The sequence below is a fragment of the Lactuca serriola genome, chromosome 8 (genome assembly GCF_051521515.1).
Source record: "Lactuca serriola cultivar US96UC23 chromosome 8, Lser_US96UC23_V15, whole genome shotgun sequence".
NCBI lineage: Eukaryota > Viridiplantae > Streptophyta > Magnoliopsida > Asterales > Asteraceae > Lactuca > Lactuca serriola.
In genome coordinates this window covers 233,753,585-233,825,673 of record NC_136415.1, presented here as the reverse complement: position 1 = coordinate 233,825,673, position 72,089 = coordinate 233,753,585, and positions in this window count along the sequence as shown.

Here is a 72,089-nt window from a genome sequence, read left to right as displayed (position 1 = left end):
CTACACTCTTATTCGATGAAGCTACGTTCCAAGCTGCAGTCTCAGCAGCCGTAGCAGCTGTCATGGCTCACCTGAATGCTAACACCGCAAATGTTAGCAAGGGCCCTGTCGGGAATTCCGATCCTGGCAATGGACAGCAACAACCAACACTTTCATACCCAGTCATCCAAGAACCTCCACTGAACCCACTAAAGAGAAAACTCAAGATAGAGGAGGGAAGTACCTCGGCTCAAGGACCTTCCGAAGGGAAACGAGCTGAGGCGGTCTATACCCCTGTCATTCCTTCCCTCCCGACCTCAAGAAGACCGTACCTAGGAGACCTTCCCCACTGCAGGAAGTGCAGCTACCATCATCATGGTGCCTGCCGGGAGCTCTATTGTGCTAGGTGCCACATGTTGGGGCATACTGCTCGCATCTGCAGAACCCCAGTTGAGTTCATTACATCAACCACCAATGTGGCGACCCGTACAGTTTGCCACATATGCGGTGAATTGGGACACTTCAAGAAGGACTGCCCAACCGAAGGAAAGACAAAGACACAGAAGGAGCCTGACACTACTACTTAGAGAGAAGCGGCAAGGAAACTCGTTAGATTTTGGTACGTCTCTCGATCTCGGATAACTAAACTAAGAACAATAAAAGACTAATTCAAATGTAAATCCTTCCTAGTAAGGCGAAAGTCGCAGCACTGTTATAAAATTTAAAATTCATAAGGTAAAGCTATAATGGCTAAACATATACGTTACGACCATGTATATTTAAGATGGACTGACCTAGAGTGAGCGAATGCCGTCTCATTTCCTGTTCCTCGTCTGGTTGTGGATTTAGGGCGGGGTCGCTCAGTCAACAGTCCTCCCCACCTTAAATATACATGACTAGTATATGTGAGGCGATTATAGAAATGCCTCGTGAGAATCCGTTCATGAAAAGGTACTCTATTCGGAAACACTTAGGACTCTCTATAGATCCGCGACGACTCTATTGGTCCAAGTATCCGCAGTAGTGATACAAAGGACGAAACCCGAGACGCCTAGAACTTGTGTGCCTGTTTGGCACATGACTCTATCGACCTTCACTTTATATCAGGTCGAAGTGTGCCAACTTCGACGACCCTATCGATCATGGTTTGACTTCGTTCAACCATGTGTTCACCTTTAGTGCTGTGTAAAAGAACTTTCTTCGTAGCCATGTCGGCGGATAAAGGTTCTTCCGAACCTAAACCTAACTCAAATAATCAAACATAATGCGACCCGTCAACCGTCCCTCTTATCTCAAACCTTCCGAAGTACCCAAGGGAGGGTACCTCGCACTGTTGACCGACCCCTCGTAGTCAGATAAACACCGAAGCGAAAGACACTGCAGATACTCTAAGAAGACGACCACCATCCGAAGCATACTCCACAGAATCCCCCGGGAGACTCTATACCCACTAGACTTGACCTAGACCGAGAAAACTCAGAACCTTCGGAAGAGTAGTTGCAGTAGATGCCCTTACTACTCAGATACTCATCCACCTTGTTATAGACAGGTAGTGCTTATCATCCTCCACCCTCTCGCATGGAGGAATTCGTCGTCGCCCAGTAGACGATAAAATGTATTCTCCGAAGTGAACACTAGGATACCGAGAACCACAGGATAACCTACACAGCCAAGAATACTTGGCCAAGTGTGAAAGTAGTTGCGTTAAGCCTCATAACCCTGATCCCGAAGAGGTTATAAACTTGACACCAGTCCTGGTGTTAGTCGAAGGGTTATGCAGGAGCATACACTTTCCACGCTAGAATAAACCATAGTGTTAGAGATTCCTTGGACTAATAGGTGTTCCACGAATACCATCTCACGCAGAGATGGTAGAACCACCTCCCGAGATAGTCCAACACTTGTCTAGTGAAACCATATCTCCCCGACCCTCAGGGTTTCCGTATCTCAAGCATCGTTAGTGCAGGTCCATTTTGCACGAGTTGGGATAGACACTCTACAGCAAACCGATAACCATAGTCACACAACCCACTCGACGATCTAGAAAGTCTCTATCAACCAGTTGACAGAAAACACGAAACCAAAGACCCCTCGAGATTTCTAAGAACCAACCTGAAGGACTACACTACCAGTACGAGGAAGAACGTTAGGAACTTCGGAATGGCGATCACGCCAGTGATGATCTTGCCATAAAAGTACACTATGTTCTAAGTACTGAAAAGCTCTACCCTTCCGAGAGCGTAGGACCATCCGAGAATCCTCATGGAGATTTGGCCCAACCCTATTCAGGCCGCTACTACCTTCGGATATACCACAAGATTCACACCCGATCGACCCACTTCTTAGACTTGATATGTGATTTCCTGACAACACTCTTCGTGCCTCACTCATCTTGATAGAATCCATTGAGAACTCTAACCCTGTAGATACACCAGTTGGAAACCCACTAGCTACACTAGACGGAATCCGCATCCCGTACGTGAGGGTCTATTGGAATGACAAACACAGACCAGAAACCACATGGGAATGCGAGGAAAACCATATAGGAAGTACTCTCTTACCTCTGCTTGGCCATTCATACCTACTTCCTTGCTTAGACCTGAATTTCGGGACGAAATTCCCTCTAACGGGGGGATGATGTGCAACCCAAGATGTCCCGTTACATTTCCCCGTTACCGTTAACGGAATATTCCACTGTATAAAAGTTCCGTTAATTAGAGGGTGTCAATTTAATAAACATTCCATTTGGTTACCTTTAACGTGCCGTTAAGTTGTGATAAGAGGAAATAAAAACACAGGACACACATTTCCATTTATTTGGAAAATGTCAAGTTTTATTATTACGACCACTAAATCGGGTGCGACCAAAAGCCCCGTTTAACGGCAGCATCGGGTAAAATTCCATTGAGCCCCAACTGTGAACCCTATATAAGGGTGAGTGGAGTCCATTGGAGACTTTTTACACTCTCTCTCTATAATCTCTCCCTAGACCCGTTTTCGCCCCAAATCCGCAACCAAACGCTTCCAAATTGTAAGTCCGCTTACCCTAGCCTATTCTAAACATATTGATTCATGTTTATGGACCAAAATTCGGACTTAGAAGCAATGGAAAAGGAGTTTACGGCCTAAGCTCTTTCTTAGGCCGTAAACACCTAAAACAAGGCCAAAAGACCCCAAACTTGTCCCTATAGGCTTGGAAATAAATTAAGGGAATTACCTAGGAGTGTTTAAACATCAAAACACAATGATTTAGGGTTTAGATCACCTAAACATTAAGAATTGGAGGATTTATAGGAGTTTACGGCCCAGACATGTGTCAAGGCCGTAAACTCCCCAAACCAAGCCAAAATGTTGGTTTTTGTCCCCCAAATGACCTTAGACCTTTACCATAAAATACTAGGAAGGATTTAAGGGCTTAAACACATGAATTGGAGGGGTAAAAAGGAGTTTACGGCCCAAGCTAGTGTCTAGGCCGTAAACTCCCCAAAAAACATCCAAATGTTAGATTTAATTCCCCAAAATAGCATCACACTTCATTAGAAATTGCTAGAAAGGTAATAGGGGCTTGAAACTTCACAAAACACTAAGGGTGAGAGTTTACGGCCGTAAACTCCCTTAGGAGTGTCCCTAGGCCGTAAACTCCAAGTTAGTGCCCTTAGAAGCCTCAAACCCACTCATGCCTTTTAGGAAAAGTGCTTGGAATAATTCTATGATGCTAGTAGAAGCCTTAAGCACCCTAGAACCCATCACCATGAGTTTACGGCCGTAAACTCATGGTGAGATGTCCCTGGGCCATAAACTATGGGATAGGGGTTTACTCTCAGATAGCAAGCTTCATTCCTTAGCCATACACACCCTAAAACGCTACCCGGGACACCCAAACACTTAGCCAAAGTGTTTTCCGCTCCTGTGAGCGCATATATTTTTAATTAGTATTAAATATACTAATTGTATGTGAACATATGTTATCATATGTTAAATAGGTCATTGTGTGTGTTGAAGTCCTTGCGTGACACCGAACGCCCAAACAACACTTTCGTCGGACCTACTTACACCAGGTGAGTTCATACCCCTGAATGAACCTTTTAAATGTTTTTATATGTTTTAAAGGGGGAATACAAGTTAAACATGCCAGTTATCATATCAATCACATGTGATTGATAACCCGCATGCACAAGATTTTATGATACTGTACACTGTTTTACTGAGTAGGACACTATAATGGTTTTCTAAAAGATTTTCATTTAATTCAAAACTCTTACTTGAACTATTTTATCTAAATTCACTTTAAACTAGTTTATGAAGGATTTCCAAAGGCTTTCAAACATGTTTTTACAAAAGAATACAAATTGTGATTTTCCTGAGTATAAAGGTTTTTCATTAAAGATTCCCTTTTCGACGTATACTTTACTTGTTAACTACTGTTGCTTCGCATATACTTATTTTTATACTCCTACTCTGTAACGCTTTCACTTATACCTGAAGTCACTTATACCTGATGACGCTTATACTTATTCACACTCTTAGTGATACGATTCTACTTCGCTTATACTTGAGATCGACTCTACTTCACTTATACTCGATACGCTCTTACTTCACTTATTGTCGTCTCTACGTCGTGATACGCTTATACTTATTCGACACTTATACTTCACTTGTGACCACTCCTACTTCACTTGTTAGACACTCCTACTTCACGAGAATCACTTCTACTTGACACATACTCAAGCGTAGTTAGATGTACGTATGTGCTTGTATAGATGCATATAAGTAATGATTGAAGGACTTAGGAAGGCTTGTCCGCCCTATTTCCTTTTCTTCGTTGAGATGTGGTCTGGTGGGATCGGATGTCCATCCGAAGGTCGTTTGATTCATTAGTTATATACTATGTATACAAGCTTAGACATATGGGTTACTTCAGTCAGTTCAGTTAAGAGTCTCTACCTCTAGTCTACACTTACATTAGAAACACACTATTGGGATGTCTCTACCTCTAGCTCAGCACTTTCATTAGAAACCCACTATTTGGGATGCATCTTCAGGACACGGCCTTCTCCGTCGTCTAGTTGGTAACCAGAGTCTCCTGTAGGGAGAGCGGACATTGTGTGTATAGATCTATACGGGATTGACAACCCCTCACCCAGACTGCTAGCTACAGTCCCGGCCTACCAAGCCAATGGGTGACAAATGTCACATCTTAGACGCTTGTAGGGCGTTTGGTACTCTAGTTAGTATGGTACGAGTATCCCGGGTTACCTTATAATACTTTGGCTTTAAGGTAACGGTATATCGCCAGCTATTTACACTGTATGTTGGTAACTCATTTTCAGAGTCACACTGTTTTGACTTTACAAGACGTATCCTTCATTTGATACTGTCTGGGGTTTGTCTCCTCTGTTTTGACCACACAAGACGTATCTTTCATTTGATGCTGTCTGGGGTCTATCTCCACTGTGTTCACTGTGTTCACTATTTTCTAGGGATTTCTAAACAGACGAGACACACTTTTAGAAAACTATAATAGGTATAGTTTTACAATAACATTACAAAGTTTTACATACTAGAAACACTATTTTCAAGAAGTCACTTTCATATACAAGAACAAATGAATATTTTAACACGTAAATCTATTTTTATACTAAGTTTTGTGAGACATTAACTTCACGTACGTTCGAGTACACATTTCAAGTCCTGTATTGTATACCAGAATCCCTTGGAGGGGGAGCTTGGTGTTTGTGTATAGATCTATACGGGCTTGACAATCCCGCGCCCTGACTATTAGCTACAGTCCACCATTTGGGGTGACAAACGTCACAACATTCCAACGCCTGAAGAATGTTGTGTATAGGCAATCCGAGTCAATAGCATGGTTATAAAACTCACATGGGGTATTAAAAATACATTAATTTACGAGGTTTTTCAGACATATTGGAAATTTTATATGTACATACATTTTCTAGAAACAAACATTGGTCTTGATAGAAGGCTACATTTATGCTAGTAGAAAATATGGGATTTTCTAGGAACAAACAAACAACAACAAAACATTTCATTTCATACAAACATTGTCATTTAATACTTATGAAGCTCACCAGCTTAAATGCTGATCTACTCTTTCAAAAATACTTGTATGTCCCAGGGATTCAATAATTACAAGTAACAAACAACTTTTGAAGAAGGGACGCTGCGGCGCCAGTTTAAATTCATATTTTGGCATCATATTGTAATTGGTTTTGAACATGTACCTTTTAACAATGTAAACTTTCAATTATATATATGATGGTTGTATTGCTTTCTTTACTATGTATTCATTTGTTACGTTACCACATAAAGTCATCCGCCCCTGAACGTTTCCGCTGTTCCGGTTTGGGGGTGTGACAGATTGGTATCAGAGAAATGTTTATAGTGAACTAAGTATATCGAACCACATAAGATATACAAACTATAAATGCTTAAGGGACTAATACTCTCTGATAAAACATTTTTTTGTTTTACGCCTAAGCCGCGTTTCGTTTAACTTAAATTGTTAGTTCAATTAAGTACAAATACATGCATAGAACAACTTATTTTCATGATTATAACTATACAAGAAGTATTTAGACAAGTTGGACACTGCGATTAAGACTTGATATATGTAATCAGATTTGGGACAAATATAGCATGATCAACTATATTTTTCCGAGATCGGACCAATGTATATCGAGGAATGCTCGTAGTGAGCAACAAGTCAAAACTTACCAAAAACATCACAAGGATCAAACTCAAGAATTACAATACTATAGGAGTATTTGCTACATAAAATAGCTTAACTTACATGTTTAGTCATACATGTTCCAAATTTATTCAATTCTTATAACCCTATTCTCGTACAGTCAAATGGCTGGATTTCATCACCCCGACGACCCCTACTATCCCAACCATGGCAACGGGGGATGGATCGAAGAGGATCCCGAGGAGGACGAAGAACCCATAGAATTGGATGAAGATGATGACTCTGGTACCGAATCAGATCCGGAAGTAATCAACCCACCACCCGCACAACCTCCCGCCTTCGTAAGGAACTTTCAAGGACCGACTCTCGTTTGGGGAAGTCACCTCCACCATTGGAGCCAACAACAAAATCTACGTCCTCCCTACGGCATGTGCCGAGACTTCTACGATGTCCGCTGCGGAGGTTCGGCTGATCGGGCACTCCCAGTAATGGTGAGAAAACTAGCCAATCAGTCCTACCAATCCAGAGTTCAAGCTAGCCGGATTCGGGAAGTCAACGTGGAAGTACAGGTTCACACTTCCGACATCCGTAGGCTAGACAGAGCTCAGGACAATGCCCAACTCCAAACCGAGGCATTCCAAGCGCAAATGATTGCATCCCTCACGGAATTGAGGGAACAACAAGCCGCCTTCGATAGGCGTCTTATGGAATCGAAGCAATCGGATGCGGATTCAAGCTCCAAGCGCAACCTACGTCGCAAGTAGCGCTTGCCAAAATCTCAAATTTTGTTATAAGTTAGGACCTCGGCTAAAAGTTTTTAATTTTCTTAAACTTTGTAACCAGAGACCCTTATAGGGGTCAAATTTTCGTGATCGTTGTATCAACTATTATATTAATATAAGTGGCACTATTATTACTACGTTGAGTATTTCGTTCAATCCTTAAAATGTTATTGAGAAACCATATGCTTGTGTCATATTTTCAGTCTTACAAATAAATTTCATTCTTCTATCTTTGAGACTCATACTATCATCTGTTGTTGAGCTATAGCAATTTAGTTCATGAGACACATTCAGTTTCTATGCTATGAAATTCTTATCTTTATCTTTTCAACCTATAGTTGAAGGATGCCTCCGCGTAGAAACCTGAGACGAAACAACGGTGGGGAAGCACCTATACCACCACCACCTACACCTCCTCAATTTGATGCTGCCATGTTCCAAGCAGCAGTCACAGCAGCTGTGGCGGCTGCCATGTCACAACTCAATACCCCTGTTACTACTGGCTCGGGGATAGGCACGCTTCCTTCAAACCATGGCGAGAGTCATGGACAACCCCGATAATGCACCTATAAAGACTTTACGAATGCCAAACCCCGGATGTTTAATGGGACAGGTGGTGTGATGATCTTGAGGCAGTGGATTGAGAGGACAGAGTCAGTCTTTGAAATCTGCTCATATCCCGAGCACAACAAAGTTCAGTTTGCCACCTTCAAGCTTACTGATAGAGCTTTAACTTGGTGGAATGGCCACGTTAAGGTACTTACTCTGATAGTGGCGAACTCAATAAGCTGGGAGAGCTTAAAAACCATGCTGATGAGAGAGTACCGTCCACGAGGAGAAATTCAAAAACTCGAGCATGAACTCTGGACGCTCGGAATGATTGGTACCGACATAGCAACTTATACCAACAGATTCTGCGATCTGGTAATCCTTTGCCCAAATATGATTGCCCCTGAGAGCAAGAAAATAGAGAGATACATTTGGGGATTATCGCCCCAAATTCAGTCAAGCGTATTAGCTTCAAAACCTGACACTTTTGAAAGTGCCAAGGAACTGGCACAATCTCTTGTTGATTACGGAAGTCATCAGAACTCAACAATTTCTGCACCAGAACCACAAAAGGGAAACAACAACAACAATAACAGGAAGAGAGTATGGAATAAAGGGAAGGGTGGGTCTTCCCAAGAATCCTCGAAGAAACAACAACTAGTTACAGTGAATGCTGCTACTGTACCTACTACCGTTCCTACAAATCCCTACCCGACAAAGCCATATGCGGGTAACTTTCCAAAGTGCGCCAAATGCACTTACCACCACCTTGGACCTTGTCGGGAAATGCATTGTTCCAACTACAACAAAAGGGGCACACTGTCCGTTTCTGCAAGGACCCCGTAAAGCCAATCACTCAAGTTCCCAACGCTGGTGTAGGCTGAGCTTGCTACGATTGTGGCGAGGTGGGCCACTACAAGAGAAACTGCCCAAAGGCAGCAAATACCGGCGGGGTGGGACGAGTGTTGACTATAGGCCACGAAGAATCCGTAGCTGATCCTACAGTAGTTGCTGGTACGTTTCTTCTCGATAATTCATATGCATGCATACTGTTCGATAGTGGAGCGGAGAGAAGCTTCGTGAGTCAAAACTTTATTCACCTACTTAAACGTAAACCTAGCAAGTTAGAAAAATCATTCACTATAGAAATGGAAAATGGAAAAACGGAAAACACTAACCGCATATACATGGATTGTACATTAACTTTAGAGGGTCATTCTTTCCCAATCAACCTCATGCCGGTCAAAATTAAAAGTTTCGACGTCATAGTCGGCATGGATTAGTTAAGTCTTCTTTGCGCCAACATCATGTGCTTTAAGAAAGCAGTTAGTCTTAGTCTTCCTAACGACGAAATATTAGTGATTTACGGTGACAAATCAAGTACAAACCTTCGCATCATTTCGTGCATCCAAGCTCGAAAGTGTTTGTGAAAGGATTATCATGCATTTCTTGCAAACATTGTCGATACGAGTCAGGAAGTAAAAGATATTAAGAGTATTCCAGAAGTACGCGACTTCCCCAATATCATTCCAGAAGAACTACCAGGATTACCACCGCAACGTCAAGTCGAGTTTAGAATCGACTTAGATTCCAGAAAGGGGCTACCCCAGTAGCGAAATCGCCTTATTGCCTTTCACCGACAGAGATGCAAGAACTTTCCAGTCAGCTTAATGAACTCCATCAAAAGGGATTCATTAGACCAAGTTTCTCACCTTAGGGAGCACCGGTCTTGTTTGTAAAGAAGAAAGACGGATATTCCGTATGTGCATTGACTACAGAGAACTGAACAAACTTACAGTCAAAAATCGTTATCCTCTGCCCCGCATTGACGACCTATTTCATAAACTCTAAGGAGAAAACTACTTCTCGAAGATAGTTCTACGATCCGGGTATCACCAATTACGCGTACTAGAAGGGGATATTCCCAAGACAGCCTTCCGAACCCGTTATGGACACTACGAATTTGTAGTGATGCCGTTCGGATTAACCAACACACCAGCAGTATTCATGGACCTAATGAATAAGGCGTGCCATCCTTACTTGGATCAATTCGTCATCGTCTTCATCGATGATATACTTATCTACTCCCGAAGTAAGGAAGAGCATAGTCAGCACCTACGAAAAGTCTTAGAAACATTACGTTCGGAGAAGCTCTATGCGAAGTTCTCTAAAGGCAAATTTTGGATTCGAAGAGTCGAATTTTTTGGCCACGTTGTTAGCGAGAAGGGGATACACGTGGACCCCTCCAAAATTAAGGCCATTGAGAACTGGTTGGCACCAAAGACACCTACAGACATTCGTCAATTTCTAGGTCTCACTGGCTATTATCGCAGATTCATAAAGAACTTCTCTAGCATTGCGAAACCTCTCACCACTTTGACCCAGAAAGGCGTGGCCTTTGACTGGGAAGCAAAACAAGAGAAGGCGTTCCAAACTCTGAAACAGGCTTTGTGCACCGCGTCGATACTATCACTCCCCGAAGGGATAGAAGATTTCGTACTGTATTACGATGCATCAAACCAAGGACTTGGTTGTGTTCTTATGCAAAGAGGGAAGGTTATTGCTTATGCCTCCCGTCAGCTTAAGACACACGAAGTAAACTATACAACACACGATCTTGAGTTAGGAGCAGTAGTATTTGCTCTAAAGATCTGGAGACACTACTTGTACGGAACAAAGAGTACTATTTTCACCGATCACAAGAGCCTTCAACACATTTTCGATCAGAAGGAGCTCAACATGCGACAACGACGATGGGTCGAGTTACTCAATGACTACGAATGTGAAATTCGTTATCATCCTAGCAAGGCCAATGTGGTAGCTGACGCCCTCAGTCGAAAAGAATACACTGGTCGGAGAGTCAAATCTCTTACTATGACTATCCATTCCCACTTATCCACCCAAATTAAGGAGGCTCAACTGGACGCTTTGCAACCTGAAAATGTGGCGGGTGAATCCCTGAGAGGAATGGAAAAGAATCTAGAAATCAAGGGTGGCGGAGCATATTACCTCATGGACCGTATCTGGACACCGAAACATGGTGGTTTCGGAGACGTAGTCATGGCCGAAGCACACAACATGAAATATTCCGTTCACCCAGGTTCAGATAAAATGTATCTTGATCTTAAGAAACTGTACTAGTGGCCTAACATGAAAGCAGAAATTGCTAACTTCGTAAGTAAATGCCTTACTTGCGCTAAGGTTAAGGTTGAGTATCAGAAACCATCAGGATTACTACAACAGCCAGAGATACCGGAATGGAAATGGGAACGGATTACTATGGACTTCATAACCAAGTTGCCCAAGACGACAGATGGACTCGATACCATATGGGTCATCGTCGACAGATTGACCAAATCCACGCATTTTCTACCAATCAAGGAGACTGACAAGATGGAAAGGCTTACAAGAACTTACATAAAGGAAATAGTGCGACTGCATGGTGTCCCGATATCCATTATCTCCGATAGAGATAGTAGATTCACTTCAAGGTTTTGACAGTCACTACAAAGTTCCCTGGGGACTAGGCTAGACATGAGTACAACCTACCATCCACAAACAGACGGGCAAAGTGAGAGAATGATACAAACTTTGGAAGATATGTTGAGAGCCTGTGTGATTGACTTTGGAAAGGCATGGGATATCCATTTACCCCTTGTCGAATTTTCATACAAGAATAGTTATCATACGAGCATAAAGGCTGCTCCATTTGAAGCCCTCTATGGCCGTAAGTGCAGGTCCCCTCTGTGCTGGACTGAAGTTGGCGACACCCAGTTAGCTAAAGGATGAGTTCCTGAAAGCACTCTCACCGGTCTGAAATCATACGAGAAACGACAGAAAAGCTATGTTGACCAAAGGAGGAAACCTTTGGAATTCCAGGTAGGAGATCACGTTCTATTGAAGGTCTCACCGTGGAAGGGCTTAATACGCTTTGGAAAGTGTGGAAAGCTAAATCCATGATACGTAGGGCCTTTCGAGATTCTTGCCAGAATCGGCCCTGTAGCTTACAAGCTTAATCTACCACGTGAACTTAGTAACATACATCCAACCTTCCATGTCTCAAACTTGAAAAAGTGTCTGTACGATGAGACTCTTGTTATTCCACTCGACGAGATCGAGGTAAACGAGAGCCTCAACATTGTGGAAGAACCGATAGAAATCATGGACCAAGAGGTCAAACAAACGAAACAAAGTCGCATACCCATCGTGAAGGTTCACTGGAACGCCAAGCGAGGACCTGAATTCACATGGGAACGCGAAGATCAGATGAAACAAAAGTACCCTCATCTTTTTCTCTGATTCACAAGTATCTTTCTTACTTTATATTTCGGGACGAAATTCCCTCTAACGGGGGGATGATGTGACAACCCGATATTTCAACTCTATGTAATGACCTAAAAAGTCAAGTATTGTAACCACTTTTGATATAATGAAATTAACTTCGGAAATAAAATGTCCAAAAAGTCTCTAAATAATTACCTACTATGTTTGAAGTCATTAAACCGTGATCGTACGTAAAAAGAACGCCCAAATCCGACTTTGTATAGTGAAGTTATGATTTTCCCAAGTTCGGCTTAGCGACAGAAAGCTAAAAACTCGAAACAGAAATTGAACGACTTTTGGCCAGAATGACCTAAACGAGAAACGAAGGTCTCGACAATGGTATTTCAACAGTAAAAAGTCTGGCACAAACAGACGTCTGATAAAGAAGTTATGAATTTCTAACGAAATTTACTTACCGCGACCTTTTAAAAATAAATAATAAAAATAATTTCAAAATTTGCCGACGGAATCTAAACGAAAGTTGTAGAGCGTAGTCTCACCTACGCGTGGATATAAAGAACATCGAAAACGGAGTTCGTATGAAAAAGATATGAATTATTGAAGTTTATTAAATAATTAATATATAAATTTTATTAATAAACCTTGGTATTATCCGAAGGAGGAGTTATCAGGTCGGGCCGAGTTACGCCCAGCATACGCTCGTACGCCCAGCGTAATCGAGGCCTAGGCCTCGGATCGTCCACGTCGCGCCCTATGCGAAGCTAGGCCGTCCCATCAGGAGTCCGAAGCAGTCGAGGATGCGCTCATGCGTGACGCACGAGTACACCCAGCGTACGGAGACGGTTCCCAGCCCCTATAAAAGGGATGCGAGGGTTCCGAAGAAAGGGCTCAATATCTCCCAACTTTCTTGTGTTCTTGCCTCGTTTTCCATGCCCGTGCTAACCCGAAGCCCCGGTTACCTTGCTCAAGTCCCGAAGGTCGTTTGTGCTCCTGAGATTCACGAGAATCCCGAGAAAATCCGCTTTCTCGAGTCGAAGTTCTGCTCGGTTTTCATCTCGCCTTTTTCCGATTTTTCAAGTGAGTTCATACCCCTTAATTAACCTTTTAAATGTTCTATAAATGCTTTTATATTCTTTCAAGGGGGGGGGGGGGGAATACAAGTAAAACACACGATTATTATCGTGTGTTATATATAAAGTTTATTTATACACTTTTTATCAATAAAATCATATGTGATTTAAAACCTTTATAGGGAAACTTTTGTATGCATAATATATCACAATAACATTATATCTTTTGAAATGAAAAATGTTGTTATATATGTATAAATCAAACACTCTGCTTAGACTGCATGTATATGTGTCCAACTTAGACGCTATAAAAATTTATACTTTCATAACAAGTGATTCATTTTCTAGGGATTTTAAACAGACGAGACACTTTTAGAAAACTATAATAGGTATAGTTTTACGATAACATTACAAATTTTTACATACTAGAAACACTATTTTCAAGAAGTCACTTTCACATACAAGAACAAACGAACATTTTAACACGTAAATCTATTTTTATACTAAGTTTTGTGAGACATTAACTTCACGTACATTCGAGTACACATTTCTAGTCCTGTATTATATACCAGAATCCCTTGGAGGGGGAGCCTGGTGTTTGTGTATAGATCTATACGGGCTTGACAACCCCGCGCCCTGACTGTTAGCTACAATCCATCATTTGGGGTGACAAATGTATGAACATTCCAACGCCTGAAAAGCGTTGTGTATAGGCAATCCGAGTCAATAGCATGGTTATAAAACTCACATGGGGTATTAAAAATACATTGATTTACGGGGTTTTTCAGACGTATTGGAAATTTTATACGTACATACATTTTCTAGAAACAAAAATTGGTCTTGATATAAGGCTACATTTATGCTAGTAGAAAATATGGGATTTTCTAGGAACAAACAAACAAAAACAAAACATTTCATTTCATACAAACACTGTCATTTAATACTTATGAAACTCACCAGCTTAAATGCTGATCTACTCTTTCAAAACTACTTGTATGTCCCAGGGATTCAATAATTACAGGTAACAAACAGCTTTTGAAGAAGGGACGCTGCAGCGCCAGTTTAAATTCATATTTTGGCATCATATTGTAATTGGTTTTGAACATGTACCTTTTAACAATGTAAACTTTCAATTATATATATGATGGTTGTATTGCTTTCTATACTATGTATTCATTTGTTACATTACCACATGAAGTCATCCGCCCCCGAACGTTTCCGCCGTTCCGGTTTGGGGGTGTGACATGTTCCTACCATGCAACATGATAATATGATATCATCCTTATGATTCTCATAATTTACAGAAACCTACATTTTGGGAAAGATAATAGACGAACTAAAATCCCTAAATTCCCTTACCCCAAATTAACTACAACACCTACATCCCAAGGAATCGAGAAAGTTGGCTTAGCTGTTCGATACTTTCGCTTTCTAATCGGGCTGGATGTATCAAGATAATACGATGTGTTTTCTTATGGTTAGCCTCAAACATTGTCTTATCTTCTACTTGGGATTTATCGGACTTCTCTTGCTCCTCAATTTTCGCTACCTTTCTCCTTTGCTACTATACTAGTTTGTCATTCATGTCGTCGATTTTCAAAAGTAACCAAGTGCTAAGAATCTTCAGAAAGTATCCACATCATAAGACAAAATGTAGAAAGGGAAAACGGGTATTAACAAATACAATTATACTGGTTGACAAAACTCCAAAAAATAGATGTGAACAAAACAAGAGAGACTTTGATTGGTGACACAAATCAAACGACAGTGATGTTCATTATAATGGTCAAAGAACCAAAAAACGGGGATTTCTAATTATTGAAGCTATTATTGATTGCTCATAGTTATGTCGGCGGACAAGATGGATGGGGGAGAACCATCGTCTCTGGTGGTCGATCTATCCATATATGGTTGGTTGCGACTGTGGAGTACAGATAACAACGGGGTGATGGCGAGTTGTAGGTATAAGGTTGGGGTGAGGTGGTTTTAGATGTATTTTATATTTATCTTTTAGAAAGATTTTATACATATTTTATTATAATTTGCTAACTTTCTCCATTGTATTTCTATAAAATACATATTTCTCATTATATTCACAAAATGTCTCGTACTACTCATTTGTTTTATGATTTTCAGGGTAAATAAGATCAGAATGAGAATATAACACTTCGAGGATGCATTGGACGAGGCATTGGAGCTTGAAATTGATGATTGATGCTCATGAATGATTGGAAGCTACTTTAATCAAGTAATTACGTTTAATCTATTTCTCCAAAAGCACGATTGTATAAGTGCTTTGAGGTTTTATTTGGATGTTTTATGCACTTTGAAGTCGAAAAATGAAAAACGAGGCTGACCTTAGAAAACATGATCATATTTACGATTGTGTTTCTCATTTGCAACTTATTATTGCATTTTAAATCTTCGAAGACCCTCCATGACCAAAAACACGATCGTGAATATCCCAAACACACGATCGTATAAATGCCTAAAAGCCTAGAAATAGCAACACTCTTCATTAAATTGGCTTTGGATGCACGTTGACAAAAAAGAAATGATCAAGTTTCCCAAAAAAATGATCCTGGAATTGCCCAATTTTTGTCTACACCTAGAAATAACAACTAATTACCTTTGTCTCGCCCTAACTTGGTTATAGACGACTTTTTGGCGAATTTTTGAGGGTTTCTAGTAAAGAAAAAAGATCAGAAGAACGCGATTCTGTTTGTTACTTACGTTTAGTAAGATTTATAATTTAGTTCTTAATTATGTCATTTTAGTATATTTTTAGCCATGTACGATTAAAAACCCTAGATTGCAGTATCATATCGACTCGACTTTCTGAGCAAGTAATCATTAGGCTTGATTTTTTGTTACAATCTTTGTCTAGTTGGATATCTTTCGCGATTAATTAAATATTAGGTCTTGATTCAATTTTTGTTGGCCACTTGATACTCATAAGGGAAAGTTCGTGGTTCGTGTGTCGCGGTTTGAGGTCGTCGGGTTCGATCCCTACTAGCGTCCTACGGAACAATAAGTTTCTAGTAAGTCACTAATTACTAGTCATAATCTAGTAAATACTTATCCAACTAGTGATGTTACAAAGTGCACAAGGTTCGTTCGGTATACTTATCCAACTATTGATGTTTCAAAGTGCACAAGGTTCGTTCGGTTCATTATCGGTAAATATTGGATTTACGGTGCCTTGTGTTCAAAAATCCAAAAAGGCATGAAGATTACCTCCAAAAATTACAATAATATATTTTCTAGTTCTAACAGAGGATATGGTTGTTCATAATGTTTATGGTAAGTTTTGAAGGTCATTTGATATTTATTTGTAATTTAAGCCTAAATAATATGAAAAATTAGAAATATATAGTAAATAGTAGTAAAAATTTCCAAATTAATTTGTACAGGTTCTAATAATGTTTCCAAAAGCGTAGAAATAGCAACGCTCATCACTAAATTGGCTTTTGGATGCACGTTCAAAAAATGATATTGGAATTGCCCAGTTTTTGTCTACACCTAGAAATAACAACTAATTACCTTTGTGTCGCCCTAACTTGGTTATAGATGACTTTTTGGCGAGTTTTTGAGGGTTTCTAGTAAAGAAAAAAGATCCGAAAAACGTGATTCTTTTTGTTAATTACGTTTAGTAAGATTTATAGTTTAGTTCTTATTGATGTCATTTTAATACAATTTTAGCCATGTACGATTAAAAACACTATATTTTAGTACCACATCGACTCAACTTTTTGTGTAAGTAATCATTAGGATTGATTTTTTGTTATGATATTTGTCTAGTTCGATCTCTTTCGTGATTACTTAAATATTTGGTTTTGATTCAATTTTCGTTGGCAACTTGATACTCACAAGGGAAAGTTCGTGGTTCGTGTGTCGCGGTTTGTGGTCATCCGGATCGATCCCTACTAGCGTCCTACAGAACAATAAGTTTCTAGTAAGTCATTGATTACTAGCCATAATCTAGTAACTAATCATCCAACTAGTGATGTTACAAAGTGCACAAAAGTTCATTCGGTTCATTATCGGTAAATATTGGATTTGCGGTGCCTTGTGTTCAAAAATCCAAAAAGGCATGAAGATGAACTCCAAAAATTACAAAAATATATTTTCCAGTTCTAATAGAGGATATGGTTGTTCATAATTTTTATAGTATGTTTTGAAGGTCATTTGATATTTATTTGTAATTTAAGCCTAAATAATATGAAAAAATTAGAAATATATAGTAAATAGTAGTAAAAATTCCCAAATTAATTTGTACAGGTTCTAATAATGTTTCCAAACGCCTAGAAATAGCAACACTCTTCATTAAATTGGCTTTTGGACGCACGTTGAAAAAAATAAATGATCAAGTTTCCCAAAAAAATGATACTGGAATGTAGATGTAAAATTGTAAAAGTCGAATATAGTGTTTTGTATAGTTTCGCATTTTATGTTATTTTACTAAGTCATCTTTGTGCGAAGTGAAATGTCTAGACTTAGTATATTTTTTGTACACTCATGTTCCCTATAAATAGGGACTGAGGTTAGAAGTAGAGCGAGACTTTTTTTTCGTAACAGATATCTCTTTTCTGCTTATGTTGTAATCAGTCTTTATCAATATGAGATCTGATTAATATTTACTCTTCGTGTTCTAAATCTTCAATTACTCAAATCAAACTTTGCTTTCTCAAATGTCGATAACAACTCTCATCAATTGGTATCAGAGCAGGATTCAAACAGCTTCGATCTGATTTTCGTGTTAGAATCATTTGCTTTTTGAGTTGCAACTTTACTCAAAATTTTCCGCGCATTTTGGTTTTGAAAATCACATTTGATCTTCAGATTTGAATTGATTCTGTCTTTGAATTGTTAAGTCGAGTAATCGATTAGTGATTTGTGATCAATTCAATTGATCAAATTCTCTATTTCATCAAGTTTTTCAAGCTTTCTGAAAATTTCTGTGTTCATCAATGGCGAACTTCAACATGAATAAAATGACTTCCTTCTCTCACTTGCTTGGTTCTTCAACCAAAATTCCGATGTTAATCCCAGAATACTATGATCAGTGGGCTGATAGAATGGAAGATTACTTAAATGGAATTGATGAAGAACTTTGGAATTGTATCGATGGAACAGTGCAAGCTCCTGTTAATGTTCAACCAATTGGTTCATCTACTACATCTACTGAAGTTGCTGATCAAGAAAAACGGTTGAAGAATAATGAAAAGAGGTGCATGAGGGAACTAAGAGGTGCTCTACCTCCTGTGGTTTACAATTACATCCGTAGTTGTAAAACAGCCAAGGAGATCTGGAACACTCTAAAAGAGAAGTATCAAGGTAGCGAAAAGACAAAGTTCAACTCTATGAAGCAATGTCTAGTTGAACTGAAGGAATTCAGACAAAAGGATGCAGAAATTCTTGAAAACTACTATGATCGTCTGAATGAGCTTATGTTTCGCTGCAATAGGTATGGAATCACTAGGTCTCTCATGGAGTTCAAGTTAACTTTCATTATGGGTCTTCGCAAGGAATGGCGAAGTGTGAGCATGTTGATTAAGAATCAACAGAGTTTTGATACAACTAAATTGAATGATCTCTACAATGAAATGAAAACACATGAATGTGAGGTTTCAGAAATGTATGAAGAATCAAAACAAAGTATTGGAGGTCCTTTGGCTCTTGTTTCAAAGGTATCAGAAACTGATGTTAATGAAAAAGATAGTTCAGATGAAGAAGGATTTTTGATGAACTCTGATGATGAAGCTGTGGCATTCTATTCAAACAACAGAGTTAAGAAGTTTTTCAAAAAGCCTTTTAATCCAAAAGGAAAGGCTAGTGATGTGAAGAATGCAGACAAAAGAACTAGAGGGGAGGAGAGGAAGAAATTAGAGAAAGCTGATGAGAAACAAAAAGATGCGAAAGAAGAGAAGAAGCTGAAAGGTGATTCAGGAATTTACTGTCACTACTGCAACGGTGCGAATCATTTTGCAGCTGATTGCATGTTGCGAAAGAAAGAAGAGAATAAGGAAAAAGTTAAAGATGAAGCATACTACTCTGAAAAGATTGAAGAGATACGTGCTAAGACCAAAGGAGTGTCTTTGGTTGCGAAAGGTGAAACTGATAATGAAGAAAGTGGTACGTATCAGATCTGGGGAAGAATACAGATGAAGTTTGGTCTTTAATGAAGATCAAAAAGGTGCTGACAATCAAGAAAGACATATTGTTTGAAGACATGCTTCAAAATTTTCGTTATTTCGTTATCAGAGCAGACAACAAGCAGTATGACTTCACGGTAGCTGATTTTCCTCTGATGAACTGCAATGATTTAATTCAAGTGGCTCTGATTTTGAAGCATATGGAAGAAAATAATCTCAAAGGCTCTGAGACTAAAGTGTTCAAGATAGGTTTCGCACATGTGAAGACATACATTGATAATTACTTCGATTGTTTGGCTCTTACAGATGAAGAACTGGCTAAAGTGTTAGGAAGAGAAGTGAACGTTCCTTGGGAAGAAACTTTATCTCAATCAGCGTTATCGAAATATGTTGTTGGGGAAATATGCCTGAAACCTTTCGGCATGGTGTTTTTTTGGAAGAGATACAAAAGGGAAACCTAAGAAGTTCTTGTTTAAAGTCTCAGAGGTTGAAAGATATAATTCTTCGCAATATACGCACTTTATTGTTCGTATGAACAATTGCAAGAAGAACAATGAAGGAGACAAGAAAGATCTCAAGAAGGTGATCTCTTGGTATGGAGAAGTGCGAAAGACAATCCACTCAGCTATTCAAAAGCTTATGGGATGAATAGCTTCGACTGTTTACAAAGGGGGAGATTGTAGATGTAAAATTGTAAAAGTCGAATATAGTGTTTTCTATAGTTTCGCATTTTATGTTATTTTACTAAGTTATCTTTGTGCGAAGTGAAATGTCTAGACTTAGTATATTTTTTGTACACTCATGTTCCCTATAAATAGGGACTGAGGTTAGAAGTAGAGGGAGACTTTTTTTTCGTAACAGATATCTCTTTTCTGCTTATGTTTTAATCAATGTTTATCAATATGAGATGTGATTAATATTTACTTTTCGTGTTCTAAATCTTCAATTACTCAAATCAAACTTTTCTTTCTCAAATCTCGATAACAATTCTCATCATGGAATTACCCGATTTTTGTCTACACCTAGAAATAACAACTGTTACCTTTCTGTGGCCCTAACTTGGTTATATACGACTTTTTGGCGAATTTTTGACGGTTTCTAGTGAAGAACAAAGATTCGAAGAATGCTATTATGTTTGTTACATAAGTTTAGTAAGGTTTATAGTTTAGTTCTTATTTATGTCATTTTAATACATTTTTAGCCATGTACGATTAAAAACCCTAGATTTTAGTATCACATCGACTTGATTTTTGTGTAAGTAATCATTAGGATTGATTTTTTTTATGATGTTTGTCTAGTTCGATCTCTTTCGTGATTAATTAAATATTTGGTTTTGATTCAATTTTTGTTGGCAACTTGATACTCACAAGGGAAAAGCTCGTGGTTCATGTGTCGCGGTTTGTGGTCGTCGGGATCGATCCCTACTAGCATCCTAGGGAACAATAAGTTTCTAGTAAGTCATTGATTACTAGCCATAATCTAGTAACTACTTATCCAACTAGTGATGTTACAAAGTGCACAAAAGTTCGTTCGGTTCTTTATCGGTAAATATTGGATTTGCGGTGCCTTGTGTTCAAAAATCCAAAAAGGCATGAAGATGAACTCCAAAAATTACAAAAATATATTTTCTAGTTCCAATAGAGGATATGGTTGCTCATAATATTTATAGTAAGTTTTGAAGGTCATTTGATATTTATTTGTAATTTAAGCCTAAATAATATGAAAAAATTAGAAATATATAGTAAATAGTAGTAAAAATTCCCAAATTAATTTGTACAGGTTCTAATAATGTTTCCAAACGCCTAGAAATAGCAAAATTCTTCATTAAATTGGCTTTTGGATGCACGTTGAAAAATACAAATGATCAAGTTTTCCAAAAAAATGATACTGGAATTACCCGATTTTTGTCTACACCTAGAAATAACAACTGTTACCTTTCTGTGGCCCTAACTTGGTTATATATGACTTTTTGGCGAATTTTTGACGGTTTCTAGTAAAGAACAAAGATTCGAAGAATGCTATTATGTTTGTTACTTACGTTTAGTAAGATTTATAGTTTAGTTTTTATTTATGTCATTTTAATACATTTTTAGCCATGTACGATTAAAAACCCTAGATTTTAGTATCACATCGACTCGACTTTTTGTGTGAGTAATCATTAGGATTGATTTTTTTATGATCTTTGTCTAGTTCGATCTCTTTCGTGATTAATTAAATATTTGGTTTTGATTCAATTTTTGTTGGCAACTTGATACTCACAAGGGAAAGTTCGTGGTTCGTGTGTCGCGGTTTGTGGTCGTCGGGATCGATCCCTACTAGCGTCCTACGGAACAATAATTTTCTAGTAAGTCATTGATTACTGGCCATAATCTAGTAACTACTTATCCAACTAGTGATATTACAAAGTGCACAAAGTTCATTCGGTTCATTATCGGTAAATATTGGATTCGCGGTGCCTTGTGTTCAAAAATCCAAAAAGGCATGAAGATGAACTCCAAAAATTACAAAAATGTATTTTCTATTCTAATAGAGGATATGGTTGTTCATAATTTTTATAGTAAATTTCGAAGGTCATTTGATATTTATTTGTAATTTAAGCCTAAATAATATGAAAAATTAGAAATATATAGTAAATAGCAGTAAAAAATCCCAAATTAATTTGTACATGTTCCAATAATGTTTCCAAAGTTTGGGAAAAATATTGGTTTGTGCATTTGAGTACGAAGACCTGGTTTTTTAAATTCATGCTCTAATTTAATGATTTTTTTTTATAAAATACCAAATAGTAACCAAACTGTATGAAATATAAGTACATTGAGCATACGTGTCGAGTACGCTGAGCGTACTCGGTCTGGGTTGACCAAGTTTGACCGTTGAATTTTTTACCAAGTTTGACTTTGGAGACTTTTGGAGTATTTTGGAGTAACAGTATGTAATTGGGTCCCAGTTTATTGTTTAGGCGAGCGGTAGATCCGGTGTGAGTAGCAGAGATTTGTACAATCATCCTTTTGATTGGGTGATTAGTTATCTCATTATTCTAATGGGTCTAAGGTACCATGACCGATCTATTTATTGTGCTTATGTATCTCATGATGTATGATTGCTATGATAGTTCCATGTATGATTGTTAATATATATGTTGACATATGGATTGCTGGGTTGAGGCCACGTGCCGACAAACCCGGTATGGTTGGGTTGGGATTGGAGGTCAACAAACCCGATATGGTAAGGTTGAGGTCACGTGCCAACAAACCTGGATTGTTGGTTGAGGCTAGGTGCCAACAAACCCGATTGATTGGGTTGAGGTCAAGGACCAACAAACCTTATATGCATGTTGGTATTGTATGTGTAGTTGATTGAGGTGTGGGGTATTTTGGGGAACTCACTAAGCTTTGGCTTATAGTTTGGATATAAATGATTTAGGTACTTCTGATGAGCGGCGAAAAGCGAAGACGTGATTTTACACATCATCCCACCATTTATGTTGATTGATACTCTGATTCGATACTCTTACTTATTATGATTTGTAAATAATGTTTTGGTAACTTATGGATTTAAGGAATTGTATTTTTAAAAATGAAAATTTACTATAACTTTTTGGACGTTACAAGTTGGTACTAGAGCCTTTTTTTAGAGAAATAGATAAGCATTCGTGTGATTCCACACTCAAACTAAGGATCTGCAAAAGGTTTTTCAAAATTGTGTTCAAAATTTTTCAAAATTGTTTTCAAAATAACCACAAGGAAGATGTGATGTGTACAATCAACCGAAGCTCAAGGAAGTTCCCCAGAATACCCACACATGTTATATACATATGTTGATATGTTATGTGATAGAACTGATGGGTTTTGAGCACTACATCAATCCTATGGTGTACATGCAAACCCTAAAGCATTGGATATTATCATAAACCTTAGATGTAGCATATAATAATCATCCAAAACTCATAAACCCTAGATCTAGCATATAATAATCGATATTATCATAATAAAAGAGTTTGTATCTTACGTTGATTTTGATGTAGCAATAACAATCTCAATTCCTCTTGATCTTGACTTTTGAAAGCCTAGTGCCTCAAATGTTGCACCTCTAATGGAGTCACAAACACCATGAGCAACAAGATGACTTAGGAGAGGGAGGAGAAGTACCAAAAACGTCCAAGAACCCTTAGAGATCACTTAGCCACGTTTTTGGGAGCCTTAGGGGTCTTTATATACTTGTGAGGGCTGCTAGGGTTTCAGGTGAAACCCTAATTCTTTGCTTAGGCCTTAAGCAACCCATGGAGTTCCCTAGAAAGCCGTAGGACGAAAATCATATGGGCTTCCCATAGATTTCGTCCAATGCCCTTTCCATTAGGAATCCATAGCCCAGTTGCAACTATCATATAATTGCAATATCAGTCCCCTTCATTTAATTTATCTCTTTTAGCCACAAAATTTATTTTTAATTAATTATTGACTAATATTAATTAAACAATATGCTTTCTTTTTTAATATATTATTTACATAATATATTAATAAATCATAATTAATCCTCTTTCTCCTTAATTGGTGAAGGCAACCCAAAAGGACCATGCTCATAATCGGGTCAAGTACATACTAAAATAGTTATGGGCTTAGACACTGTGACATTCCAAAAATCACGGCCAGAAAAGACCGGTTTCATTTATGACTTTAAAATAATTTCAGAGTAAATCCTTTTGATTTAAAAGAGTTGCGGAATTTGTTCCCAAAACAAAATATGATAAAATAAAGTTTATCAAAGCATTTCATCAAGAGATGCATTTTCATTATATAACAATATTCGGGATGTCATGTTCTCATAAACATACTAAAAGCATAAACAACAAAAGATAGACCATACAAAAGTTACATATAACAACTGGTCTAATAATAAAAGATCTTGATAAGTCATCCAACTTACGCTCTTGCGCCACTACCTGTAATACAACAAAACTGAGTGGGTCAGTCTTGGGAGCCTGGTGAGCATATTGGGTTTTCAACCAAAAATAAATAATTATATTTAATTTCACCAACAATCCAACAATATCCCAATTACCCATTCCCGTTATCTTCACTTTACGTCCCTAAAACAACATCTATATCAAGGGACCTAATCGAGGATTTTCATCGGGACAGACATTACTGCAAAGGGGTTTCCTCAACAATAGATGTCCTAAAGGCAACCATGAGGGGGGATAGAGTACACTGGTGAACACATCGTTCACAACACCTACAGGTTATGAACCTGCTAGCGTTCCACAGGACTGTCTAGAAAGAGTCCGTGGTCGTCATCCATACTCGGCTAGATGACTAGGTCAACAACAACATCGAGGCCTCTCATCTGTTTATCACACATCAACTATCTACCCATGTTCTACCCAACATATTAGGAGATAAAAATATATATTTTTATACAGTTTAAAACCTGTATAGCATTCTCATTCAATACATATTCCAAACAACAGATGAGACACATACACATAACACGTATTTCATAGAGAATAAATCATATCTATGAGATAGAAGAAAGTGAATATACATTCACACATATAACAACAAAATATACACATAACACGTATTTCGTATAAAATACTTCATAATTATGTGTTAGAAGAAAGTGACTACACACTCACTTAATCAGAAGATGATCAGACAACACTACGACTTGCAGAAGTAGTATTCTTCGGTACATCTGGAAGATCTTCACATACCGGGCTTTTTGCAGGCAGAGCTTCGACTCGAAAACTCTTTTCTTTTCGGGATCTTCAGGCTTCGGGACTCGCTTCGGGTCTCGGGATGATAGCGGGGCTTCGGGGGTACTTCTTTGCACATAAATCGAGGTAGAACGGGAGAGGAGGAGAGATAATAGCAACCCTAAACGGTTGGCCCTTCAAATCTATTTATAGGGAAAAATTTTCCCTTGCCACGTCGTGACACATTTTTCCATGTCATGGGCTTAGTCGCCACTGCATGCGTCATCGCAAGTTGCATCTGGGGGAATCCAAGAGGTGTCAGAAGACTTGCCACGTCGTGGTATCCGACAATTTTGGGGTTTCGCGCCCCAAACATCAGAAATTCATTACTTTCTTATACGAACTCCGTTTTCGACGTTCTTTATATCGATGCGTAGGTGAGATTATGATCTACAACTCTCGTTTAGACTACATTGGCTAATTTTGAATTTATTTTTAATATATTATAAATATATTACTTATATATTATTTTTAGTAGGCCGGGACAGGAAAACTCCGTTATAAATTCATAACTTCTTCATCCGACGTCCGTTTTCGCCTGTCTTTTTATCGTTTCACTACTATTAACGAGATCTTCGATTCTCGTTTAGATTGTTTTGGTTAAAAACCGCTCGATCTCAAATCGAGTATTCGGGCTGCATACGAAGTCAGATTTGGGCGTTCTTTTTATGCACGCTCTCGGTTTAACAAACTCTTCAACTTTAGTTTAGATTACTAAGGCTAGATATCGTTCTATATTAAATTCGTATTTTACGTCATTCAGCGTCGTTTCGGTTCTGTCGCGAAACTTCGACATATCATAACTTCTTCGTTATAACTCGGATTTCGGCATTCTTTATATAATCAGAAACCTCGTTTCAACTACTAAAACATTATCCAAAGATATCGGCTTTATATACTATTTTATATTAACGCTTTTTTTATTGTTAATTCATTTAAGCCACACAACTAAGCACAAAACATATGATACTCAAATAATACATTCTTATTATTTCAAAATGGGTTACAAAGGTTAACGTAGACTAATACATTGCTATTAATGACAAGCCCAGAAACACAGACGTTACAATTCTCTGCACCTTAGAATGATTCCGTCCCCGGAATCACACATCAACAAACAACTGCGGGTAGCGACTCATCATGTCACCCTCCGTTTCCCAGGTGAGATTCAGCCCATTTGTGTGTTTCCATCGGACAAGCACTAACTCGACCATCTTGCGTCACAATTTCGTAGTCTTTCGGTCAACGATTGCTTCAGTTTCTTCAATCAACCTCTTGTTCTCATCAATTCTTAACTCAGAAATTGGAATTATGTCGGGAACTTCTCCCGTGAACTTCCTCAAATAACACACATGGAAAGTGTTATGAATTCCATTTAGTTCTTCTAGTAGTTCGAGCTTGTAAGCTTGGTTCCCAACCCTCTGAAGAACTTTAAACGGTCCAATAAACCATGGACTTAATTTTCCCCTTTTACCAAATCTTATAAGTCCCTTCCACGACAAGACTTTAAGTAAAACCGAATCTCCAACTTCAAAAGTCATCGGTCTTCGCTTTTTGTCAGCATAGCTCTTTTGACGATCCTGAGCGGCTAACATTCTTTCCCTAATTATTTTCAACATTTCAGAGGTTTGATGAACCATCTCGGGTCCCATAAACTGCTTTTCCCCAGCCTCAAGCCAACAAGACGGCGTACGAAACTTCTATCCGTACAAAGCTTGATAAGGTACCCATTTCCTCTTGTAGACTTTTCCAAAACCTCGAGGTGAAACGACTATCATGATACGATACAGTCGTTAGCGGAACACCGTGAAGCCTCCCAATTTCCTTCACGTAAGAATTCATAAGCTTTTCAATAGACCATTTCTCATTGGCTGATATGAAATGCGCACTCTTAGTGAATCGATCAACGACCACCCAAATCATGTCGTGACCATTTTTGGTTCTGGGCAGTCTAGTGACAAAATCCATATCAATGTCTTCCCACTTACCCATAGGCACAGGCAAAGTTTCTAAACTCCCATACGGTTTCTGATGTTGTGTCTTGACCTAGCACAAGTCACACATTCGGCCACATACTTTGCAACATCAAGCTTCATTGTCGGCCACTAGTAATATGGTTTTAGGTCCCTATACATTTTCGTGCTACCAGGATGAATCGAGTACATGGTCTTGTGAGCTTCTTTCATCAGAAGATCTCTGACTCCTCCTGTCTTAGGTATCCAAATCTGATCTTGGAACACCTTCAGTCCATGACTGTTTATACCGAACACCAACGTTTTGCCCAAAGGTTCTTCCTTTCGGTCATTCTTCTCAGAAGCTTCCTCTTGAGCTTTATTTATACTCTCCAAAATTGTTGAGACAACTTCTATTCTCAACGCTCTTGGCCTTTTTCCTTCGAGATTGACTTTCCGACTGAGAGCATCAGTAACAACATTTGCTTTATCGGGGTGGTAAAGTATCTCACAGTCGTAGTCCTTAAGTAACTTTAGCCAGCGTCGTTGCCTCATATTCAATTCCTTCTGACTAAAGAGATATTGGAGACTCTTATGATCAGTGAAAAGTTTGCACTTCGTGGCATAGAGGTAATGCCTCCATATTTTAGATTGAAAACTACCGTTGCCAACTCCAAATCATGAGTCGGGTAGTTCTTTTCATGCTCTTTCAACTGTCGAGATGCATACACGATCACCTTATCTCTTTGGGTCAAAACACAACCCAATCCAACCCCAGACGCATCGCTATAAACAGCGAAGTCTTCAACTCCATCGGGTAGAGAAAGTATCGGTGCCTCGCATAGCTTTTCCTTTAGCTTCTCGAATGCTTCTTTATGCTTATCACTCCAAGCATAAGTAGCTCCTTTGTGGGTCAAAGCTGTTAATGGACTAGCGATCGAAGAAAAGCCTTGGATAAACCTTCGGTAATATCCGGCTAATCCCAAAAAGCTTCAGATCTCCGTGGGACTTTTTGGTTGCTCCCACTTCATCACAACTTCAATCTTTGCTGGATCAACCATTATCCCTTCTTGGTTGACCACGTGACCCAAGAATTGGACTTCTCGAATCCAAAGATCACATTTGGAGAACTTTGCATACAACTTATCGTTCTTCAATACTTCTAACATTTCTCGCAAGTGTCTGCCATGCTCCTCTCGGTTTTTTGAGTAAACCAGAATGTCATCTATGAACACTATCATAGATTTATCAAGGAACAGATTACAAACCTTGTTCATATAATCCATGAATGCTGCTGGAGCATTTGTTAGTCCAAACGACATAACCAAACACCCGTAGTGTCCATATCATGTTCTGAATGCAGTCTTCTCTATATCATGCTCTCTTGCTTTCAGCTGATGATATCCTGACCTAAAATCGATCTTCGTGAAATAGCTCGAACCTTGAAGTTGATCGAACAGGTCATCAATCCTCGGCAACGGCTATTGATTCTTTATCGTTGCTTTATTCAGCTCTCTGTAATCAATACACATTCTCATACTTCCGTCCTTCTTCTTTACAAATAGCACCAGAGCTCCCCAGGGTGATGAACTAGGGCTAACGAAACATGTGTCCAATAACTCCTGAAGTTGCATCATCAGCTCCTTCATCCCCGTCGGTGCTAGTCGGTAAGGTGCTTTTGCTATTTGCGTCGTCCCTGGTAACAAGTCTATTCTAAACTCCACTTGTCTATCAGGCGGTAATCCGGGAAGATCTTTGGGAAATACTTCCGGATAATCACACACGATAGGAATGCTCTACATCGCCTTTTTCTCCTTCTTAGCATCTATCACAAATGCCAAATATGACGTACATCCTTTGGTCAAACACTTTCTGGCTTTCATTAGAGAAATGATTCCAGAGTTCACTCTGCGTTTGTCCCCATACACCATAAATGACTCTTTCCCTAGTGGGTTTACTTTCACTATCTTATTTCTTCACAAAATCTCGGCATCATTGGCGCTAAGCCAATCCATTCCCAAAACGATGTCGAAACCATTAAGCTCAATAGGCAATAATTCCTCATGGAACTTATTCCCATTCAAATCAATTAAGATGTTTTCATGCGATAGCTAACATGTACAAACTTGCCACTAGCAACTTCAACTAATAAAGCATTATCTAGTCTATCAACAGGAAAGGCTAGTTTTCTACCGAATTCATGAGAAATAAAGGAGTAGATGGCTCCAGAATCAAATAAAATTTGCGTAGGTAATTTCTTAACGAGAAAGGTACCTAAAGCGACATCAGCTTCATCTTTAGCAGCTTCCAGTGTCATCTGGAATGCTCTCGCCTTCGGCTTTGGCGGAATATTGGGTCTAGCTGCCTCCTTCTTCTTCGGGCAATCCCTTGAGATGTGCCCCTCCTCACCACGCCCATAGCAGACTTTCGTGGTGAGGGTGCATTCATTGGCATAATGCCCTGGATTTCCGCATTTAAAACATGTGGCCACCACTTCACACATCCCATGATGCTTCTTCTTACATTTGTCGCACCATTTGGCTTCGCCTCCTCCACCTCCTCTCAAACTAGACTTCGATAATTTACCCTTTTTGCTGGACCCTGAGGGTCCATCGATTTTCCTCTTTTCACCAACCTATGACCTCTCTAGACCTTTCTCCTTGATCTGGGTCTCAATATTTCTCGCAGCCTAAATGGCGGCTTTCAATGTGGTTGCTTGCTTAACCATTGGACCATTGTCCGCTGGTAAACTGCGAGCATATTTGTTGACCTTTGCTAGTTCAGTTGGAACTAGGTATGGAACAAGTTTCATCTTCTTCGTGAAACTTGCAGCGTATTCAGTAACGCTCATCTTTCCCTTCTTCAATTCTGAAACTCGTTATTGATTTCCAGAAGGTCCTGCTCTGAGCAGTATTGCAGTTTCAGTTGTTCCGCAAAGTCTTCCCAAGACAATTTGCTAGCTTCTCCCTTGGGCATCGAGTCAGCTAGTAACTTCCACCAGCTTAGTACCCCAGATTTTAACAGAGGGATTGCAAGAGCGGTCTTCTGTCGGTTGCTGCACTCGCAACTTTCAAACATAGTCTCCATTTTGGAGAACCAATTAATCACTTCAACTGGCGTCGGGCTTCCGGATAGACATGGTGATTTGGATGCCATGAAATCCTTATACTTGCACCCACACACATTATTTCCTCTATCTTGGTTATTCTGCCTAACAATTGGTGGGTCGTCTTGACCAATAATCCCACTAAATTTTCCTCCTTCAGATTGCCCTCCATTTACTCCAGGCTCTTCGACGTGAATTGACAGTTCTTTGCGATTCTGACTAAGCAGACGTCTAGTTTCCTCCATCTGACGATCCAGCATTGTCTGAATCATCAATTGCACTCCGGCCATTGTTATTGGCTCAGGTGCTGCTGCTACGACAGGTATTTGCTCAATCACTGGTGGTTGATTCCTGTTTTCATCCGCGTTTCCAACTCCACTCCTTGTTCTCACTATTTTTGATTTATACACCGAATAAGGTGAAATTAGATCCTCTTTCACGATAGATATTCAAATCATCCTTATCACTCCGAAACGTTTACATGCTAGTTCTAATACTGTAGACATACGCTTAGAATCCTAAACACATAAGGTCTCCAGATCCGGTTGGCAATAAACCATTGATTTGAACAAATAATATCATATATGGCAACATATAACATTTAGCACATAAAAGCATTTTAGGCAACTCTCCTAAAATAAACTAGTGATCGTGTTTGAAATATAATAGACACACATCTAACAACCTTCACTTAGCATTCTAAGTTTAAGTCTAGAAATCCTACAAATTCCTAATTCACTTAAACTAATGCTCTGATACCAACTGTGACATCCCCAAAATCACGGCCAGAAAAGACCGGTTTCATTAATGCTTTTAAAATAATTTCAGAGTAAATCCTTTTGATTTAAAAGAGTTGCAGAATTTGTTCCCAAAACAAAATATGATAAAATAAAGTTTATCAAAGCATTTCATCAAGAGATGCATTTTCATTATATAACAATATTCGGGATGTCATGTTCTGATAAACATACCAAAAGCATAAACAACAAAAGATAGACCATACAAAAGTTACATATAACAACTGGTCTAATATGAAAAGTTCTTGATAAGTCATCCAACTTATGCTCTTGCGCCACTACCTGTAATACAACAAAAATGAGTGGGTCAGGCTTGGGAGCCTGGTGAGCATATAGGGTTTTCAACAAACAATAAATAATTATATTTAATTTCACCAACAATCCAACAATATCCCGATTACCCATTCCCGTTATCTTCACTTTGCGTCCCTAAAACAACATCTATATCAAGGGACCTAATCTAGGATTTTCAACGGGACGGACATTACTGCAAAGGGGTTTCCTCAACAATAGATGTCCTAAAGGCAACCATGAGGGCGGATAGATTAGACCGGTGAACACATCTTTCACAACACCTACAGGTTATGAACCTGCTAGCGTTCCACATGACTGTCTAGAAAGAGTCCGTGGTCGTTATCCATACTCCACTAGATGACTAGGTCAACAACAACATCGAGGCCTCTCATCTGTTTATCACACATCAACTATCTACCCATGTTCTACCCAACATATTAGTAGATAAAAATATATATATTTATATATAGTTTAAAACCTGTATAGCATTCTCATTCAATACATATTCCAAACAACATATGAGACACATACACATAACATATATTTCATAGAGAATAAATCATATCTATGAGATAGAAGAAAGTGAATATACATTCACACATATAACAACAAAATATAAACATAACACGTATTTCGTATAAAATACTTCATAATTATGTGTTAGAAGAAAGTGACTACACACTCACTTGATCAGAAGATGATCAGACAACACTACGACTTGCAGAAGTAGTATTCTTCGGTACATTTGGAAGATCTTCACACACCGGGCTTCTTGCAGGCAGAGCTTCGACTCGGAAACTCTTTTCTTCTCGGGATCTTCGGGCTTCAGGACTCTCTTCGGGTCTCGGGATGTTACCAGGGCTTCGGTGGTACTTCTTTGCACGTAAATCAAGGTAGAACGGGAGAGAGGAGATAAAATAGCAACCCTAAACGGTTAGCCCTTCAAATCTATTTATGGGCAAAATTTTCCCTTGCCACGTCGTGGCACCTTTTTCCACGTCATGGGCTTAGTCGTCACCGCATGCGTCATCGCAAGTTGCGTCTGGGGGACTCCAGGAGGTGTCAGAAGACTTGCCATGTTGTGGCACTGCTTGCCACGTCGTGGTATCTGACAAATTTGGGGTTTCGCGCCTCGAACTTCAGAAATTCATAACTTTTAAATACGAACACGGTTTTCGAGGTTCCTTATATCGACGCATAGGTGAGATTATGATATACAACTCTCGTTTAGACTCCGTTGGCTAATTTCAATTTTATTTTTAATATATTATAAATATATTACTTATATATTATTTTTAGTAGGCCGGGACAGGAAAACTCAGTTATAAATTCATAACTTCTTCATCTGACGTCCGTTTTCGCCTATCTTTTTATCGTTTCACTACTATTATCGAGATCTTCGATTCTCGTTTAGATTGTTTTGGCTAAAAACCACTCGATCTCAAATCGAGTATTCGAGCTGTATACTGCTAAGTCGAAACTTCAGAAAATCATAACTTCCTCATACGAAGTCAGATTTGGGCGTTCTTTTTATGCACTCTCTTGGTTTAACGAACTCTTCAACTTTTGTTTAGATTACTAAGGCTAGATATCGTTCTATCTTAAATTCATATTTTTCGTCATTCGGCGTCATGCTGGTTCTGTCGCGAAACTTCGACAGATCATAACTTCTTCGTTATAACTCGGATTTCGACATTCTTTATATATTCGGAAACCTAGTTTCAACTACCACAACATTATCCAAAGATATCGGCTTGATCTACTATTTTATTTTGACGCTTATTTTTTATTCTTATTTCATTTAAGCCACACAACTAAGCACAAAACATATAATACTCAAATAATACATTCTTATTATTTCAAAATGGGTTACAAAGCTTAACGTAGACTAATAAATTGCTATTAATGACAAGCCCAGAAACAAAGGCGTTACAGACACCTAATCCTATAGTCTCCCACTTGGAGAAGTCTAATAACTATTTTGCGTATCACTTCAGAACTTGATCAACAATCGTAGCTTTCAAAAGCCGTTGTCGAACTCTGATCTTATCAGAAACGTGTCGTTTAGATAAGAGATCATATATTCCTCCATTCTAGATATCATATGAACTGAGACATGGATTTTAATCATACTCTCTGTTCACGTGTTGTTTCCAGATTTTTGATTTATGACGACTGACAACAAACTACAATTGAACACAACAACTTAGTCCCGACTTTGCCAAGCGCTTAGGGTTTCATCACTAAATCGTCGAGGGGCCCATAGATATCGCTTTTATCACACTTTGGGTAAAAGGAAAGGGTAAAGTTCGAATCAAATGCTCGCTTGTACCTACTCCTCAAATCACACACAACAATATGTTTTGTAACAACAAGTTACTGGTGTGTTTACATATTATCAATGTGTAATCGACTTGTAAATTACAACTCACACGTGTCTATTTCAAGAATATAAGATATTATCGTCTCACTAATCACTCATGATAAAATCCATGAAGCGATCCAAGTGAGCATGGGTTTAATCTAATTCTCAAATCTTATTTCAAGAGCACTCATGACCCCTGCAACAAAGTTTTGCTATTTCTAAGACACTTTAGACAATCTACAGTTAGATTCATGATAGTCTTCTTTCAAACCTACTTCCAAAATATGATCAACTGTGGATGGTTTAAATAATCTTATTATTCGGGAGTCAAAACATGAAGAGTGAAACACAATAATTGAATCCAATATGGCCCCAAACTTTTGAGTATAAATAAACCCCCCTTTTTTAGTCACCATATTGATTACACATTATTCATTGTATAACGTTTTGGATAATCAACTTATTACTTGAATTATAACAGCAGTTGTCCCATGCACCAAGCATGCACACCCTGTTTAACTATGGTCCTTAATTTGTCAAATAGATCAATTGAAAATATTTCCAATGATGCTCATTTCACAATCCCCAATCCTTATCGTTAGCGTAAGAACACAAAGTTCTCGCCACTACTAGAATATGTAGATTCTAACATTTTATGCAATGATCCTTTCGTAATGTCACAGCACCAATGCCACCATGAATTTTCCAATGATATTACAAAGTGCTCTATTGGAGATTGTTACAAGACAATCCCATAGATGTGAAGTCTCATATTCAAAGCACATTCCTTTGAACATGCTTCTTGCATAAAAGTTTCTAATCATAGATTCTCAATGTTCACCTCCCAATATGGAAACATTTCCATATTTTCCATATGACAACTCATTGTGAATAGAGTCTTATCTATTCATAATAATGTCGATATGGTACATTCATTACTATACTTCCAACTGCTCACAAGCGATCAATCCTTAGCGAACCTTAGATTGTCGTTGATATTGTTCAATTATTTTAGTCAATCTGATTCTAGTCCCTTTTCCCTCTTAATGCCCTAGGCATTTGGAAAATTTTAAAATGGTCGAATATTACAACATAGGTAATAGATCCTATATCCGAAGCGTATGGGACACGATTCATAATGAAAAAACGTGATACTTTACTAGTTTCTTACTATAATACTGCCATATATAGAATGCCCCTATGTTAAATCTTTTCAACATAACATTCATATATGTATTTTGAGTAAATTCAATTAAAATTTCTTGATCTAAGCCTTTAGATTTTAAAACGAAGTATAATATTCTCTCCCTTAATTATAGCGAAACAACTTTGAAGGGTCTTGAGCATTCTAACACTCCTAAGGTGTACATGCAACTCTAGAAACCTTGGATCTATTTTTAACTAAGATACATGCAAGTTTGATTTTCCAAGGTTCTTAACCTTACTAGCATGGCATGGGGAACTTTGAAACATAAAAGCTAGTAGGAGAACATACCTTTCTTGTTGCTTGGATTCCTTTAGAACATTGTAAGCCTAGCACCTCAAGTGTGATGCCTAAAATGTTTCACACAACACCACAACTCTTGGAATAACCTTGAGAGAAGTTCACTAACACTCAAAATCGGCTAGCCCTCTTGTTCTACACATAGTGCGGATGTTGTTAGCCCATGGGGTCCTTTTATAGTTGTGTCACAAGTAGGGTTACAACATGTAAACCCTAATTGACATTGCTTTTCATATTACATGATCCATGGGTTTATAACCTCCATGGACTATCCATGGAGCACCTTATGGGTTTTAGCCCAATTCAATAAACCGTTGATCATTAGCCCACTATAAAAGAATGGATGATTTACATAATCAACCCTATATATTTAATTAGTCTCCTTTTGATCACCAAATTAATTCTAAATTAATTCTAAATTAATTCTTGATCAATACTAATTAAATAATATTATTAATATATTAGAACTTATATTATATTAATAAACCTTAAGTGTCCTTTCTCTCATTTAGTCTATCCAAGTGTTGCAATGCCATGCAACCCAAATGGACCATGCCAACCGAGTCAAGTACATTCAAGAAATAGTGATGAACTCAGATGCCTAATTCAACAGTCTCCCACTTGGATAAGTCTAATAACTATAACTGCAAGAATGACTTCAGGAACCGATCAACAATCGTAGATCTTTCAAGGTCTCGTGGAACTGAGATGATGATGATACGCCATTTAAGATAAGTGATCATATAATCTTCTGTTCTAGATATTAGTCGGACAAATACATGGAACAATGTCTTACTTATTGTCCAGTTGTTTGTTTCTCGATTTCCGATTTGTTTGACATAGAACTTAATCAAACACATCAATTTAGTTCTGATCGGGCCTGGTACATAGGTCACTACAAAATCTTTGAGGGGCCCAGATATCGCTTCTAATCTAAGAAGGAATAGATAAACTTCGACTCATATGCTTGTTCTACTACTTGCTGAATAATACACAAAGTCACGTTTTATAACATCGAGTTACCAATGCGTTTTTCACACAATCAATGTATAACCAACTCATAGTCAACAACTCATATCTCTAGGTTTGAATACTTATATGATACTACCGACTCACGATCACTCGAGATAAATTCCATGAAGTGATACAAGTGAGCGTGGGTGGAATCCAATACTTAGAACTTATGAGCACTTATGAGTGTTGTAGCAACTCTTGCTATGTCCAACACCTTAGACATCTACAAGCCAACTTCATGACAGTCTTGATTCATATCTACTTCCGACATGTGACCGATTGTGGAGAATTTGATTAATATGATATACCATAACATAATTATTCTACAAGTCAAAACATGCAAATTGAAATGATAGTAAACGATTGACAGAAGATAGCAAAACTTTACTTATAAATAAACAACAACTTTTATTTATCATCAAATGTCAATTACACTTTAAAAATTTCGAAGCTATCTAATTACTAGAACTAATATCATCCTTTAGCCCTATGTGCCTCGCATGTTGAATATGCTTAACCCTACCCAGTCTCTTCGAGAGGGGATCTGCTGGGTTCTCATCCGATGATACCCTCTTTGCCACGAGGATTCCTTCTTCTATTCGATGTTTGATGAAATGATATTTTCTGTCGATGTGTCCGGATATTCCGTGATCCTTTGGTTCCTTGGCTAAGGCAACCACACTTTCATTATCATAGAAAATCTCCATAGGCTCCTTTATAGCTAGTACAACTCCAAGGTCTCCAATGAAGTTCTTTAGCCATATAGCCTCCTTTGCTGCCTCGCTTGCTGCTATATACTTTGACTCTCAAGTTGAATCGGTTTCTGTGTCTTGCTTGGAACTTTTCCAAGTAATTGCTTTTTTTTACGGTAAAGACCCAACCTAACTAAGAGAGGAAATTATCCCTATCAGTCTGGAAGCTAGCATCACTATACCCCACTACTCTGATGTCATCACTCCCACCGAGGGTAAGGACCCAGTCCTTAGTCCTCCGCAGATACTTTAGAATGTTCTTTACCGAAGTCCAGTGAGCCTTGTCAGGGTTCCCCTGATATCTGCTGACCATTCTCAAAGCAAAGGTCACATCAGGATGAGTAGAAGTCATAGCATACATGATCGAGCATACATTGGAAGCATACGGTACTCGACTCATCTCAGCTATCTCAGCCTCTGTACTCGGGCTCTGAGTCTTACTCAATCTGGCTTTACTCAGGATAGGTAATTCTCCTTTCTTGGAATTCTGCATGCTGAAGCTATTCAACACCTTATTCGAGTAGGTATTCTAACTAAGTCCAATTAGTCTTTTACTCATGTCTCTCAAAATCCTTATCCCTAGGATATAGGCAGCTTCACCAAGGTCCTTCATAGCGAAACACTTCCCAAGTCAGGACTTCACTTCCTGTAGAGTTGGGATGTCATTTCTTATGAGCAGTATGTCATCCATACACAGTACCAAAAAGATAACTATACTCCCACTAGCCTTGACATATACACAAGATTCATCTTCGCTCCTCAAAATGCCAAACTCTTTGACTTTCTCATCGAAACAATGATTCCATTTGGGAGGTGATTTTTTCAATCCATAGATGGATTTCTCAAGCTTGCATACTCTATTAGGATACTCTGCGCTGACAAAACCCTCTGGCTGACTCATTTAAACATCCTTAGCCAACATTCCATTAAGGAGAGCGGTTTTGACGTCCATTTGCCATATTTCGTAGTCATGAAATGTAGCAGTTGCTAGCATGACCCTAACAGACTTAATCTTCGCTACTGGTGAAAAGGTCTCATCATAATCAACTCCCGGAGTTTGAGAAAAGCCCTTTGCAACCAGTCGCGCCTTAGAAGTGTGTAAATTACCACCCATGTATTTCTTCTTCTTGAAGATTCATTTGCACCTGATTGTCTTACGACCTGGTACATTGTCAACCAAATTCCAAACTTGATTGCCAAACATGGACTGTATGTCGCTGTCCATAGCCTCTTTCCGTTTGGCAGCCTCAGGGCCTGCCATGGTTTCCGTATAGCTGTTAGGTTTATCCAGACTTATCGGTGTGATATGACTGATATGTGTATTACCTTCCTCAGTAATATTGAAATCATAGTAACGCTCAGGTGCATTCCTAACTCTCGTGGAATGCCTCAGAGGTACATATGTTGGATTAATGTCTAAGTCCATAAATATATTTGGTATGTACCTGACACAATTTATATGGATAGTCTTTTGAGAATAGTATATTTATGATTAATATTAATATATTATAAGTTCTAATATATTAATATGGAATCATATTATTTAATTAGTATTTATCAAGGCTAAATTTAGAATTAATTAAGTGATCAAAATGAACTAATTAAATATGGACTCTTATATATATGGAATGGGCCAAGTTCATTTAGGTTGGGCTAAACTTTCATGGATAGTCCACGGAGTGTTTAACCCATGGATCATATGAAATTTAAGGTCATGGGTATAACCCTAGTCTCCATACTATATAAAGATGTCCTTGGTTGGTGAAATGGGAACTAGTGTGGTACACTAAGAAGGGCTAGCCAATTTCACTAGTGAGAACCAAGTATCCATATTCTCTAAAGTCTTCCAAGGTGTTTTTGGTGATTTGTGATTCCACTTGAGGCTTCCACACTATTGGGGCTAAGCTCTTAAAGCTTGAAGACACCAAGCTACATCAAAAGGTATGTCATCTAACTAGTACTTTGTAGTATAAGAACTTCATAATATGCTAGTTAGGATTAAAGCCTTGGAAAGTTCTTATTTGCATGTATTATAGAGAAAACATAGATCCAAGGTTTATAGGGTTGCATGTACACCATAGGAGTGTTAGAATGCTCAAAACCCAATAGTGGTATCAGAGCGTAGGCTTGTTTTCTTGTTATACTTGCAAAAGAAGCTGGAAAATCGAGTTTTGATGCTGTCTGCCCAGCAGACTCGCCAAGTCCATGTATGGACTCGCCAAGTCCAAGGCAAAAAGCATCAAACTCGCCGAGTTGGTTCGTGCACTTGACGAGTTGGACCCCCAGACATCATAAATTCGACTTTTTTGGCTGGAATTGGACTAGGAACATTACCCTAAGATGTTTTTGAACTTATAAACTTGTTTTTGATGTGGTAATGTTCATGCTAATCCAATTTCAAAGATAATTGTCAATAGATTCATGTTTTGTATTAGTTTAAGGTTTAGACTAATTACATGAAAAAGTTTGATTTGAATTAACTTGTTCTTATGAGTTGCTTAGATTAATAGAAAAGTTGAGTGAAATAGTTGTTTTCAATCCAAATTAATCTAAGAGTTGATTCTAAAATGTGTTTTTGTAACTTGTCCTCAAGTTATATGAAAATTCACATTTAAGTTTCATAAAACACATAAAAATTGGGCAAAGGTTACAAAATGAAGAGTCTAATTCTAATTAAATGGTGTTATGACTCCATAATTTGTCCTCAAGTTATGGAGGACCAAGAGTCTCTTCATTAAATAATTAATTAAAAAAACGTGTAACCTTAATTAATTCCGTAAGTTATAAAATAAAGAAAACTTAATTCTTTTATTAGTTTAAAGTCTTCCATAACTTGTCCTCAATTTATGGAACTTGAAGAGTTTTTGGATTAAAACTACTTTAAACACATAAGTTATGGAATTAATTAGTTTTGAATAGTTTCAAAACTTGCCCTCAAGTTTTGGAATTGGTAAAGTTTTCTCTTATGAATACTTTAATTCCAAGTTAGCCCTTAGAATTTTAAAGAGTTAAAATTCAACCCTTATACTTTATAATATTATAAGTTAATATATATATATATATATATATATATATATATATATATATATATATATATATATATATATATATATATATAAGAGCAAGTGAGTCTTACCGCTAGTACGCCTCATTCACGAAGCCGGTCTATAAGGTGGGTATAAGGTTGTTGCCTATAAAATGGCAACTTAATGGGTGTCCACTCTCACCCACCGCTTGCTTGACTGGTGGAGGGTCGTTAGCCGAACGGGTTTGACAGGACTATAATTCTCCCTTCATTAAAAGTATTAATGATAAATACTAAGTAACTAAAATCTTAATAATACCCAATCTTAGTTACTTAGGAAAATGTGAATAAGGTGCTAATCCATGAAATTACACTTTGCACTTTGTTTAAGTCGGTTAGTGGAGCGTGTGTGGTTAACCGGCACACTAACTCGTATTTAACAAGGTAGGAAAAGGGTAACTTAATGTTTATCATAGTATCGATGGAGCGTGTGTGGCTAACTGGCACATCGATTGAGGGATAAACACTTAAGGGTACCAAGTAATTTGCATGGTTACATCACACCTTGTTTTGTGATCCTCAGCATCCCAGTCACAAAACCTGAAGGGCACACTCGAGATTGAAACATGCCATTGAACAGTTCAATGAATCTCAAAAGATCTAGGAGTTTCAAAACCAATTAAAACCTAATAATACATTTCGTTTATCTTGGTGGAAATTGGTGAATCGTAATTCACCTACCTTCAAATATTTTATAGCTTGGATTACGGCATACCTCTTCTATGTTATAAAATAGTTTGTTGGGTCCTAGCCTTAATATTTAATATTGGGTGTCATATTAAGGACTTAAGATCAACTATCTTGAATATCTCCCAAAAGATGTTTGGTTTAGAGATTTATGATCTTCCCAAAAGATGATGTCCCTTGGAAATCATACTTCTTTCACCTCCTCTAATTATTCTGCCTAACCCACAAGTTCTTGAAAAGTTTAAGGTCACTCAAGCCCTATTAGCAAGGCAAGGTCTAGGTGTGATCACATCTTGGAGATGTAGTCACATATTGACAAGCCAGGAGAGTTGGGTGTCAAAGTCTTGAGAAAGTTGGTGGTTCAATCACTTTCTAAGTCACATAGTGAGTTTCTTTGGGACACATATGAAACAGACTATGACAAGACCCTTAATGATCTTATCTATTTGTTAAGATCAACTTCCTTAAAACTTGATGTACATTGACAATAGTGACATAGGAAATCCAGAAAAGCATTCTCTTCCCAATGGAAAGGGATCGGCCATAGTCAACTCGGTTGACCAAATGGTAAAGAGAAAAGCTAAGTCTGTGATAGTCCCGTGTACCATTATGAAAGGGTCCATATGTTTATATTTCCAAAGGAAGGGGCATTGGTTGCGAAGGTGCCAAATTTACCTAAGGATGTTAAAGTCAATAATTTTGACACTACTTCAGGTAAAGTCCACTATCTAACTCTGTTAAGTTTCTATTATGAGATTCTTGATACATGATGTGACTGGGTCACATGGTGATGTTTAAGAATCAAAGAAAAGTGAAGAAACTTAAAGAAAGAATATGATGAATTTGATGGCGTAGATGGATTTCTATCGCATAGTTTGAAGATCGGATTCTTGAGCTACTTCTTAGGAGTTATGAGATATTGCTTAGGAATAGATAACAACAAGTTTTCATATGGATTGTAAGGATATGTTTTTCCGCATAGTTTTAAAATAAAAGAAAATTTTTGATTTTATTTATTTTAAAATATCCTTACAATGGCATTTGAGGAAAAATTGTTGCTTATATGATTCCATTAATAGCAAGAGTGGAAATATGAAATTTATTCTTTCATTTGTGGTAATGTCCAAATTTACCAAATAAGGAAAGATTCTCATCACCCAAGTTTCAATTGGATCGGAACTTGGAATCATGCAAGTTGTATAGCATGATGAATGAGAACTTTCAAGTATTGGAAAATAAAGACTAATTACTTGTTGACATGGATGTGTGAGTCAAGTGAAGGATTAAGGGATCGAGTACACAGTCTTGTGCACTGATTAAGTCCACCACAAAAGATTGATAAGACTATTCGTCATAGTTTACTAAAGCTCAGTAAATATGATTATACTTACAAGCTTAAGTGTAATTCTGAGATATTGGAAAAGGTTCCAATATATGGCAGAGCGAATAAGAAGAATCAAATTAGGCAGAAGGATAAAAGTTTCTCAAATCTGAAAAGATGGGAGAGTACTTTAGTATCAGTTTTGTGATCATCTTAATGATTAAGAAACCATAGCACAATTAGTTCTCTAAGGAAATCTTAGTGCATTCTTATGACTAAGACGAAGAATCTTGAATTGTTGAAATGGTTAAATCAAGAAGATGAGTCATACTTAGATCCAATACAAGTCTTAGAGTCATACTCCAAGATTGTAACTTGAGTGACATGTCTTAAAGAAGGTTTAAAACACTCGTCAAATGTAAGAGTAAAAGTTTTCTACTCTTGTACATTTGAAATTGGTAAGTTGTGATGTTTTGGATAAAACAAACACCAACTAAGGCCAATTGTGTGAAGTGTTTGTCTTGATTAGAATCCGCACTATCTTTTGGATGTTTGACAAGGGAGTCTTATATGTCAAGAGGACAGTGGGAGTCTTAAAGGTCTTGAAAGTCTCAAGAACTAATCAAGAATAAACCTGAAGTTCTTCACTAGCACACAACTTGAGGTTTATAACCTATCGTGTTGACATATTCTGTGCCCATTCCAGTTAAAGTTGGCTTTGCATATGAGTTCTTAGAGTTCTCAATTTGTTGCACAACTACTTGGAAGCAATGGCAGGCCCTTGAGCTGCCAGGTGGCAAGAAATTAAGATTGAGTTCAGTCCATATGAGTTTGTATTTGTCATTATCCTTGTCTTGTGTCTATGGTTTTGACAATTCACATGGATAAGAACACATACACCATTAAATCTAAGTGTCATAAGGTTTCTCTCCGATTCATGAAAATGATGGTGAGGAAACACTTTCACTAAGTAGATTTTAGCTAGATAACAATTGTGATATTTTCATTCTCGAAGTCGTTAGTGGAGCGTGTGTGGTTTACCGGCACACTAACCTGGACTTGTGAGAAGTGGCAAAAAGGTCTAACCATTATGATTACGGCATCCCTATTCATAATTAATTAGACACACAAGTGTGCTATCTAAGGGAAGCTGTATGATTTTGATAAAGTTTTATCAAAACAATCTAGTATCAGAAATCTGAACTTTGGTAAGAAAGTCAGCTGATTTCTGAGTACATGTCAAAGCTAGTGGGAGCATAAGTGTTATGCTAATAATCATCATGTTAGTGGGAGCATGATAATTATGATAAAGTATTGCAAGTTAGCAATGTTAATTATAGAAAACAAAAGGTTTCAATTGGGAAAAAGTTGTTTTGCTATAATTAAGGGAGAGGAAATTATACTTCATCTAAAATATATAAGCTTAGATCGTGAGGTTTTAATCATTTAGTCAAGGATATATATATGAATTTCATGTTGGAATGGCTCAACATAAGGAAATTCTGTATATGGGTCCATTATTTGCGTTCTAAAATTCGATTATGATTACGACATCCCTTTTCATAATCTGAATTATGAGAACTTGGCAAATTGAAATGGAAATGTTATAGCAAAAGACTGGTTTAGTCTTTATGTGAGACATCATGAATCGATTCCCATATACTTCGGATATAGGATCAATTACATGTGCTATATTCATCCTTTCTAAAATTTTCCAAATGCCTGGGGCATTAAGAAGGGAAAAGGTTTAGAACTGGATATGACTAAAAGGATTAAACAATTGTTGAGGACAATCTAAGGTTTACCAAAGATTGGGTGCTCAAGGACAGTTGGAAGTATAGTGATAATTTTGGAAGGACCATATTGACATAATCTGTAAGGAGGCAACTCCTGTTTAGAAGTGATAGTCAAAATGGAATATGGAAATGTTTCAAAGTTAGAAATTATTCAATCTGTGTAAGATTAGGAAACTTAATGCAAGAAGGATATTTCCAAGGAGCTGATCTCCTTTGAAATACTCTGTAATGATTGTTGTCAAGTCTTTCTGACTGTGTGCATAATCATTACAAGAGGATCAATGCATATAAGTTTAGAATCTAACAGATTTCAGTAAATGGCATGAATTTGGAATTCTTGCATTTGCAGTAAGGATTTGGGGGTGTGAAAAGAGAATCATTGGAGTTATGTTCAATTGATTTATGTCACAAAGTAAAGATCATAGACAAACATAGTATGCATACTTGGTGTTGGCATGGCTAGTGTTTAGAAAACATAGTGTACATGCTTGGAGCATGGGACTACTATTGTTTTAAATTCAAGAATAAAGTTGACAGCTGAAATAGTATACATGAATAATGTGTAATCATATGGTGATAAATAAAAGGTGTTTTATTTATGTTCATAGGTTTTGATACCATATTGGATTCAATTATTCTTGTGTTTCATTTTGCATGTTTTGACATCCCGAATAAACTAGGTTATTCTTCCAGAATGACTAAGTTATTCAAACCATCCACAGTCGGTCATATGTTGGAAGTGGATATAAATTAAGACTATCATGGGTTGGCTTGTAGATGTCTAAGGTGTTGGACAAAGGGCTACGACACTCATGAGTGCTCATAAGTTCTGAGTATTGGATTCAACCCGCGCTCATTGGAATCACTTCATGGATTTTATCTCGAATGATCATGAGACGATAATATCTTATATTCTTCAAATCTAGAGATATGAGTTGTTACTATGAGTTGGTTGTACATTGATTGCACGAAAACGCATTTGGTAACTTGGTGCTATAAAACGTGCCTTTGTGTATGATTCAACAAGTAGTAGAAGAAGCCATATGTGTCGAAGTTTATCCATTCCTTTTACCTTCGGGATAAAAGCGATATCTGTGGGCCGCTCGATGATTTGATGATGACAAATGGAAGTGCTCGGCCGGGCCAGGACTTATTTGATTTGTTCAATTAGTCAGTCGTCAAAAATCGGAAATCGGGAAACAACAAATGGACAAAGAGAATGATTATAATCAATGTCTCAGTCCATATGATATCTAGAATGGAGGAATATATGATCCCTTATCTAATGGACAAGTTCGTTGACAAGATCAGAGTTCGACAACGGCTTTAAGAGCTACGATTGCCAGTTAGGTTTTGAAGTCATATGCAATAATAGTTTTAGACTTATCCAAGTGGGAGACTGTTGGATTAATGTCTAAGTCCATAACTATATTTGGTATGTACTTGACCCGACCCGGCATGGTCCATTTGGGTTGCACTTCACTGACACAATTTATATGGATAGTCTTTTGAGAATAGTATATTTATGATTAATATTAATATATTATAAGTTCTAATATATTAATATGGAATCATATTATTTAATTAGTATTGATCAAGACTTAATTTAGAATTAATTAAGTGATCAAAATGAACTAATTAAATATGGACTCTTATATATATGGAATGGGCCAAGTTTATTTAGGTTGGGCTAAGCTTTCATGGATAGTCCATGGAGTATTTAACCCATGAATCATGTGAAATGAAAGGTCGTGGGTTTAACCGTAGTCTCCATACTATATAAAGATGTCCTTGGTTGGTGAAATGGGGACTAGTGTGGTACACTAAGAAGGGCTAGCCGATTTCACTAGTGAGAACCAAGTATCCATATTCTCTAAAGTCTTCCAAGGTGTTTTTGGTGATTTGTGATTCCACTTGAGGCTTCCACACTATTGGGGCTAAGCTCTTAAAGCTTGAAGACATCAAGCTACATCAAAAGGTATGTCATCTAACTAGTACTTTGTAGTATATGAACTTCATAATATGCTAGTTAGGATTAAAGCCTTGGAAAGTTCTTATTTGCATGTATTATAGAGAAAACATAGATCCAAGGTTTATAGGGTTGCATGTACACCATAGGAGTGTTAGAATGCTCAAAACCCAAAAACATACTCGTCAGTCGGATCAACATGAGTTTCCTACTCCGGTTGATTGCTAGGTTTTGAGGTTCCTTCACCACTTGATTCTTGAATTTCTTCAAGGTCAATTTTCCTCCCACTGTTTCCTTGGCTTATGAACTCTCTCTCATGAAATACTCCTATTCTTGCTACAAAGACTAAATTATCACTAGGTCTGTAGAAGAGGCAACCAAAGGATTTATGTGGGTAGCCGATGAAAATAGACCTCTCACTTCGAGGTTCGAGTTTATCGTGAGTCTCGCACCTCACGAAAGCCTCGCAACCCCAAATATTGATGTGGTCCAGATTTGGAACATTTCCAGTCCACATCTCGTGAGGTGTTTTGGAAACCTTCTTTGTAGTGACTAGATTAAGGATATGGGCGGCAGTCTCTAAGGCATACCCCCCAAAATGATATTAGTAGCGAAGCTCGACTCATCGTGGAACGATCCATATGCAGCAAGGTTCGATTACACTTATCAATCACACCATTAAGTTGTGGTGTCCTGGAAGGTGTCAATTGTGAGACAATCCTACATTGCTTAAGATAGTCAAGGAACTCTTTACTAAGATACTCACCACCTCGATCGGATCGAAGCATCTTAATATTCCTGCCCAACTGATTCTCGACTTCTTGTTTAAACTCTTTGAACTTTTCAAAGGTTTCTGACTTATGTTTGATTAAGTAGACATATCCATATCTACTAAAATCATTAGTAAAAGTCACATAGAAGTTGTTAGCATCCCTTGTGGCGGTTCTGAAGGGTCCACACACATCAGTATGTATGAGATCCAAAAAACCCTCACTCCTAGCACAAGAACCAGTGAAGACTGACTTTGTCATTTTCCCATGCAAACAAGATTCACAACTATAATCCGACTTTAGGTCAAATGACTCCAAGACTCCATCCTTTTGGAGTTAGCCTATAAGTTTCTTGCTTACATGACCAAGAAGAAAATGCCATAATGATGCTTTATCAAAGTTAGTGGAAGAATCAATAAATAACACATTATTTCATAGGTTATCAACAACCGACACAATTTCATACACACCATCACAAGGTAATTCTTTAAAATAAAGAACATTATTAAAGAAAGCATTAATACCACCACATTCATTATCAAACGAAAAGGTAAACCCTTGTTTGTGCAAACCATGAAACGAAATAATATTTCTTGCCATTTCAGACGAGTAACAACATTTATTCAAATCTAATGTTAACTCACTACTTAGCAACAAAGAATAAACTCCAATCATGGTGATAGGTGAAGCTTTTTTTTCCCCATGATCAAGTTTATCTTCCCATGCTCCACATTCTCAATTCTTCTTAGTCCATACAAATCAGAACATATGTGAGTACCACAACTAGTATCAAGGACCCAAGACGCATGAATTAGAATAGGGTGAGCTATTAGACAATATAATGTAAATACCTGCATGGTTGGGTTTCACTTCTCCATCGTTAACATCTTGCAGGTACTTTGGGCAGTTTCACTTCCAGTGTGACTTTTCATGGCAACATAAGCATTCAGCCTTCTTAGGGTTGGCAGAAGGAGTGAAAGAACCTCTTTTGGTTCCACTTGAAGAGGAGCCATCAAGGGAATTTTCCTTGGTACTCTTCGAAGGGCTCTTCCTCTTCTTCCCTTTACCTTGGCCGATTTCAAAGACAAGCGCCACGGTAGGAGTAGGAGTGGTAACAACTGATTTACCCTTAAGACCACTTTCAGCGGTCTTCAAGAGTCCTTGAAGTTTGTTGAGTGTAACTTCCTCCTTGTTCATGTGGTATGTCATTGGGAATTGATCATAACAAGAAGGTAAGGAGTGCAAAATGATGTCAATTGTCAACTCCTCGGGGAAGTTCACATTCAATTTCAGCAAACGGTCCACAAATCTTTGCATTTTCTGCATGTGGCCCATGATAGATTCACCATCCTTCATTCGGGTTGTTATCATGGAGGAGATGATTTCATACCGCTCTTGACGAGCACTCTGATGGTATTTGTCCATCAAGTCCTAGTGTATCTCAAAAGGGTAATAGTCCTCATAGGACTTTTAGAGCTCGACTGTCATCGTGGCCAACATGATACATGCTACTTTGGTAGCATCCCTCTCATGTGCCCTAAAGTTAGCGATCTCCTTGGGAGTAGCGGTAGACTCATCAAGATCCTTAAGCTCCTTGTAGAGGACATATTCATTGTCCTCATACCGAGTGACCATCCTGATGTTCCTGATCCAATCATTAAAGTTAGATCCATCGAAGATGACTCTCTCAGAAAGTTTCATGAGAGAGAAGGAGCCGATAGGGTTTGAGCCAGAAGAAACATTATTGGAAGACATATGAAAAGAAAGAAGGACAAGTTTAGATTAGATATAAAGATACTCCTTAATAAGACACCCAAATGTTATATTAAGGCTAGGATCCAACACAATATTTTATAACTTAGAAGAGGGATGTCGTAATCTGAGCTATAAAATATTTGAAGGTAGGTGAATGACGATTCACCAATTTCCACCATGAAAAACGAAATGTATTATTAGGTTTTAATTGGTTTTCAAACTCCTAGATTCTTTTAGATTCATTGAAATTTTCAATGGCATGTTTCAATCTTGAATGTGCCCTTCAAGTTTTGTGATTGGGATGCTGAGTATCACAGAACAAGGTGTGAATTAACCATGCAAATTACTTGGTACTCTTAATGTTTATCATCTAACCAATGTGTCGGTTAACCACACATGCCCCACCAATCTATGATAAACCTTAAGCCACCTTTTGGCTACCTTGTTAAGTCCAGGTTAGTGTGCCGGTTAACCACACACGCTCCACTAACGACTTAAGCAAAGTGCAAAGTGTAATTTCATGGGTTAGCACTATATTAACATTTTCCTAAAGTAACTAAGATTGAGAATTTATAAAACATTTAGTTACTTTATACCCATCATACTTTAAATGAGGATTAAAGTCATTGTCCTACCCGTTCGGCTAACGACCCTCCACCAATCAAGGATGCGGTGGGTGAAAGTGGACACCCATTAAGCTGCCACTTTATAGGCAACAACCTTATGCCCCCTTATAGTCCGACTTTGTGAATGAGGCCTACATACATACATATATATATATATATATATATATATTATTATTATTAACTTATAATATTATAAAGTATAAGGGTTGAATATGAACTTTTAAAATTGTAAGGGGTTGGAACTAAAGTTTTTAAAGTGACTTTACATGTTCTAAAACTTGAGAGCAAGTTTTGTAACTTTCAAAACTTTTCATCTTTCATAACTTATGAGTTAATGGTTTATTAAAATAAGATACTTTTCATTTTATGTAACCAGTGTGTTTATTAATGGACTTTAAAAGAAAGACTTTTGGTAATCCATAATTTGAGGACAAATTATGGATTCCATTAAAACGCATCCAGATCAAGAATTAAACTAATAAAGTAATTCCTATGATCTACCATACTCATAAATTCATGAACATTCATATCAACAATTTCAAGAATCATAAAAAACACATATAAGACTTGAAATTTTGATAATAGCTATTGAAAATGGATTAGCATAACCATTACACCATCTAAAAAAAGTTTTATAAGACCAAAAAAGTTTAGGGTAATGTTTCTAGTCCATTTCCAACAACAAAACTCGATAATATGCATTCAAGGCCTCCTACTCGTCGAGTGCAAGAACCTAGTCGACGAGTAGGATGAATTTACACATGGAATCGACGAGTCCCCTATGGACTCGGCGAGTTCACTCAGCAGAATGCAGAAATATTGAGTTTTTTTAACAATTTGCATCAAGTATCAAGAAAACAAGCATAGGCTCTGATACCACTAAAGGGTTTTGAGCATTCTAACACTCCTAAGGTGTACATGTAGCCTTAGAAACCTTGGATCTATGTTTTAGTAAGATACATGCAAGTTTGATTTTCCAATGTTCTTAACCTAACTAGCATGGCATGGGGAACTTTGAAACATAAAAGCTAGTAGGAGAACATACCTTTCTTGTTGCTTAGATTCCTTGAGAACCTTGTGAGCCTAGCCCCTCAAGTGTGAAGCCTCAAATGTTTCACACAACACCACAACTCTTGGAATAACCTTGAGAGAAGTTCCCTAACACTCAAAATCGGCTAGCCCTCTTGTTCTACACATAGTGTCGATTTTGGTAGCCCATGGGGTCCTTTTATAGTTGTGTCACAAGTAGGGTTACAACATGTAAACCTTAATTGACATGGCTTTTCATATTCCATGATCCATGGGTTTAGAACCTCCATGGACTATCCATGGAGCACCTTATGGGTTTTAGCCTAATTCAATAAACCATGGATCATTAGCCCACTATAAAAAATGGATGAGTTACACAATCAACCCCATATATTTAATTAGTCTCCTTTTGATCACCAAATTAATTTGAAATTAATTCTTGATCAATACTAATTAAATAATATTATTAATATATTAGAACTTATAATATATTAATAAACCTTAAGTGTCCTTTCTCTCATTTAGTTTATGCAAGTGTTAAAATGCCATGAAACTCAAACAGACCATGCCAACCGGGTCAAGTACATTCCAGAAATAGTTATGAACTTAGACAGCTAATCCAAAAAACTATTCAACCTGTGTAACATTGCGAATTGAAACTTTGTTTTCTATAATTAATATTGCTAACTTGCAACATAATGATCATGCTCCCACTAACATGATAGTTCTGTCCTTACCAGCATAACACTTATGCTCCCACTAGCTTTGACATGTATTCATAAAAATGTTGGACTTCTAGAAATCAATACTTATTGACTTTCAAAGTTCGTATTTTTAATACGGCATGCTTCGATAAGCCTTTATCTAAGCTTCTCAAACTCATACAACTTTCGTTAGATAGCTCATATTAATGTCTAAACTAATTCAGAACTTATAGCAATAATTCCTAAACGTTTAGACAAATTGCCATTTGTCGCAATTCGAACTATGAAGAGGGATGCCGTAATCATAATCGAATTTGAGAAGCAATTTACACAATCACTATCTCCTTAAAATCTTCTAAGTGAAAGTGTTTCCTCACAATCATTTTCATGAAGGAGAGAAACCTTATGAAACTTAGATTTTATGGTGTATGTATTCCTATCCATGCGAATTTGTCATAAACATGATCATAAGATAATGTTTGTGACAAATCCAAACTCTTATGGACAGAACTTGTTCATTCCTAATTTCTTGCCATCAAGGGTCCCACCATTGCATCCAAGTTATTAAGCAGCTCACCCCTACCTATCAATGTACTTTTCATTGATCAGGGTGTCTTGCCTCTATGCAATAAATTGAGAACTCGTAGAACTCATATGCATAAGTAACTTTACTGGAATGGCATAGAAATAAAATTTTGTCAACACGATAGGTTACAAACCTCAAGTCGTGTGCTAGTGTCTAATAGGTTTACACTTGATGAGTTCTTAAACCTTTTCAAGATCATTTAGACTCCTACTGACCTCTTGACATAAAAGATTCTCTTGTCAAGAAACATTTCTTAACAAACAAATGTTCAAGAGTTAGTTTAGATTCTTATCAAGATAAACCACTACACACAATTGGTCTTAGTTAGTCTTTGTCTTATCCAAGACATCACAAATTACCAATTTCAAATGTGTAAGAGTATGAAAAACAATTTTCTACTCCACATTTGATGAATGTGTTAGAACTTCTTAAGACGTGTCATTCAATGTCACAATCTTGGTGTATGACTCTAAGCTTTGATTTTGGAACAAAGTATGATTCACCTGTTGATTTAACCATTCAACAATTTCTGATTCCTCATCTTAGCCATACTAGTGCACTAAGGTTTACCTAGAGGATCAATTGTGATATGATTTCAGAATCAATAAGACGATCATAAAACATGATACTAAAGTACTCTTTCATCTTTTTCAGATTGGAGAAACTTTTATCTTTCTGCTTAATTCATTCTTCTTATCCGTTCTGCCATTCATTGAAACTTTTCAATGATTCAAAATTACACTTAATCTTGTAAGCATAACCACATTTACTAGACTTTTAGTAAATCATGACGAATAATATTGTTGTTATTTGTGGTGCACTTGACCAGTGCACAAAATTGCATTCTAGTCTTTTAGTCGTTCACATGACTCACATACTTATGTGTACAAAGAATTAGTCTTCATTTCATAAGTACCAATATTTCCATACATCACATGACTCAAATCATATGTTTCTAAGCTTCTATCTAATTGAGACTTGGGCGATGGAAATCTTTCCTTACTTAGAAAATAACGACACTACTATAAATAACATTACAAAGAATCACATCCACTTAATATTGCTTATAATAGAAATGCACAAGCATCAATTTTCACAAATGACATTGCAAGGAGATATAAATAAGAAAAAACTCAAAATTTATTTTATTTATAAAAAGGTGTGGAAAAAAGTTGTCCTTACAACGCAAATTCAAATGAAAACTATGCTATTACATATTCCTAAGCAATATATCATAACTCTAAGTAGCAGCTCAAAAAATCTGATAATCGAATCATGCGATTGAAGTCGATTTCTTCGCGATCAAACTGAACTCATTTCTTCCTTTAAGCTTCCTTTCTTTTCTTCGATCCTACAAAACATCAACACGTAATCTTATCACATCATGTATTAAGAATCTACAAATAGGAACTCCATATAGTTAGATAGTGGATTTACCTAAAGCAGAGTCATACATCTTGGCTCTCCCATCTCTTAGATCTCTCGGTTGTTAGGGAAGCTTCATAACCAATGCCCCCTCTTTTGGCAGTAGAAACATATGGATTCTTCTGGAATGGTACAGGGGACTATCTCAGACTTAACCTTTCTATTGCGTAGAGAAAACTTTTCTGGACTTCCAATGTTGCCATTGCCCATAGAAGGTTGGGATATTGATTTACCAGACAAATTTGCTCGACCAGTGCGCCAAATCATTTCTATTTCAGCAGCAATAAGAAAATAAGTCAATTCAATGAGGGTCACATCGTGGTCCATCATATAGTACTCTCTAATGAACTCACTATATGATACAGGAAGTGACTGAAGAAGAAAGTCAACTAGCAAGTTCCTTGAGACATCGACACCCAACATTCCCAATTTATCAATATGCAACTTCATATCCAATAGATGAGCACATACAAACTTTCCATCTTCGTGTCTTCTTGCCAATAGGGATTGAGTGACTTTGAACTTTTCAAGTCTTCAAACAAGTGGGTTAAGGAGAATTATTAGAGGAGGTGGAAGAAGTGAAGTATGCTTTTCATTTCCACAATCCAATCATGGAAAGCTATCTTCAAGTGTAAAACTTTTTCCAACAGATTCAGGAAGACCTTAGCTATTAGATTTTGACATCTACAAAACATGAGAAATTCAAGTTAGTTGATTGGAGTCCTTGATATAACACCCAAATGAAATATCAAGTCTAGGATCCAACACAATATCCTACAATATGGAAGAGGGATGCCATAATCCAAATTGCAGAATATTTGAAGGTAGGTAAATGACAATTTACCAATTTCCACCATGAAAAACGAAAACTGAAAATTAAGTTTTAAATGAATTGAAAATCCTATATCTTTTGAGATTCATTGAACTTTTCAATGGAATGTTTAAATCTTGAGTGTGCCCTTCAAGTTTGTAACTGGAATGCCGAGGATCACAAACAAGTTGTGAATAACCATGCAAATTAGCTTGGTACTCTCGAAGATGCATATCACCTAATCAATGTGCCGGTTAACCACACACGCTCCATTGATCTATGATAATCTATGAGCTACCCATTTCCATCCTTCATTGGTCCCATATTAGTGTGCCGGTTCACCGCACATGCTCCACTAACGACCAACAAGGTGCAATGTGCACTTTCATGGAATAGCACCAACTCCACATTTTTCCTAAAGTAACTAAGATTTGAGAACTTATAAAAGTGTTTAGTTACTTCGTACTTCATTATACTTATAAAGGAAGGTTGTGTCCTATCCTACCTGTTCGGCTAACGACCATCCACTAGTCAAGAGTGCGGTGGGTAAGAGTGGATACCCATTCAATCGCCATTTTATAGGCAATTTCCTTAAACACCCCTTAGAGTCCAGCTTCGTGAATGAGGCCTACTAATGGTAAGACTGACTTTTTACTGTTAAATATATAATATTAGACTTTTAATTTAATATATAGTATAAGCGGGTATTTTACACTTTTAAAATACTAGGTGGTTTAATCTATTAAGAAATTATATTTTTATTTGATTAACTTAAACCATATAATTATGGATTTATTAACTATCTCTTTTAATTAAACACTTAATTAATTTAATAAAACCATAAGGGATCAACTTGAACTTTTCAAAATACTAGGGTCTTAGAATTTAATATTTCAAATTATTAAAATTTTAATCAAAATTTTAAATTCCAAAACTTGAGCACAAATTTTGAAGCTATTCCAAAATATTAGTGTTTAACTATTTCAATTTCAAAATTAAAACTTTTAAAGTTCAAATCTAAACTATAAAACGTAAAGGGTGTAAAATGAAACTTTTCAAACTTACTAGGTCAAATATTTTATTTATAATAATCCTATATCCATATTTAACCAAATCCATCAATTTTGATGAGGATAACCATTCCAAACTTAAAAAATCGAATTTTGGCAAGAAAAATGAGTTTTGGCAATTATCCTCAACAAAATCTGGCAGATAAATCAAAAATCCCGGCACCAGAGCCCTGGACTCGTCAAGTCCACAATGGAACTCGTTGAGTCCATTCATAGAATCGGCGAGTCTGCCAGTCAGAAACCCTAAAAATCGATTTTCAAGTAAGAAATGAACAATTAAGAATCAAATACATCAAACAATCAGCCTAGGCATTGATACCACTGATGGGTTTTGAGCACTACATCAATTCTATGGTGTACATGCAAACCCTAAAGCTTTGGATATTATCATAAACCCTTGATGTAGCATATAATAATCATCCAAAGCTCATAAACCCTAGATTTATCATATAGCAATCGATATTATCATAATAAAAGAGTTTGGATCTTACCTTGATTTTTATGAAGCAATAACAATCTCAATTCCTCTTGATCTTGACTTTTGAAAGCCTAGTGCCTCAAATGTTGCACCTCTAATGGAGTAAAAAACACCATGAGCAACAAGATGACTTAGGAGAGGGAGGAGAAGTACCAAAAACGTCCAAGAACCCTTAGAGATCACTTAGCCACGTTTTTGGGAGCCTTAGGGGTCTTTATATACTTGTGAGGGCTGCTAGGGTTTCAGGTGAAACCCTAATTCTCTGCTTAGGCCTTCAGCAACCCATGGAGTTCCCTAGAAAGCCCTTGGACGAGAATCATATGGGCTTCCCATAGATTTCGTCCAATGCCCATTCCATTAGGAATCCATAGCCCAATTGCAGCTATTATATAATTGCAATATTAGTCCCCATCATTTATTTTATCTATTTTAGCAACAAAATTAATTTTTAATTAATTCTTGACTAATATTAATTAAAAAAATATGATTTCTCTTTTAATATATTATTCATATAATATGTTAATAAATCATAATTAATCCTCTTTCTCCTTAATTCATCCTATCAGTTGCTATGGTGAAGGCAACCCAAAAGGACCATGCTTATAATCGGGTCAAGTACATACCAAAATAGTTATGGGCTTAGACACCTAATCCTACAGGCTCCTACTTGGATAAGTCTAATAACTATTTTGCATATGACTTCAGAACTTGATCAACAATCGTAGCTATCAAAATCCGTTGTCGAAACTCTGATCTTATCAGAAACGTTTCCTTTAGATAAGGGATCATATATTCCTCCATTCTAGATATCGTATGAACTGAGACATGGATTTTAATAATACTCTCTTTTCATGTGTCCTTTATGTTTATTTTTCATCATGTAGGTCATTAGAGGTTCAATATTCGGATCTGGTGGTTCAAGAGGCGGTGAACCATTAATGTTGGTTATGCTTGATGATGATATTCGTGAGTTGATCACTACGGAGGTAGTTGCAGTTTTTTGAAGTGTTGTCCTGGAGATGTTTGGGTCAGTGAAGACCACAATGATTGAGATCTTTGACGAGCGCTATGTTGTTGTTACACAGGCTGTTGTAGCCAAAGCCACTGCAGCTATTGCCACGGATGGGGTAGAAGGATCTTTCCAGTATTAAAACTTCTGTAACACGAAGCTTTCGAAGTTTAATAAGGTCAAGGAAGCAAATGTGGCGATGACATGGTTGTCTAACATGGAGGACCAGAAGGTCAGATGCTTAATGAACCTTCTACGCTTGGGGTCGAAGGACTGGTGGAAGCTTGTTACTGGTTCTTACACACCCGCAGAGATGACCACAATGACTTGGGGTCAGGTTGCCAAGATGTTTTGTCACACCCCGTTAAAGTAGAAACATGAATGGTGACATGCTATGGTCTCATAACACAAGGTAAATAGGATTACCAACCATAATAATTGAGCATTTTTATGTCTACATTATATTCGAAACAAAATTACATTTAGTTCCATACTATATAGTCTAGTACATAACAAGAGCAGTACACATAAATCATTGTGGCGTCTTAAACTAGCTCACTAACCGTTTCCTAAAAAGCATGCAAAAACGTGGGTCAACAATGAAATATTTGGTGAGTTAACAGGTTTACAAAGCACTTCGTTCACAACCAAGCCTAACAAATGTTCTTACCCCATTCCATCATTTACATGGTTCCCATGATATCAGTTCATGGAAGTATACACTCGCAGTTCTCGGTGAGTGGGGGCCGTCTACCCTAAATAGTGCTACACCTAAGACCGTCGGCTCGAATACGAATTAATAAGTTGTTTCGATTCTCTAGGGACATAACATACAAATTTCATAACATAAAGTTCATATCACCAAGTTCATATCAACTATTCAATAACAACATCATTCCAAGTTCAATGAGTTCATAAAACATAACATAATAAGTTCATAAAACAAAGTTCAACAAGTTCACAAAATAGAGTTCATCAAGTTCGTAAAACAAAGTTCCACAAGTTCATAAAATAGTATGGATAGTTTATAAGATAATAGCATGGTTTCCACATCAAAACATGAAAACAGTTTAAAGGGTCTGTGAATACTCACAAGGGAAAGTTTGTGGTTCGTGTGTCTTGGTTTGAGGTCGTCGGGTTCGATCCCTGCTAGCGTCATACGGAACAATATGTTTCTAGTAAGTCATTGATTACTTGTCATAATCTAGTAAATACTTATCCAAATAGTGATGTTACAAAGTGCACAAAGTTCGTTCAGTTCATTATCGGTAAATATCGGATTCACGGTGCCTTGTGTTCAAAAATCCAAAAAGGAATGAAGATGAACTCCAAAAATTACAAAAATATATTTTTTGGTTCTAACAGAGGGTATGGTTGTTCATAATTTTTATAGTAAGTTTTGAAGGTCACTTGATATTTATTTGTAATTTAAGCCTAAATAATATGAAAAATTAGAAATATATAGTAAACAATAGTAGAAATTCCCAAATTAATTTGTACATGTTCTAGTAATGTTTCCAAACTTTGGGAAAAATATTGGTTTGTGCATTTGAGTTCAAAGACCTGGTTTTGTAAATTCATGATCTAATTCAATGAATTTTTTTAATAAAAAACCAAATAGTAACCAAATTGTACGAAACTAAGGTCTCAACGTTATTTCGTGCATAAATAAATTATAAAATTTTCAGATTTTTATCTCATTTGTAAGTATTTATTTTGAATTTATTTCCATTAGATCCTTATTTTTGTAGAAAAATAAAACATTTGTTGTAGCACTTGGCGTTATACAGAACATCCCTTGAAACCATGGACATACGTAAAACAATTTGGCCCAAAATTATTTCGAAGCTAAATGGGGGTGTTCAACCTCAACAAGTTATGAAACGTAGCATTAGCAAATGCATGAGTTTCAAATGCACCTAAAAGTTCAAAAATTTGTGTGGAAACCTCTATAACATTTTAGTTCATGAAATTTTAGATCATCTGAGATAGATGTGTCAAGTACCTAAAATAAATTTCTCTAGATTTAGTGTGGGGTTTAAGAGCCTTGATCATGTAATGAAAAACTAATGGACACAAAAAAGTGTTGTGTGAGCAACTGTTTTTGTAAAAATCGTGAATGATTAAATTCTTAATGCTTTATAGTGAGACCACTTGGGTTCGAAAGTTAAATTAGATATCTATGTCTCAAAAAATAATATCGTGATTTTATTGAGTAATGAGTGAGATATGGCTTTTCAAATTCGAATAAATAATTCTGGTAGAATGCATGTTACTTTTGGTTTGATTAGAGTGCCCCTTAGGGTCATATTTTCACAAGGACAACATACATACCCCTTTATGGTTGAAAATTAATAACCAGAAAATAGAGTTTATAGAAGAACAATGACTTTTATGTGCAAGAATCCAATCCATATATTTAGGTTTATCCAAGATCCCAAAAATGGGTGTTTCGTTCTTGTTATAAAAAACTCCATGGAAATGAATCTTGCACTAGGATTTGCATCACAACTCCGATTTATATCATAAGCATGGAGTGAAAACACATCCAGGTGGTACTAGAAATGGTTTTGAAATAAGAAAAACACAAAGCTAAAGCAGATGAAGGAGTAAAAGCCGATTTTCTTTTTGATGTTTTGAGAACATGCATGCTTCTCCTTGATGTTAGCTTTGGTTTGATCCCAGATTTTCACCATATTTAACATATGAAATGTGTTTTGGTGAAGATATACAAACACTAAGTGGGAAGAAAGTACTCTAGCCACGGAGGGGCATAAAATCTAAAAATATGAGAAAACATGATAGAACTTGCATCAAAATGAAGAGATTGATGGAGAGAGTGAAGTCTCTAACCTTGACATCGATTTTCATGTGTTGAAGGATGATTTTTGGTGGAAAGAGTTGAGAGAAGTAGATAATATTTTTATAGAAAGGAAAAAGATAAAATTAATTTTCGTCTCTCTGGATAGACCATCTTTGTCTTCATCTCTTTGAGGCTATGCTCCACTAGAATCGGCCACAAAACTCCAGATATATGGGCTAAAAATTGAAAAATGAAATGGGAAAATGTCTCCCAATGAAGTTTCTTGTAAGAATGTGTTTATAGTCTCAAGGGGCCACGAAAACACTGACCTCGGGATGTTGCATCATGGGAGCAAGGAATAAAGAATGAGAGAGAGAGAGAAAGAGAGAGAGTGAGAGAGAGAGGGAGAGAGAGAGAGAGAGAGAGAGAACCTATGAACAGATTTTAGGAGAAGAAAAGGAATTAAAGAGGCTTTGAACGTCTCATTTTGAATAAATAAGGCTTCTTAATCATTTTTATAGAAATCATATTTAGTTTTTTTATAAATATTCCATGTATTTTTATAAATTTCCAAGAGTTTATTTCTTAGTTTTTTTATTCAAGTATTTTGTTTTTAGATATAAGTTCACAAACTTGTATTCTGTTGAATTAAATTATAGAAATGATAACTTATGGTTTGATTTTTATAAAATCAAATTTAATATTTGAATTAAATGAAACAAGCGTTCACATATGAATGTACGATTAGACAATCCTTAGATTATATTTTTGGTTCATAACTCAAGTTATGCTATGTGGATATTATTTCCCACTTGTAATTAAATAATACTATGATTTAATTAATTTTAGTTGATAATGTTGGATAAGGTGTCTAAGTCCATAACTATTTCTGGTATGTACTTGACCCGACCTGGCATGGTCCAATTGGGTTGCATGGCATCATGCAATTGAATAAACTAAATGAGAGAAATTACACTTATGGTTTATTAATATATTATAACTTCTAATATATTAATAGTATTATTTAATTAGTTTTGATCAAGAATTAATTTAGAATTAATTAAGTGATCAAAAGATAACTAATTAGATATATGGGTAGATTATGTAAATCTTCCATATCTTATATAGTGGGCTAAAAGGCTCCATGGATTGTCAAGTTGGGTTGCACCCATAGGATGCTCCATGGAGTTAACCCATGGATCAAGAAATGAAGAGTCATGTTACATTAGGTTTTACCTAATGCAACACACTATATAAGAAATGTGTTTCTCCCCAAATTCGGCTACACTAACTAGAAGAAGAGGGCTTGGCCGATTTTGCAAGTGTTAGAGTGTTCTCTCATGTTTGTTCATTGCATTCGGTGTTGTGTGAAGCATTTGAGGCATCACACTTGAGGTGCTATGCTCACAAGGTTTTAAGGAACACTTTCAACAACAAGGTATGTAGTTCTATCTTTCATTTAAAGAAAAATTGTTCCCCATGTATGCTAGATAGGAACATAACCTTGGAAATCAACTTTGAATGATATTTAGAAAAACATAGATCCAAGGTTATTAGGGTTTCATGTACACTTAGGAAGTGTTAGAATGCTGAAAACCCATCAGTGGTATAAGAGCCTAGGCTTGTTTGTTGATTATTTGTGCAAACTGCTGAAAAAAACTTCGATTTTCTACTTTCTGGTCTTATGAACTCGCCGAGTCTATGGGGGGACTCGACGAGTCCATGACCAAATGCAAGCTACTCATCGAGTTTGTTCTTGCACTCGACGAGTAGAGGCTGCAGTTTTCAGAATTTCGACTTTTGTTGTTGGAAATGGACTAGAAACATTAACCTAAATTGTTTTGGTACTTGAAAACATGTTTTAGATGGTGTAATGTTTATGCTAATCCATTTACAATGACAATTATCAAAATTACAAGCTTTTAAGTGTAATTTTTGATTCTTGAAAGTGTTCATATTCATGTTCTTATTCTTATGTTGTTTAGATGATCATAGGAATTGTTTGTAACCTATGTGGTAGATTAATTCATGATCATTATGTGTTTTAATGGAGTCCATAACTTGTCCTCAAGTTATGGAAAACCAAAAGTCACTTTGTTAAAAACCATTAAAAGAACACATGAGTTATAAAAAATGAAGAGTCTTCATTTTTAATACTCTATTAACTCATAAGTTATAAGAAATGAAAAGTTTTGAAAGTTTACAAAACTTGCCCTCAAGTTTTGGAACAAGTAAAGTCTTGATTGAAACTTTACTTGCAACCCTTAGAATTTTAAAAGTTAGAAGTCTACCGTTATACTTTGCAATATTATAAGTTAATAATATATATGTATAAGATCAAGTCGTCTTACCGCTAGTACGTCTCATTAATGAAGCCGGTCTATAAGGGGGGTATAAGGTTGTTGCCTATAAAATGGCAACTTAATGGGTGTCCACTCTCACCCACCACTTCCTTGATCGATGGAGGGTCGTTAGCCGAACGGATAGGACAAGGACTTATAAATTCTCATTAAAAGTATGATGAATATATTAAAGTAACTAAATGCTTTTATTAAATTCCCAATCTTAGCTACTTTAGGAAAAATGTGAATAAGGTGCTAATCCATGAAATTACACTTTACACTTTGTTAAATTCGTCAGTGGAGCGTGTGTGGTTAACCGGCACACTAACTTGAACTTAACAAGGTTGGTAAAAGGTGACTTAGTGTATATCATAGTATCGATGGATCGTGTGTGGTTAACCGGAAAATCGATTGAGGGGTAATACTTTAAGGGTACCAAGTGATTTACATGGTTACTTCACAACTCGTTTTGTGATCCTCGACATCCCAGTCACAAAACTTGGAGGGCACACTCGAGATTGAAACATGCCATTAAAAAGTTCAATGAATCTCAAAGAATCTAGGAATTTCTAAGAACCAATTAAAAACCTAATATCAATATTTCGTTTTTCTTGGTGGAAATTGGTGAATCGTCATTCACCTACCTTTCAAATATGTTATTACTTAGATTACGACATAACTCTTCTAAGTATAATATATTGTGCTTGGGTCCTAGCTTTAATATTACATTTGGGTGTTTTATTCAGGATTATCTCAATATCTAAACTAAACTTTTCTTCTTTTCAAATGTCTGCAAACACTGCTACTTCTGGCTCTAATCCTAATGACTCCTTTTCTCTAATGAACTTGTGTGGGAAAGTGACTTTTGATGGGTCCAACTTTAATGAATGGATTAGAAACATCCGAATGATTACCCGCTACGCGGACAAAGAATATGTTCTCGATAAGGAGCTTAAGGAGATTGATGAGACAATTGCTACTCCTCAAGAGATCGCTGACTTTAGGGCACATGAAAGGGATGCCACCAAGGTGGCATGCATCATGATGGCTACTATGACAGCCGATCTCCAAAAGTCCTACGAGGACTTCTACCCTTTTGAAATGCACCAAGATTTGATGGAATGATACCATCAAAGTGCAAGACAAGAGAGGTATGAAATCATCTCCTCCATGACAACAACCCAAATGAAGGATGGTGAACCCATCACGGGCCACATGCAGAAAATGCAAAGATTTGTGGACCGGTTGTTGAAGCTCAATGTGAATTTCCCCGAGGAGCTTGCAATAGATATCATTTTGCACTCCTTACCATCGTGCTATGACCAATTCCGCATGACATATCACATGAACAAGGAAGAGGTCACTCTCAGCAAACTTCAAGGACTCTTAAAGACCACGAAAAATGGTCTTAAGGGTAAGGCGGTTGTTACTACTCCTACTCCTACCAACTCCGCCCCTGTCTTGGCAATCGGGAAGGGACGAGAGAAGAAGAGAAAGAGTTCTTTGAAAGGTATCAAGGCTAGGACCCTTGATGGCTCTTCTTCAAGTGGAACCAAGAAATGTTTCGTCAATCCTTCTTCTGACCCAAAAGAGGCTGAATGCTTCTATTTCCATGAAAAGGCAAATTGGAAGCAGAACTGCCCAAAGTACCAGCAAGATGTGAAGGATGGGAAAGTTAAACCCAACCATGCAGGTATTTACACTATCTTATCTAATAACTCACCCCATTCTAACTCATGGGTCCTTGATACCGGTTGTGGTATTCATATTTGTTCTGATTTGCAGGGACTAAGAAGAACTGAGAATGTGGAGCAAGGAAGAATAAACTTGATAATGGGAAACAGGGAAGCTTCACCTGTCACCAAGATTGGAGTTCATATTTTATCGCTATGTAGTGGGTTTAGTTTATATTTGAATAAATGTTGTTATTCTCCTGAAATGGCAAGAAACATTATTTCCTTTCGTGCATTGTATAAACAAGGTTTCACCTTTTCATTTGATAATGAAGTTGGTTCGATTAATGCTTTCTTTAATAATGTTCGTTACTTTAAAGCATTACCTTGTGATGGTGTGTATGAAACTGTATCAGTGGTTGATAGCTTAGGAAATAATGTATTGTGTATTGATTCTGTTAATAATAATAACTTGGATAAAGCATCGTTATGGCATTGTCGTCTTGGACATATAAGCAAGAAACACATAGGCCAACTCCAAAAGGATGGAGTCTTGGAGTCATTTGACCTAAAGTCAAATGACAGTTGCAATTCATGCTTTCTTGGAAAAATGACAAAGTCACCCTACATATGTTCCTGTGAGAGGGGTGAAGGTTTGTTCGATCTTGTACACACGGATGTGTGTGGACCTTTCAAACATGCCACATGGGAGGCTAATCGAAATTATTTGACTTTTACTGATGATTACAGTAGATATGGATACGTCTACTTAATCAAGCGTAAGTCAGAGACTTTCGAAAGGTTTAAGGAATTTAAACAGGAAGTGGAGAATCAATTGGGCAGGAACATTAAGATGCTGCGATCCGATCGAGGTGGTGAGTATCTTAGTTCAGAGTTCCTCGAGTATCTTAGGGAATGTGGGATTTTCTCTCAATTGGCACCTCCCAAAACACCGCAGTTGAATGGTATGGCTGAGAGGCGTAATCGAACCTTGTTGGATATAGTTCGTTCCATGATGAGTCGAGCTTCGCTACCAATCTCATTCTGGGGGTATGCCATAGAGACCGCCGCTCATATCCTTAATCTAGTCCTTACAAAGAAAGTTGCCAAAACTCCTCACGAGATGTGGACTGGTAAAGTACCCAAACTAGACCACATCAAGGTTTGGGGTTGTGAGGCTTTCGTGAGACGTGAGACTCATGATAAGCTTGAACCCCGAAGCGAGAGGTGTATTTTCATCGGCTACCCACAAAAATCCTTTGGTTACCTCTTCTACAGACCCATTGATAATGTGGTCTTTGTAGCAAGAAGAGGAGTCTTTCTTCAGAGAGAATTTATAAGCCAAGGAGATAGTGGGAGGAAAATTGACCTTGAAGAACTTCAAGAGTCAAGTGTTGAAGGAAATTCAAACCCTTGCCCTCAACTTGAGAAGGAAACTCCTGTTGAACCAATTCACGAGTCTGTACCTTTGTGGCGATCTACGAGAGTTAGGAATGCACTTGAGCATTACTATGGGTTCCATATCACTGCGGAAGCTGATACACTTATTAGTGATAAGACACTAGTAGGTCTGGATGAACCTAACAGTTACGCGGAAGCAATGGTAAGAGGCAATGGAGAGTGAGATAGAATCCATGTATGACAATCAGGTTTGGAACTTGGTTGAGAATGTACAAGGTCGTAAGATTGTAGGGTGCAAATGGATCTTCAAGAAGAAGACCGACCTGGATGGTAATATACACATTTATAAGGCACGAATGGTTGCAAAGGGCTTCTCACAAAATCCAGGATTGGATTATGATGACACCTTTTCTCCAGTAGCCAAGATTAAGTCTATTAGGGTTATGTTAGCCATAGCTGCATTTCATGACTATGAAATATGGCAAATGGATCTCAAAACCGCTTTCCTTAATGGAAAGTTGACTGAAGATGTTTACATGAGTCAGCCAGAAGGTTTTGTCAGCAACGAGTACCCTAATAGAGTGTGTAAGCTTGAGAAATCCATTTACAGATTAAAGCAAGCACCTCGCAGATGGAATGTTTGCTTTGATAAGAAAGTCAAGGAATTTGGCTTTTATAGGAGTGAAGATGAATCTTTTGTGTATGTCAAGGCTAGTGGGAGTATAGTTAGCTTTTTGGTACTGTATGTAGATGACATACTACTCATAGGAAATGACATCCCAACTCTGCAGGAAGTCAAGTCCTAGCTTGGGAAGTGTTTCTCTATGAGGACCTAGGAGAAGCTGCCTATATTCTAGGGATAAGGATTTTGAGAAACCGGAGTAAAAGACTAATTGGAGTTAGTCAAAGTACCTACTTGGACAAGGTGCTGAAGAGATTGAGCATGCAGAACTCCAAGAAAGGAGAGTTACCTATCCAGAGTAATGCCAGATTGAGTAAAGCTCAGAGCCCAAGTACTGAGGCTGAGATAGCAGAAATGAGTCAAGTACCTTATGCTTCGGCAGTAGGATGGATCATGTATGTTATGACGTGTACTTGACCTGATGTAGCCTTTTCCTTGAGCATGGTTAGCATGTATCAGGGGGACCCTGGCAAGTCACACTGGACTGCAGTAAAGAATATCCTCAAGTACCTACGGAGAACTAAGGACTGGGTCCTTACCCTCGGCGGGAGTGATGACTTGAGAGTTGTAGGGTATAGTGATGCTAGCTTCCAGACTGATAGGGATAATTTCCGCTCTCAGTTGGGCTGGGTCTTTACGCTAAACGGAGGAGCAATCACTTGGAAGAGTTCCAAGCAGGAGACAGTGGTTGATTCTGTTAGGTTCTTAGCATTCTAACGCTCCTAAGTGTACATGCAACCCTAAATACCTTGGATCTATGTTTTCTATATTATACATGCAAATATGAACATCCAAGGTATTATCCTAATCTAGCATATAAAATAATGAATATAAAAGGATAGAATACATACCTCTTTCATGTAGAAAGTCTTCATGAAGCTTGACTGTCTAGTGCCCCAAGTGTGACACCTCAAATGGTTCACATAACACCAAATACACTTGGAATAACTTGAGAGAAATCTACACATCATGAAATCGGCTAGCCCTTTCGTACTCTCTCTAGTATGATACTTGTGGTCGATTTTGTCAAGAATAAGATCTTTATATATTGTTACATTTAGGGTAAAACCTAATTGTCATGACTTTCCATTTCCTTGGATCCATGGGTTCAAATACACCATAGAGCATCCATGGACCATCCTATGGGTTTTAGCCCAACTTGATTATCCATGGAGCATTAGCCCACTATACAAGTATGGATGATTTACACAATCAACCCATATATTTAATTAGTCTTCTTTTGATCACTTCATTAATCCTAGATTAATTCTTGATCAATACTAATTAAATAATCTTATTATTCTTATTATTAATATACTAGAACTTATAATATATTAATAACCATAAGTGTCTTATTTCTCTCATTATAGTCTATCCAAGTGCATGATGCCATGCAACCCAAATGAACCATGCCGGGTCGGGTCAAGTGTTACCAATTATAGTTATGGACTTAGACATTAATCCAACAGTCTCCCACTTGGATAAGTCTAAAACTAATATTGCGTATGACTTCAGGAACCGACTGGCAATCGTAGCTCTCAAAAGCTTCTGTCGAACTCTGACCTTGTCGATAAACTCTGAACTTTGTCAATGACTTGTCCTTTAGATAAGGGATCATATATTCCTCCATTCTAAATATCATATGAACTGAGACATGGATTATAATCATTCTCTCTGTCCATTTGTTGTTTCTCGATTTCCGATTTATGATGACTGACTAATTGAACAAATCAAATCAGTCCTGGCCCGGTCGAGTACTTCCATTTGTTATCATCAAATCATCGAGGGGCCCACGGATATCGCTTTTATCCCAAAGGTAAAAGGAATGGATAGACTTCGACTCATATGGCTTGTTCTACTGCTTGTTGAATCATACACAAAGACACGTTTTATAGCACCGAGTTACCAAATGCGTTTTCGTGCAATCAATGTACTATCTACTCATAGTAACAACTCATATCTCTAGGTTTGAAGAATATAAGATATTATCGTCTCATGTTCACTCGTGATAAAATCCATGAAGTGATTCCAATGAGCACGGGTTGAATCCAATACTCAGAACTTATGAGCACTCATGAGTGTTGTAGCCCTTTTTCCAACACCTTAGACCTCTACAAGCCAACCCATGACAGTCTTAATTCATACCTACTTCCAACATATGACCGACTGTGGATGGTTTGAATAACTTAGTCATTCCGGAAGAATAACCTAGTTTATTCTGGAAGTCAAAACATGCAAAATGAAACACACTAATAATTGAATCCAATATGGTATCAAAACCTGTGAACATAAATAAAACACCTTTTATTTATCACCATATGATTACACATTATTCATTGTATACTATTTCAGCTATCAACTTTATTCTTGAATTTTAAACAATAGTTGTCCCATGCTCCAAGCATGTACACTATGTTTTCTAAACACTAGTCATGCCACACACCAAGTATGCATACTATGTGTGTCTATGATCTTTACTTTGTGAACTAGATCAATTGAACATAACTTCAATGCTTCTCTTTTCACACTCCCAAATCCTTACTGCAAATACAAGAATTCCAAATTCATGCCATTTACTGAAATCTATTAGATTCTAAACTTATATGCATTGATCTTCTTGTAATAGTTATGCACAAAATCAGAAAGACTTGACAACAACCATTACAGAGCATTCCAAAGGAGATCAGCTCCTTAGAAACATCCTTCTTGCATTAAGTTTCCTAATCTCAAACAGATTGAAAATTCTAACTTTGAAACATTTCCAGATTCCATTTTGACTTATCACTTCTGAACAAGAGTTGCCTCCTTACAGATCATGTCAATATGGTCCTTCCAGAATTATCACTATACTTCCAACTGTCCTTGAGCACCCAATATTTGGTAAACCTTAGATTGTCCTCGACAATTGTTTAATCCTTTTAGTCATATCCAGTTCTAAACCTTTTCCCTTCTTAATGCCCCAGGCATTTGGAAAATTTTAGAATGCATGAATATAGCACATGTAATCGATCCTATATCCGAAGCATATGGGACACGATTCATGATGTCTCACGTAAAGACTAAACCAGTCTTTTGCTATAATATTTCCATTTCAATTTGCCAAGTTCTCATAATTCAGATTATGAAAAGGGATGCCGTAATCATAATCGAATTTTAGAACGCAAATAATGGACTCATATACAGAATTTCCTTATGTTGAGCCATTCCAACATGAAATTCATATATATCCTTGACTAAATGATTAAAACCTCACGATCTAAGCTTATAGATTTGAGATGAAGTATAATTTCCTCTCCCTTAATTATAGCAAAACAACTTTTCCCAATTGAAACCTTTTGTTTTCTATAATTAACATTGCTAACTTGCAATACTTATCATAATTATCATGCTCCCACTAACATGATGATTATTAGCATAACACTTATGCTCCCACTAGCTTTGACATGTACTCAGAAATCAGCTGGACTTCTAGAAATCAATACTTCATTGACTTTCTTACCAAAGTTCAGATTTCTGATACTAGATTGTTTTGATAATACTTTATCAAAATCATACACCTTCCCTTAGATAGCACACTTGTGTGTCTAAACAATTATGAAGAGGGATGCCATAATCATAATGGTTAGACATCTTTGCCACTTCTCACAAGTCTAGGTTACTGTGCTGGTAAACCACACATGCTCCACTAACGACTTTGAGAATGCAAATATCACAATTGCTATCAAGCTAAAATCCACTTAGTGAAAGTGTTTCCTCACCATCATTTTCATGAATCGGAGAGAAACCTTATGACACTTAGATTTGCTGGTGTATGTGTTCTTATCCATGTGAATTGTCAAAACCATCGTCACAAGACAAGGATAATGGCAAATCCAAACTCATATGGATTGAACTAAATCTTAACTTCTTGCCACCAGGCAGCTCAAGGGCCTGCCATTGCTTCCAAGTTGTTGTGCAACACATTGAGAACTCTATGAACTCATATGCAAAGCTAACTTTAACTAGAATGGGAACAGAATATGTCAACACGATATGTTATAAACCTCAAGTCGTGTGCTAGTGAAAAACTTCAGGTTTTATTCTTGATTAGTTCTTGAGACTTTCAAGACCTTTAAGACTCCCACTGTCCTCTTGACATATAGGACTTCCTTGTCAAATATTCAAGGGATAGTGTGGATTCTAATCAAGACAAACACTTCACACAATTGGCCTAAGTTGGTCTTTGTTTTATCCAAAACATCACAACTTACCAATTTCAAATGTACAAGGGTAGAAATCTTTTACTCTTACATTTGACAAGTGTTTTAAACCTTCTTTAAGACACGTCACTTAAATTACAATCTTGGAGTATGACTCTAACACTTGTATTGGAATGAAGTATGACTCATCTTCTTGATTTAACCATTTCAACAATTCAAGATCCCTCTTCTTAGTCATAAGAATGCACTAAGATTTCCTTAGAGAACTAATTGTGATATGGTTTGCCAATCATTAAGATGATCACAAAACTAATACTAAAGTACTCTCCCATCTTTTCATATTTGAGAAACTTTTATCCTTTTGCCTAATTTGATTCTTCTTATTCGCTCTGTCATACTTTGGAACCTTTTTCCAATGTCTCAGAGTTACACTTAAGCTTGTAAGTATAATCATATTTACTCAGCTTTTGTAAACTATGACAAATAGTTTTATCAATCTTTTGTGGTGGACTTGAACAGTGCACAAGAATGTGTACTCGATCCCTTAGTCCTTCACTTGACTCACACATCCATGTGAACGAGTAATTAGTCTTCATTTTTCCAATACTTGAAGGTTCTCATTCATCATGCTATACAACTTGCATGATTCCAAGTTTCGGTCCAATTGAAACTTGGTTGATGAGAATCTTTCCTTAGTTGGTAAATTTAGACATTACCACAAATGAAAGAATCAATTTCATACTTCCACTCTTGCTATTAATGGAATCTTATAAGCAACAAAAATTTCCACAGATGCCATTGTAAGGATATTTTAAAATAAATAAAATCAAAATTTTCCTTTTATTTTCAAAAACTTTGCGGAAAACTTATCCTTACAATCCATATGAAAACTTGTTGTTATCTATTCCTAAGCAATATCTCATGACTCCTAAGAAGTAGCTTAAGAATCCGATCTTCAAACTATGCGATAGAAATCCATCTACGCGATCAGATTCAACATATTCTTTCTTTAAGTTTCTTCACTTTTCTTTGATTCTTAAAACATCACCATGTGACCCAGTCACATCATGTATCAAGAATGTCAGAATAGAAACTTAATAGAGTTAGATAGTGGACTTTACCTGAAGTAGAGTAAAACTTATTGACTTTAACATCCTTAGGTAAATTTGGCAGTTTCGCAACCAATGCCCCTTTCTTTGGCAATATAAACATATGGACCCTTTGATAATGGTACACGGGACTATCACAGACTTAGCTTTTCTCTTTACCATTTGGTCAACCGATTTGACTATGGTCGATCCCTTTTCATTGGGAAGAGAGAGCTTTACTAGATATCCAATGTCATCATTGTCAATGTCCATAAAGTTTTAGGAAGTTGATCTTATCAAATAGATAAGATCATTAAGGGTCTTGTCATAGTCTGTTTCATAGGTGTTCCAAAAGAACTCACTATGAGACTTAGAAAGTAGTTGAACCACCACCTTTCTCAAGACTTTGACACCCAACTCTCCCGGCTTGTCGATATGTGACTACATCTCCAAGATGTGATCACACCTAGACCTTTCCTTGCCAATAGGGCTTGAGTGACCTTAAACTTTTCAAGAACTTGTGGGTTGGGGAGAATAATTGGAGGAGGTGAAAGAAGTATGATTTCCATGGGACATCATCTTCATTTAGGAAAGCTTGTTTCAAGAGATTTGGGAAGATCATAAATATCTAACCCAGACATCTTTTGGGAGATATTCAAGATAGTTGATCTTAAGTCCTTAATATGACACCCAATATGAAATATTAAGGCTAGGACCCAACAAACTATTTTATAACTTAGAAGAGGTATGTCGTAATCCAAGCTATAAAATATTTGAAGGTAGGTGAATGACGATTCACCAATTTCCACCAAGATAAACGAAATTTATTATTAGGTTTTAATTGGTTTTGAAACTCCTAGATCTTTTGAGATTCATTGAATTGTTCAATGGCATGTTTCTATCTCGAGTGTACCCTTCAGGTTTTGTGACTGGGATGCCGAGGATCACAAAACAAGGTGTGAAGTAACCATGCAAATTACTTGGTACCCTTAAGTGTTTACCCCTTAATCGATGTGATGGTTAACCACACACGCTCCATCGATACTATGATACACATTAAGTTACCCTTTACCTACCTTGTTAAATACGAGTTAGTGTGCCGGTTAACCACACACGCTCCACTAACCGACTTAAACAAAGTGCAAAGTGTAATTTCATGGATTAGCACCTTATTGAAATTTTCCTAAGTAACTAAGATTGGGTATTATTAAGAGTTTAGTTACTTTGTATTTATCATTAATACTTTTAATGAAGGGAGAATTCTAGTCCTGTCAAACCCGTTCGGCTAACGACCCTCCACCAGTCAAGCAAGCGGCGGGTGAGATGGGACACCCATTAAGTTGCCATTTTATAGGAAACAACCTTATACCCACCTTATAGACTAGCTTCGTGAATGAGGCGTACTAGCGGTAAGACTGACTTTACTCTTATACATATATATATTATTAACTTATAATATTATAAAGTATAAGGGTTGAATTTTAACTTTTAAAATTCTTATGGCTAACTTGGAATTAAAGTATTCATAAGAGAAAACTTTACAAATTCCAAAACTTGAGGGCAAGTTTTGAAACTATTCAAAACTAATTAATTCCATAACTTATGTGTTTAAAGTAGTTTTAATCCAAAAACTCTTCAAGTTCCATAACTTGAGGACAAGTTATGGAAGACTTTAAACTAATAAAAGAATTAACTTTTCTTTATTTTATA